The 72,089-nt window shown below is 28.5% G+C and overlaps 1 long non-coding RNA gene across 1 annotated transcript; it reads left to right on the top strand.

Moving 5' to 3' along the window:
• The first annotated feature begins 28,274 nt into the window (after positions 1 to 28,274).
• LOC139426300 (uncharacterized) lies at positions 28,275 to 54,270 on the top strand. The gene is made up of 3 exons (XR_011637523.2): positions 28,275 to 28,819; positions 51,506 to 51,695; positions 53,308 to 54,270. It is a non-coding gene; the product is annotated as an uncharacterized LOC139426300 (long non-coding RNA).
• Positions 54,271 to 72,089: the final 17,819 nt, after the last annotated feature.

Here is a 72,089-nt window from a genome sequence, read left to right as displayed (position 1 = left end):
CGTCGAGTTAGGACGAGAATTAGACATTTACACTACGTCTAAAAATATGCCTCACAGAGAAGTTTCCAATACCCATAAATATGGGCAGAACACTTTTTTTCGAAGCGAAAACAGGGATTTCAGAAAAAACCAGCCGTATCGTTTTTCTCAAACGATAAATAAACAAAATAGAGAGGAGAAACAATGCTATATATGCGGAGAGATCAATCATTTAGCAAAAGAATGCGAAAAGAGATGGAAGAAAACAATTGATTCCAGAAACAATAAATCAGAAAGAAAAAATACCCCTCCCAGTGATAACTTAAAAAATGAAAGCTTTAGTGTTAATTCCTGCAAACCATCTGGAGAAAATAATTTTAAGCACGAGTTGAAGTATGCTCAGATTTATTTGAATAAAAATATCCCAGTGAATGCTATAATTGATTCTGGAGCTCAAATATCAGTGATTAATTCAAATAAAATAAAAATAAAAGATTTTCCTAAATCGAATATAATGCTGACGTCATGTTTTGGGGATGAACGGAAAGCGAAACTTATACAGATCCATATGTCTCTATATCCCAATGAGTCAGGGTTGAAGGTCAGCGCCGCTGTTTCGGATGATCTTAAAGTAGATGCAATAATAAATTCAACGATTTACGAGCAATTAATAAATCTAGGTCAGCTTTCTTCAAGTGTAAATACTCAAACCGAAACTTCTAAGAGTGATGATTTTTATGAATGTTTTTGTGTTAATATTAATCACTCTTGCTCTTGTGAATGTTTTTTATTTAATATCAACAATGTGTATAGTAATGATGAACTTGATTTATCACATGTTAATGATCCTTGTATTAGAAATGAACTGTCCGCGTTGATTAATAATTACAAACCAAACAAAATTAAAGACACTAAGTTAACAATGAAAATTATTTTAGAAGATGAAATCCCAGTATGTCAAAGAGCTAGACGTTTATCTTTTTCTGAGAAACAAAAGGTAAATGATCAGATATCAGAATGGTTAAAAACAGACATAATTAGAGAGAGTTGCTCTGATTATTGCTCCCCAATAGTTCTTTGCAAAAAGAAAGATAATACCCTAAGATTATGTATAGATTACAGGAAATTAAATTCAAAAACAATTAAAGATAGATACCCCTTACCTCAAATTGAAGATGTGTTAGACAAGTTGCAGGGTGGCAAAGTATATAGTAAACTTCATTTAAGGAACAATTTTTTCCATATTGATGTGGACGAGGATAGTAAAAAGTACACCTCATTTGTGACACCTGATGGGCAGTATGAGTTTAATAAAGTGCCATTTGGGTTGTGTAATAGCCCTAGTACATTCCAGAGGTACATCAATTATGTGTTTCGTGATCTTCTTAGAGAAGGTGTTGTTGTCATTTTTATGGATGATATTTTTATTCCCGCAGAGAGTGAAATAGAGGCACTGAACAGATTAACACGAGTATTACAAACTGCATCCGAATATGGACTAGAACTAAACTTAAAGAAATGCAAATTTTTGATGTCTAAAATTAACTTTTTGGGTTATATTATTGAGAACGGTACCATTAAACCCTCTTCCGAAAAAACATTAGCTGTCCAAAATTTTCCTGTACCTAAGTCTACTAAACAGGTGCAGAGTTTTCTTGGTTTAACCGGATATTTTAGGAAATTTATTCTTAACTATGCTTTAATTGCTAAACCATTAAGTGATTTACTTCGGGATAACAGAGTATTTTATTTTGGCCCAGAACAACAAACAGCATTTCAAACTTTAAAACAAAAACTTTCTGAAAATCCAGTTCTACACATTTTTAAACAAGGAGCAAAGCTTGAATTGCATACCGATGCAAGTAAATTCGGGTATGGTGCTATTCTTTTTCAGCAATCTGATGATAACAAATTACACCCAATACACTATATGAGTAAAAAAACGACTCCCCAAGAGGAGAATTATTCAAGTTATGAACTTGAAGTGTTGGCTATAATTGAGGCTTTGAAAAAATTTCGAAATTATTTGGTGGGAAATAAATTTAAACTAGTAACAGACTGTTCAGCTTTCCAAAGACTATGAGTAAAAAACAATTAACTCCTAAAATTGCTAGGTGGGCATTATTTTTGGAAGACTTTGATTATGAAATTGTACATCGCCCAGGTAAACAAATGAAACATGTTGATTGTTTAAGTAGATATCCTATTATGCATATTACTTGTGACGAACTAACCTCTAAAATTGTTACTAACCAAATAAATGATGAATATATTAACTCTATTAAACAACTTTTGGAAAATAAATCAATTGATGATTTTGTGGTAAAAAATAATGTTTTATATAAGCTTGAGAATGATAATTACTTGTTAGTGGTTCCACAACAAATGCAAAATGACATTATCAAATCTACTCATGCTAAAGGTCATTTTGGTATAACTAAAACTCCTGATGTACTTAAACAAAACTATTACTTTCCAGATATGAAAAAATGTGTTGAAAATGTTGTAAGTAATTGTGTAGAGTGTATATTAGTAAATAGGAAGGCAGGAAAAAGAGAAGGGTTTTTGAACCCGATTCCTAAAATTAATATTCCCTTAGATACTTACCATATCGATTTCATTGGTCCCATGCCTTCAACTAATAAGAACTATAAACATATTCTCACTGTGGTAGATGCTTTTACCAAATTTGTTTGGTTCTACCCAACCAAATCAACGTCAAGTCAAGAGGCAATAGATAAGTTAAAAGCTCAACAGATAACTTTTGGGAATCCTTCACGAATAATTACTGACCGAGGTACTGCGTTTACTTCAACAGATTTTGAGACTTATTGCCAAGATGAAGGTATTGAACATGTGAAAATAACTACAGGCATTCCTCGTGGAAATGGACAAGTGGAAATAATGCATAAGATCCTCATACCGATACTGGCAAAACTATCAATAAAAGATCCTACTAAGTGGTACAAATTTGTTCCAACAGTACAGCGTACCATTAATTCTACAGTTTCTCGGAGCACTCAGATGACACCATTCCAACTTTTGACCGGGGTGAAAATGAAAACAAAAGAGGACTTACAAATTCTACAAATGTTAGAGAAAGAACATATAGAATCTTTTATCCAAGATAGAGAGAACATTCGAGAAGAAGCCAAAAAGAATATTTTGAAGATTCAAGAAGAGAACCGCAGGCAGTACAATAAAAGAAGAAAGAAAGCCAACGAATATCAAGAAGGAGACTTAGTTGCAATCCAGAGAACTCAGTTTGGATCTGGTCTCAAATTAAGACCCAAGTTCTTCGGTCCATACCAAATCACAAAAGTGAAGAAGAATGATAGATATGATGTGCTAAAAGTCGGGAATCACGATGGACCGAACAATACTTCATCTTCAGCTGACCACATGAAACCGTGGCCAGTTAATTAATATTGCTTTTTATATTTTTATACTTTGCTTTCTCGTTTTTTTTCTTTTTTTCAGGTAACTGTGTCTGGTAGCTATTCTGATGAAAATGAGGACATTTTGTTGTCAGGATCGCCGATTGATGTAGGTTTCAATACCATAGTGTAACAACTGCGAACATTGCGTCATCCACCATCTTGTAATATTAAAGGAAGTTGCATCATCCTCTTGACATTGAGAGGCGCCAGCCAGACCAGAAGGGGAACTCCCGAAGGGAAACTCCCGAATTTATAATTAACTCTTAACTTTATACCATAGAACAATCTAATTCTTAGTCACATGCAATCCGGAGATCACTGCGAGAAGGCAGCTCTCCCCATGTCACTGTTATATCGTTCTAACCTTTTATTTCTATTAAATTGTTATGTTTATTAAATTATCGTCATCATTTACTCTTATGCTGCACTATCTCCCACATATATATATATATATATATATATATATATATATATATATATATATATATATATATATATATATATATATATATATATATATATATATATATATATATATATATATATATATATTTTATGTATGTATGTATGTATTTAATCACAAATAATACATATATACAAATATATAAACTTGCTTATGACAGCGCAAATAAATCTTTAAAACTTACTATGTATACAATAATACGTTTCATAAAGATTTTAAAGGAGTTGTTAAAATATAAAGTATTATACATGAACAAGTATACAAAGAATTAAAACTTTCTCAAAACTGTTCTACTTGTCGCAAACTTATTTCTCGTCAAAATATTCCGGAATGATATCCTTGAATAGTATCCCCCAAGCGAAAAACACTTTTGCTCCACTAAAAAAGGCAGATCTTTTTTAATAAAACGATATCTTTTCCTTCTTTGAGAAAAAGTTTTCTTATTTAACTTCAAAGTTTGCGTTTCTAATACAACTCTGAATATAGTCTATGCTGGACAAAAAATGAGAGGAAATGCAAAAAGCGAAACCTTTTGGAGAAAAAAAACTTTCTCAAGTTATTTGAATTGTAAAATTCTTCTTTTTTCCAACATTAAAAAAAATAATCTTGCACTGAGAGTTGCTGCAAAGTAAAAGAAATATGTGAGTTATATTTTGTATCCTTAGGGAAATTTAAGAATTTTAAAAGAAAAATATAAAGGTATTTTGTATACAAAATATGAAAATCATGCAAGAATAAATAACATTATTTAAGTTTAACATTTTTAGTGTATATAACCAGCGCAAATATTGCCTCTTTATTATAGTGAAATATTACATTTTAAGTAATAGTTTGCGTATAACTAAACATTTGTTAGTGTGAAGGAAAAAATATTTTGGAGGAAAAGTTTAAAAACAATAAGCAAAATAAAATAATTAATAAAATAAAAGAGTATTTTTATATTTTGTCAACAATGACAAAATTATATTATGCACAGCACCTTTTACTTGAAAACTTGGAAGCTCAGATGAAAAGTGTAAATAAGTTAATGCACATACTTGAAAACCCATTTAAAAAGTGTAAATACATGAACGAATTTACAAACCCATTTAAAAAGTGTAAATAAATAAATGAATGAACATACTGTATGAACATAAAGAATGAAAATTATTTATACCCAATGCATTATTCTTTTCTTTATTAATTAAAATATAAATGATGTAATTCGCTTCAATCTTTGTTGTGGATTGCTTTTTTAGCAATTTTGCGAAATCGAATTCTCTCTGTCGCTTCAAAGTTAATTTGATTGTCTGGATGAATCTAGAATTTTATAGCACGAAAACTGACAGTGTTGTTTTGTCAAAAATAACTGTTATAACTTACTCAATTAAAAAAGGAAAAAAACCTAACTGGCGTTCTGATTTTAACTAAAGACAAAACCATACGTTAATTTGTTGATATTTTTTCTGAAGCAACTAAATCCATTGAGGAAATTTTTTGCCTGATCCTTATAAACAAGGGAAAGACCGATTTCACTAAATGTTATTTTAAAATTTAGGTAACATTGAGTGTTATATAAGTGAGAAATGTAAAACCCCTAGATAAAGAATGTGATGAAAGTTGTTCCTAAAATAATGGTTTACTGTTCTCTTCTTTTCAATAAGACCAAAATTTTATAAGAACACTGGGGCAAAAAGTGATAGAGCTCTCACCTCCCAATCATGTGATCCGGTTTTCAATCTCAGCTATGACTGATTGATACAAATTCTGCACCCGGCTCTCACCGACTACAGAGCTGATTTAAAATATCCTCTGTGGTAGACAGATCCTTAGAGTCCCTATGCCATAAAGCCAACAGTGATAGTTTTTCCCAATTTTACCTCTCTATGTAACGCAAATGCTGGTTCTCCTTGAGGTCCTCCAAAAAGTTGCTCCTAATACTCCATCCAGGTGTTTCTTTATCTTTTGGATTGGGTTCAAAATTACAAGGCTACGGAGTTAAACATTTTCAGTTGTAAACCCAAATTAGGGTCGAATGTTCAACGACGATGATAAAAAAAAACTTATGTTAAGATTGTAATAAGGACATTGAGAATTGGAAGTGATAAAAAATATACGAAGTACTTTTTAAAAACAGTAATTATGAAGGCAAAATGTATGAGACTTCTATGACGTATGAGACGTTTAGTAAGTTTTATGACGTATGAGACCGCCCCCTGTCAATAAAATATTATTAAAGGAGTGCATACCATTTACTTAAAAGCATAGTGATAGTTCACTGTTTTATAATAACGAAATAATATTATTCTAAGCATCGCATATTCTTAACATGGAAAATCTGAAGCCTTCTAGCGGAAAAATTCGATAAAGGTATACATTTTATATAATCCTCATATACATTCATGATGTCCTGAAAAATTTTCCTTTTTTATCATTCTCAAAATTTCTTCGAATGTAGATTTCAAATATACAAGAAAGAGTAAGCAAAATTTTTGAATATGAGTATTCAAAACAATATTCATGCACTTTAAAAAAAATATTTCTTCTGCAAAATTTACTTGTCAGTCCAGTATTTTTACTAAATGCTTTTGATGAAAACTATAATTTTGAAAACCAGTTATCATATAAACTGGGGAAAATACCAAAAAGAGTGGTTTGAATACCGCATATTTTAGTTTTATTAGCAGAATTGTGGTTTTTTTTATCAAGAATGTCATTACCCAACCGTACGGTACTTTTATCAGAAATTTTGCTCTGTGTAGAAATAAGGAAAAGAAATAGGGAAAAATAACAAAATAGATAATTAAATCTAAGAAGATCAAAACCATCAACAATGTCATAAGAATACTCAATTTCTAATATTATTTTTTGATATATAATTGAGTACTTAAAATGTTTTTCAAAAAAATATTTGGCAAATAATATGATATTTTTAAGCATGCTGTGGGATTCTTAGTTTTTCGATTATTAGCCATTGATGCATTCTACGCTGATGACAAAAAAAATTCTGATTTTCTAGAAATGAAAAGCATTTGAAGTTCATTTTTGTAACATTTGAAAAAAGCTACTTCATTAATATGTTTTTAAAGCTCAAAAATATCCAGTTTTTATCCGGTGAAAAAAAAGTTTTATTTTAAATAATAATATTAATAATTTTAGAATACTAATCATATTTTTCAATTTAAAATACTGTTCGATACTCTTCAGAAAAAAATCAAGTGTTATAAAAAAAAGTTAAATTGTTGCTCTTTTAAGCTATCGAAAGCAAAAAATTTTTTTTTTCATTTCCATTTGCGAAAGTGCGTCGAAAAACCACTTTACACAAATATGCATAATTTATTACAAAAAGTTATGCTCTTAATTGAATAAAACTATTTTATTTTCTGTTTGAATGTCTAATTCAAAAAACTCTTAAATGTTTTTATCTGTCAATCAAAATAATATTATGTTATCATCTTTTTATATAAAAGAAATTTAAATTTCTGCAAATATCAAAACTTAATTTACGACCATGGCAGGAATCGTCAAACAAATTATTGTACCAAAACTCATTTCTACCATATGCGTATTTTGTTACATCACGGGGGTTATAGTGGGTATTATGCAAACGATCTAAAGAAGGTGTTAGCAAACGACGAAGCAGTTAACGGTCATTTCCCTTTTCAAAAGACATTCTCTAGGCTGTGTAAACTGAAAGACACATATAAATGTAAATGATATCCCATCAGCATTTTCATGAGATTGTATTTCCGACATTGCCTTGTAAGCAATTGTATGTACATATCAAAAGTGAGAAATAACAGAGAAGTGTTACATATTTCTTCATGGTGGGGTTTTATCAACTATTCACGTTATCGTAACGATCATGACACGGATTCTTTTCCCTATGACATATTATGATGATTCTTATACATATAAAATTTCGTGGAATAAAGTTTTTCTTTAAAGTAAAATGAGAGTAATGAATGAATATTGCTGAGCTGATGTTCATATTTTTATCGATTATGGAGTTTTCTTTATTTAAGCATTAGAAAATCCAAAACAAATAACAAAGGACAAGAAAATAATAACAACTTAAAAATATTATTTTTTTATGTACTCAATCTCAAATGATGTAAAATGTTTTCTAGCAAAACTTAAACGAAAAATCTGATTCTGGAAATGCTTAGCTATTAAAATGAATAATTTTATATATTTTCTTTTTATCATATTAGAAGAAAAAAATTCTGGTAAATTTACTACGCTGTATAGTAATGACTTTTCTATTTTTAATCTTATTTTTAAAAAAACAACAACATAATTTTGGTTGTGTAATATAAACATATGGTATTTAAACCATTATTTTGTAGTTTTTTCGTTCATATGAGAATGGCTTACTAAGAACTATGGTTATCAAAATTATAGTTCTTATTAGCGCGCATTTAGTAAAAAATACAAAATTGAAAAGTAAATTTAACCAGGTTTATATGCAATGCTTTAACATTTCATGATAAAATTATAAAATTTTATTAAACTCACCAAATTTTATCGCACATTACAAAACTGTATGTACAAAAATTCTTAACAAAGAGCATCAGTAAAAAGAAAAAAATCACCGAGGCTTTTGTTGTTCCTATAAAGTTAGAAACGTGGTAATACTGGTTGTTTTGTCCATGCTCTTTTTCTTAGTGTATTTCTGCTAGTTGGAGATTACTATTAGTTTCCTGAAGATATGATTTTTTTTACTGTAATAATAACTTAAAATAAGTGAAATACGGATATTAAATCTTATTCAGAAAAAATACTTAATGACAATTTTTTACGCATGGTTACAATCATCTATTTTTTTTAATAGTAAGTGATGCTTCAAATAATTAACATAAAATTAAAGAAAACATTATTGTTAAATCGTATGTAAGCAGCAAAAAAGCTCTGTTAAATGTCTAATAACAAACATAAAAAGTAATTTATTTTAACATTATTAAAGTTAAATAAAAAAAAGATGGCGAAAAGTCGAATGTATAATTTTATTCGTGCACTTTTTACAAAAGGGATAATAATTTTTTTTTTAAAAAATCACTAAGCAAAAAAATTTAATTTTAAAATACCAATACTACTAACACTTGCAATAAATCCATAAAAAGATCTTTCAATTTAAAATATTAATAATAAAATAGACAAAAGGTAAAAACAAAGTAAATATTACTGCTTACTTGACCACAAATGTAGAATGATCCATGTAAAATAATAATAAAAAAATCACAATTGCAGAAATAAAAAAAGCATTGCAAATAAATTGAAATATTGAACCATTAGAAAAACTTTGTAATTATAGAAAAAAATTTACTACAAAAACAAATAATATTTTTTGTTCATTATTTATTTATTTGTTTTATCTTTTAATTAAACGCAACAATTGGCTATAAGAAATGCTATGCTGTTAAGTTTTGAAAAGTGGAGGTAAAGCAATATATATATATATATATATATCAACATAACCACAATTTCAGACTTAAATGAATAAAAAATCATGGAAACTAAGGATTAATATCATTTGCAGTAGGTCCCATGATACACGAAAAAAAAGAGGAAAAAAAAGATGTGAAATTTCAGAAGAGTAAAGATAATTTATCACGTGTAAATAATAGAAATAAAAAATAATTAAATGAATAAATAGAAAAGAATTAAGCTCAAGAAATGAATAGATGATTTTATTTAGATCAATAATTTATAATCAGGCATATAAAGTCAAAACATCGGGATTTCTTTTTTACAAATGTACGTACAAAATAAATATTCTATCTGAACTTTTTTGCCAAATAAAGAATTGCATTAAAGTCACTGCAGTGATTAAGCTTTAGCAATGCATTTTGCCAAATCATACGCAGAACATTTCCATTAATTGTTCTAGAAATTCTCTTTTTAAAAGAAAGTGTGCATTAGCAGACTCTTTGTTATGCGGCAAAAAGTAAGACACTTTTTTTTAATCATAAAAAGGAATGAAGGAACGAAAGAAAAATAAGTAGATAAAAAGTACGATTCATTGGGCAATATTTGAAGAACTAAGCATATTTTTTATGACCGTTTTTTATTGGTATAAGATGACACAAATCAAATATGTATTTTAATTTGAACAAAAGTAATTTGCATGAAACATCAGTTGAATATGAATGTTTCCTAAGATATTTTACTTATGGTTCCATTGACTTAAATTGCAGAAAAAATGCACAATAATTGTAAAAAAATCAAAATAAGGAAGAAAATGGGTAAATTTAAGAAAATATTAATATGAAATTATTGGGAAAGATAACTAGGGTGTAAGCCCCTTATGGGCTTCAGGGCATCTTACAGATATTATTAATATACAAAGCATAGACCAGTGGTTGCTAAACTTTTTTGATCATCGACCCCTACATAATTTTTAAAAATCTCCATCGACCCCCATAAAAGTAATTTTCTGTTAATTAAAATAAAACTCTATTAGATACTGCGTTTTTTATTTTTATTTTACGATTTTGAACATTTATTAAAGTAATAGTACATAGTGTAACAATAGTTTTATGAAAAATATATTAATGTTTGAACATAAATACCTTAATATTCATGAAATAATAAGTAATTATAAGTAAGTAGAAATAATAAGTAAAGTAACTACGGATTTATTGCTTCTTAATCAATGACATGGGTGTGCCTGGTATTTTTTTTTTTTTTTTGCAAGGTTCGTTATATTGGGTTCAAAATTGGTCAATTTTAATCTTAAATCCCCTCGAAACTCCACATTTAATTTATTTCTGTTCTTAGTTAAGATTGAATTTACGTGACTGAAACCGACTTCAACCATATAGGAACTTGGAAATGCTATCATAAATGGCTGAGCTATTTCGTAAAGTCTTACATATTTTTGCATTATATTTATATTTGTCCAAATTTGCTTATTGTTAAATTTTTAAAAAGCGTCTTTGCTTCAAATTCCTATAATAATTCAGAAAACTCATCTTGCAGGTTGATGTCCACGTTTTCAATTTTAGCAGAAAATGGCACAATAATCCAATCAGGGATGTCAATGTTTTCCAAATCAGCAAAACGCAAACGTAAAAAAGAAGCATAATGGACTATTAGTACTGAGTTAATGAGTATTAATGGAGTTATAGCATAGTTTTAAAACTTAACAATTAGTACCTAATGACTATATGTTTAATCTGAGCAAAAATAATAATTCTATCTCAATTCTGACTGAAAAATGTCCAAGTATTATGTATCTCTTAAACAGACTAAAACTAGCGCAAATATATTTTCTTTTTCATGTTGTTTAACTTCAAATTATTTCAAGCATTCTCTTTGTGTAACTGAAAGTATCTAAACTCTTCTTTTCAAAAGTATTTTGTCTTAGCATTGGCTCCAAAAAGTAATCATGCTTCTATTTCAATCAAAGAATTGAACTTTTGTGCCTGGGAATAAAGACAAAAGCCTTAAAGCTACACGGAGACAGCGACATTTAAAAGACATTTGTGAGCCACGCGAAGTTTGGAAAAGAAATTTAAATCCAAATGTTAAAGAATTCTAAACTTTCATCGTGCCTTTAAAAATTAAGTTTGTTCATACATAACGAGGTAAAAAATAGGATGTTCAAACTTATTTTGGTTTTATTTTAGAACTAATTTATGATCATGAGCACAAAAATAAACTTGCTACAAGTTTAAAATGTTGAAAAATTACACAAAATAACTGAATCTTTATAATTTTATGAAATGATAAGATCATATCTTTTCAGACTTTAATTGTTATAAATATTATTATTATCTCGTGCATGGGACCTTCCTTTATATAATAAAATCATTTTAATTTAATAAAATTATAATTATAGCTAATAGACCTTCATTTTAACGGCATCTAACGAATTCAATGTAACTGCGATGCTTCTGTAGCATAGAAAAATACTTAATAGAATATTCTCTGTAGTCTCAGCAACATTATAAACACTACTGAGTATATTGTTGTGCAAGCTACGTTTGAGTAATATATATATCTAACACTTTCACGTTGGACAGGACATATGATGTCTCAGTCTAGAAAAAGTTTTAAAAAAATGTCCCATTTACTCGAAAATATCTAGGAACAGAAAAATAAGCCAAGTTGTGAAACTAAACACGTCATTAGCGCAAGGACTGATTGCTCAAATGTTCACAGGTGATCAAACAAGTAATAACGGGCTATAATGCTCAGCTGTTGACTTCCTTAAGCCAATTTATTTATCATTCCATTCCAACGCGTACCACTTGTATTTTACATAGAATTGGTTTAACCTTTTCTTTCATTTTCAATTTATTCATCATTCCATTCCAACGCGTACCACTTGTATTTTACATAGAATTGGTTTAACCTTTTCTTTCGTTTTCAATTTATTCCTCATTCCATTCTAACGCGTACCACTTGTATTGTACATAGAATTGGTTTAACCTTTTTCTTCATTTTCAATTTATTCCTCATTCCATTCCAACGCGTACCAATTGTATTTTACATAGAATTGGTTTAACCTTTTTCTTCATTTTCAATTTATTCCTCATTCCATTCCAACGCGTACCAATTGTATTTTACATAGAATTGGTTTAACCTTTTTCTTCATTTTCAATTTATTCCTCATTCCATTCCAACACGTACCACTTATATTTTACATCAAATTTGTTATTTTTTTTTCATTTCATTTTCTTCCTTTTTTTTCAATAATGAGTCGAATAATAATTTACTCTGATAACGAACTAAGGATGGCTAGTTTTCTTTCAGAGGAAAGGTCAGGGAAAAGCATCGGAGAGGCGAGTGACGATGAAACAGCCCCACAGAATTTCAAATATCTGTTTGATAAAGAAGAGCTTCAGAATCAGAATCTGATAAGGCATCATTTTTATGGTCTCATTACTTAGTCCCACTGATAATGAACTACATCAACAGAGATGCAAATTTCTACATTAATGTCTGAATCGAATTTTTTCTTCACTATGTTTCCCAAAAGTTTATCCTCATTGACCCGTGTACAAATAAAAGGAATAAAACGGTAAAAACGGTACTCACGAAAACAAGTTTATCATCAGGCAGTTAAAACTCTTAAGTCAAAGCACATCTTATGACTGACTAATTCGTAATCATGACAGTAGTAATTATTTTATTTATTTGTCGCAAACGCAAAGAAATCACTACTTTTTCTCGGTGTGTAAAAGAAATATATATCTGGATAGTGATAATTTATCTCAAATTCTACAAAGAAGTGTTCGACAAACAAACTTCTAAAAATGCAATTTTAGATTCCATTTAAAATTAGAAAACTATGCATATTGGCAGGATATCTTAACTCTTACATTTTACAATATATATTGTATATTGATGTGAAGCAATTAGATTACTGATTTAGTCCAGGATTTTGTATAATTGCAAATACACATTTCTTTCGTATTGAAAGTTGATAAATGTTAAATTATAACTTCAACTGACCAAATCCAAACTTAACAAATGTTTACTAAATTAAACTGAGATTATCCAACTTAACATATTTTGTATTATCTAACATCATATGAACGAATTTCTCAATACCAACTCATTGATGAAATTACCAAATTTTACCACGATTACTTCGTATTAGCATGATAATAAAAATCAAATTTTATCCAAAGTTATTAACAAATCGCAACGGTAAAAATTTCCTTACTTCTTGTTTTTTCCGCAGAGCCAGAAAATACGATATATCAATTATCTCTTATTTATTACAATCGCGCCCGCGCTACCAATTTTACCATAGTTAATTTCTCAGAGTAAATGTGTCATGAAAAATGTGAAGTTGTGCTCATACACTCCTTTAGAAAAGTACACAACAGTTTCCAAATATTTGGAATTGATGCAATTATAACGTCACTTGAGCCAAACATTTGAACAAAATACATTTTTAAAAGAAACTGTGATTACGGATTTTAAGCAACTAAATAAAATGCTGCTGTAAATTATATAAGACGTAGAAGCAAAAAAGAGGTAAAAAAAACAGACAAATTAAAATCATAATGGTCACACGACAATTAAAGTCACGTGATCGACAATTAAATGAATTGTTTTTAAGGTACATAATTACGATACTTTTAAGCACGCGTAAAACAGGAATGAAATTTAAGCATAAAAATATGAAACTTATGTAATTTCTGAAAGAGATATTTAACGTATATTTTAAATATATCTTTATTTAATCGTATTCGAATCCAAACAAGATATAAAAACATAATTATTCCGAAGCAATATTTACACGCGTTGCAACAAGTCATACTTATGCTCGCCCTTGAAACATTTAACCGCTTACATTTTAGTCTAAAGTCCTAAACGTTTCGATAAGTGTAATGCATTCAATTTTTATAAAGCTATCTGAGAAATAAAGTTATGAGGAAGACAGTTTCAGAACTAGTTATTCAATTTATATATTCTATTTATTTAGTTGTCTAGACATGATTAATTTAAATGAAATATCCATTCCATTTATCAAATCTAATGAATGTGGAAATATATTGAAATGAATTGATATAACATATTTGATTAAGTTGAAAGGCTTTAAGCTGTTCGTGAATTCATACCAAGGCTTTTAAAGCTAATTTTTTAAGTTTCAGAATTCGTTATTTCAAATTGCGTGTCTAACTGGCACATTCCGAATGAAATTCAATATCAGCAAATCAAAAATAATTTACATTTATAAGTCGAATATCGCAAGAAAGAAAATGAAAGAAAAAAAGAACAGCATATTTATCAAATAAAGAAATATCTGATAAATATAATAATCTGTTAAATTTTTTGATGCTGTGATGTTTATCTAATTTAATAATAAGTCAAAAAGGAGTCGAATCCAAATTAACTTTACCACCTGTTTCCTCATTTTTCCTCTAATAAGTCATACAATACAACTAAGCCTGGGCCACAAATATCTAATTATGCAATTTAGATCGATTAATAAATCAATAATAATTTATCTCAATTGCTTACATAATTGCTTGGTGAAGTACCACACATTATTAATTAATAAAATATAGACTTTAAAATCAACACTTTTTGTAAAATTTAATTAAATTTTTTTATTTACTCAAAAGATGTTTGCTAACTATAAGAAAATTATACTTTGCTTTGCTACAAAATATTTTCTGTTCGAGACAATTCCTTTGTAAAAGGTAATAATTCTGTAAATACTATACTTCCCAAGTTTTATAATTACCAAACACTTGAAAGCGAAAACTCCTAATTGAATTAAAAAATTTCACAAAGAATTTAAGACTAGAAAATCGAAAAAAAAAATAAACTTCTGAGTAGAGAAAGATGTTTTAAATGTGAACATTTCTTTTGAAATCCTTTGAGTAATGAATAAGTCATTTTTGTGCAAATAGATGTAACTGTTCGTAAAAGCATACATCATTAACGAACGAACTTTTAAAACTCGTTGAAAAAATGTGAGTTTATGAAAGCGATGTGATCCAGGTGTTCATGAAGAAGAATCGTGAAAAGAATTCCAACTTAAACAAAAGGAAATTGTCTTGGGATTTCAAAGTAAGAAGAATTATTTTCCCTTTAATTTTATGTTAGCCAAAATGAGAAATGAAATTGCGGTTTCATCACCCGGAATATAAAACAGTAGTAAAACACTCCAAACTTCAAACATTTTTCAAAAATGTTACAGATGATTTTAGCTTTAGATAAGGTTTTATTTCTCAAAGAAACAACGCATTTTTGAGTTAAATTAATTTTAAAAGTTTTAGGTTGAAAAGAGGACGAAAAGAATTTTACGTAGGTATACAAATCTTACTTCAAATTCTCGTTTAATTTGCTATATGAGGATAGAATTTATTCTTGAAAAATATAAATTGTTTTATTTTAAACAGAGCATACACATTGATTAACTTCGAAGTTATTTATTTCCAAACGATGTTTGCTGGTAACAGTAGAAAGTAAAGGCTATGCAATGTTTAAAAATAATATATAATGCTTGCAACTTTGCATTTAAAATTAAGATCTTTCATACTTATATTATTAAATTGTTACTATTATTGAAAAGTATTTCATATTAATATGAAAATATTCTAATAAAGTCAATTTACTTCTCCTAATAATATCTTGAAACGTTTCAGCAAAATTTTAATTAAAAAATATGAGTTTGTTATTAAGCTGAGGGTTGAGAGTTTAAAATGGAGAGAAGAAAAGAAATAAAAAATTTAAATAAAGTATGGCAACAAGGGCACTTTTAGATTCTGAAAACGATATTTTCCGGAACAATTGCATACTGAGTGGTTTGAGTAGAGAAATTAATTAATAACTGAATAACATGTCTTAATACAAAATGTATTATTGGAATGTAACTTTCGCTCTCAAGATGATCTGAATTGATTAAGTCAAATGCACACTATGTTTATGTTACTAAGTACTATATTATGTGACTATATAGTATAATATGTTACTATATACTATATTATATGACTATATAGTATAATATGTTACTATATACTATATTATGTGACTATATAGTATAATATGTTACTATATACTATATTATGTTACTATGTAATATATAATGTATACATCATAAAACTACTTAGAATGGATTAATTTAACTTTGAATATTATTGCAAAATAACCAGAATTGATTACGCAGCCTCAAGCATATTCGACAATACGTGCTGTATTAAAGCTGGTTGAACTTTCATGGGACTTAATTGAATGAAAAATGTCATTTCGGCTAAAAATAAAATATTAATTTTCTTAAAATTATTATAATATAAAAATAAATGAATAATATAATAAGAATAATATATTCTTACATAATATTTATTAAATAATCTAATACTTTTTCACGTTCAGTAAAATAGAAAAAACATAGAAATTTGCACATATAAACAAAGTATATCTTTAAGGTAATTTTCTTCGTATTTTAACAAACAAGAAAGTGTGCAGCATATAAATTTAAAATTACTCTCTGATTAAATTTATACTAATTTTAATTTGATGTATTTCTTAAAACAGCAAATTTTATTTAAGAACCAAATGTAAATTATTATAAGATTCAAAATTTTTTTTATTCTTCACATACTAAAATCATCCAGTAAAAGTTAATATTCAGAAGAAGTTTTAAATCTCGTTAAATTATCTTTTGTCACGCTATTTGTCTTGTGGAAAGAATATAATTTCTTTGTAAATGCGTAATTAGCTGTTTACAAGATGCGTGAAATTTTTTTTTCTCAACTACATTAATAAGCCCCTCGAGAAGTGATGCATTATCTCGGAAAATTAATCACTCTGTAAACTTTAATAGATTTTCTTGAAACTGTACTCTTTTTTGAAGTAGAGTTTAGCTCGTCAATGTTGAAGTTTTATTTTTCTCAACTTTAATTAAAATTCCGATCGGAAATAAGAGTTTAAGCTTAAAATTTTTACTAAACAAATCTAAATTTAAAGTAAGACATCGAATTTTAACGATAATATTTTAGCATGTTTTGCAATTTTCTTTCCAAAATATTTAAAAATGTTGATATTATGCAAATAAATATTTCTTTGAAACAATTTTCTGAAGAATTATGCTTTTATTAAACTAAAATATTATTTAGAAGATTTCTCTGAAAATACTCATGTTTTTCATCTCAGTTTTAATTTTGAATTGGTTTAGACTTTATAAATATATATATATATATATATATATATATATATATATATATATATATATATATATATATATATATATATATATATATATATATATATATATATATATATATATATATATATATATGTGTGTGTGTGTTAAAAATAAAATCATAAAAAGAAATTTTCATTGACTGCATTTCTATTCATTTTAATGATTTAAGAGGACCTAAGATACAGTTTCGATTTATTTCATTTTCTGGAACAATTTATTTTCTGGATCAAGACACGTCATATGCTGCATTTTTGATAATGACTAACGCATTTTAACCCCTTCTTTCGGATTATTCTTATAGCTTCAAGATATTCCTTTCAGTCGGAATTATCTCTATAGCTTTAAGATATCTTCTTCAGTCGGAATATGCTTTATAAACCAGCAACAATTTTACCTCGGCCCCAGTTGATCTCAAAATAGGCTTAGTATAGGTATTGTAAAATTATGCACCACCGAAGCTCCAACATTGTGATGTCTAGATTTTTTAATATTGAGCTTAAAATGACTTTTAATATTGGGCAATAACAATTCTATATAGGGCAGCTGTTGGTTGAAAAGTGTGTGTTAAATATCCGGTAAAATGAACAATTCTATAAAGGGCCAATGTCTGAAAAATATCTGCCCTTTTTACTGTTATTGAGTCAAGATTAATGAATATTAGTCCAATGAGGGTCAAATTTTTTTGCTGTAATGGAAACTTCAAGATAACTCTTTCTGTCGGAATATACACTATACCTTCAAGATAAACCCTTTAGAATGTCTTAGCGCCTTCACCATCAGTAAAAACTAAACTCCTGTGATTCTGATAATTATTAATTAAGTTAATACGGAAAAAAAATATGTCCTGTATACCGAACGCCAGGCCCGAAGGTGTAATCTGGGTTATTGAGATTATTTTGAAAGTGGAGTAACAAGCAACTAATTTAACTTCCTAGATATGTTTTATTAAAATTAGCACGATATGCCTCATTAAAAGCTACACATTAATCGAGTTTTTTTAGCCAATTATTTTTTTATTATTTTTTCTCTTGAAAAATTTTATTAGGTTCTCAATAAGCAATGAGGCAGTTGCAATTAATCAAAAATAACGTTAATAAAAAAGTGGATTATAACCTGACAAAAAAGATTCTGGCGCTTTTCACTCGCTGGGTGGCAGTAATTGTTATACAGGCACTGATAAACGATGTTTGGTGCGTGCAATACATTAATCAACCACATGAGATTACTTACTCTTTTTCGAGTTTCTGAGTGTATGATATGCGATATTCCATGATGTTAAGTGATGCAAGCTCTGAAATGAAATTAAATATAAACGTGTTGAAAAGATGCCAAACTGATATATACCAGCACTATACATCATTTACAGTTAAGGTAGTAATAGGCATTACATTGAAAAATGTTACGTTACTCATACCTTTATCATTCGATTTGTCGCTGTGTGTCCCTATATGTCGTCTCATTTTCTGTGGCAATATTACGAAACTTTTGTCTTTTTTGATGAAACCGTTTCCTAGTATATACTCCAAGGAAAAGTTTTATGAAAGTTACGAAATAACCATTGTTACTTCTTCGAGAAAACAAATTTCGTCAAAATTACAAAAAATTATTGCGGGAATGCTTTATTTTACAATTCCATCGCTTACAAAAAATATCGTATTGCTTAATGTAACAAACCTTTCGAATAATCACTTTATCGTAAACATCATAAAGGTGGATCAGTGTCACCTGAAACAGGATTCTCACCCATGGATCTTCCTAGTACGAGGTGAACTGCTTAACCCGCATACATCTCGTTCGGTTTATTTCGTCACTTTATTTTCGATCGTCTAGACTTCATCATAGTTTTGATATTCTTGTTAATTATCACCAACAATTGATTATAATGAGGTTTTGAGTGCAGGGGACATTTTCGAGTTCACGTTTTTGAGATTTCGCCACAAATCACGGGTAATATAAGAAGCTCATAAAATGTCAGCAGTAACCTTTATCGCAAAGCCACAGCAAAGTTTGCAAATGGTTAGCAAATAAACCACATAAGCTTGAAACAATATTAAATTTAACTGCACTAGTTTATGCCCAATGAAGCTCGCCCAAGGCTTTCATAAACAACCCTTTTATATTGAGATGGAATGTCACTTGACAAAATAAGGGTATCAAATCTTCTAAAATCGGGGTAAGTTAACAGCCTCACCCTTGTTTCCTATAGATAAGTGTTTTGCTGCAACCATGAAATGGTAAGAAAAAATAATTATAAAACAAGGTTTATCTTATATTTTATGATATTTGATATATATATATATACATATATATTAAGCAAAGCATATGTATGCTTTGAATATTTTTTTTCTACGTTTTCATGGTGATAGCTTAGAGAAAAAGCTTTCATTGAATAAATCGTTTGAACTCAAAGTGGAAACTACGACAGGGGCAGCAATTTCTTAAGCGTCGATATTTTTTTAACACTTTTACAGCGACCAAATGTTCGCATTTGGATTAATTTTTTGTCTCATTTTTTTTTGCCTTTTCAAACTCATGTTTTTTTTTTTTAAATGAATAAGTTAGGAATATTTAAAAGAAACAATTTTGTAATACCATGAAATTTCCCAAAACCATTTTTTTTCACATCATGAATGAAATTTTTTTTGCTTTTACTTTTCTCATATTGATGCATTTTGAATTTTAAATTAACGACAGATTATAATTTATGAATAAACTATATAATTTTTTTAAAAGATTGTCAATTCGTGTTTTATTTTGTTTTAAAAGAAAAAAAAGGGAGGAGAAGAACAGAGAAAGAGATTCTACATTTCAAATGCTTCCACAAAGTTGTATTTTTTGCATCTACTTCAGCATTTCAAACTTTTTTCAGCAAATACTTTTTCCTCGTTCTGAGTGCTCATCTAGAGTTTGTTTAGGAAGGAAAACTTCGAAGTTAAATAAAACTTTTTTCTCTGATGAAAAGAAAATATGGCATTTTATTAAAAATATACTTTTCCTCCCGATTGACAAAATTTCTCTTCGTACTGGTTTCAACATTCAGAAGCAAATTTATTCTATGAGTTTAGATATAAATGTAAAAGTAATATTTTTTTGATTCTAAGAAAAGTAATATTTTAGATGCAAATTTCAAAATTTACTCTATGTAGATATTTCGATAACCGACGCATGTAAATCTTCGTACATTAATTATCCTTACCACTGTACTAGAAATTCGAATTAAAACTCTTAATTCTAAATGTTAATCACTTATTATAACCAAAAGTTTTAGAGTTTCATATTTTGTTAAAGAATTCCTGACAAAAAAGGACTTGAAAAAAGCTGAATGTAAAAGATTTACAATGGATCTTGCTCTATAAAATGTGAGATGTTATGCTGGAGCCACAGGATTATACAAACCCATTTTAAAAAGAAAGGTATTGCGATTTCACTCAGCCATATCAGTCGCATCAAGAATTCAAAACTCGGATCGATGCAAAATAATGCAAAACCAAAAAAAAGTGGACGGCCAAGCAAATTGAAGAAATCAGATTTGCAGAAGCTTGATCAGATGACATCAAAACCGGATCCACCAACACAGGCTAGTATGGCTAAGGCTCTTAACGTGAGTCAGCAAGTTGTAAGCTATCAACTAAAACAAAAGTTGAAGGAAAAATGCCATAAAAAACCTAAATGTCATCATTTAAGTGAGAGATCGGTGCATTAGGAGGCAACGTTCATGGCCCCTCTACAGGCTTCTCCGTAAGGACAGATGGCGAACGTTCATGAACGTGAAGCTTGGATCTATCTATCTGATACCAATGCTAAATCTAAAGTTCTATATCTTAGTCGCGGGTAGAACAGGCGAGACTTGACACAATCAACCACGGTGCCTCATCCCAAAGACGTAATGGTTTGGATGGGCATATCCGCCCATGGTGTGACCAAACCTCGGTTTGTGAAACCTGGGGCCAAAATAAATTCTGAGTATTCTATACAGAAGATATTATAGCCCTTTTTTAAGGATGATTACTGCAGATTGTACCCTAATGGTGATGCTGTGATCCATCAGGACTCTGTCCCATTGCATGCATCTAAGGTCACCCAGAAATTCCTAACAGATCAGCAAGTGCAATTCCTGAGACCAGAACAATGAATTCCAAACAGTCCTGATGCTGCACCATGCGACTATTTCCTATGGGACATCTGAAAAACAAACTGAATAAGCGAAGAATTTCTTCATTGAGAGGCCTTCAAAGAGCTATTAGAGAAGAGGTGAAGAAAATCCCCCAGGAAATCGTTTTGCGGGCTTTAAAATCCTGGCCGAAGCGTTGTAGACAAATCTATTATGCCGGAGGTCGACACATTGAGAAGCATCGCTGAATTTATGTAATAAATGTTGGAAATATAAACATTCAAAAATGATCCCTATATTTTTTTGTTACCCTGTAGTTAATAGCGGTTTCATCTAATCTTATCGAAAAAATCAAGATTGCAAGAATTTTAAATAGCATTTCGAAAGTATGGCTCGGGGCTGATAATTCTTTATCATACGCACTGTTCTTTTAATTTCGTTTGGTTAAAGTTGAGTTTTATAAGATAAAAAAATATGTCGTGCACAACCAGTCGTGTGTATTCATTAACTGCTATTTATTGATTAACTGGTCTTTAATTTATTGAGTTTTAAGCAAATAATTTAAAATGGGTGCATTAGTAATGTCTTGCATATTTTTGTTGGCAGATATAGATTCCTAAATATAATCTACCAACCGACTGTAAATTTATTTATGTTCAGATGCGAAGATTGATAAAAATTATGGCATTGCCACAAATTGTTTTAAATCAAGCATTGGTCTGGGCTTAGCCATGCTAAGAATTTTTGAACCTTTGAAATAAGGGCTTTATTTCCCTCAGATTTGATTTAATTAAGAAGTAATCATTGTCACACAACTTTGGATTTTGCTGAAAACTACAATATCTACCTGTAACTGTCTTGTAAAAAGTTGCAGATGATATCACGGTATTAAGTACCAGCACTTTGGACGCATCATCCGTTAAATCGTAAAATTCATTTTACCGTAAAATAAATTTTTACCATAAAATACTTTATCGAAACTATTACAAAATTTTTATTTGCTTCGAGTGATTTAGTGATTTTACGGTAATTGATTACAGTAAAAAGTTTGCTATACGTGATATGTTCAGTAACGTGTACCGCTAAAAATGGATCTGATGGAGAGAAAGTGAGAAACCTAAGATTTTTTACCGTAATTTTTACAGTGTGGACAATGGTACTATGTGTAGCTTTTACGATTTTAACAATTTAGTAATTGACTTTATCGAGTAGCAACTGCTTTTCAAGTTTCCCGTCGCTCCAACTGATTTAGTAGTAACAGTACAGAAATTGTGCTGGCCTTTGCATTTGATTGCTTAAGTTATAAAACTAGTAATAACAAAATTAGATGACATGTTGTTCATATATGTTTCGAAGAAAAACGTCCATTGCATGGAAATCCACAACTAGAAAAAATCAAAACATTTTGACTGCTTGGAGCAATTATGTCAAATTAGGAATTACTTTAATCAATGCACAAAAACTTCACTGCATCAAAATATTCAAAACTTGAATATTTCGTTGCTGCGGAATATACACTGATTGAAATATATTTAACTATTAAAGAATTTTGCCTGTCTTAACTGCATTGCAAAGAAAAATCCCGATAATTTTATAGTATGAAGAACCGGCAATTTCGGAGCACCATCCGATAAAACCATTTTATCATAAAATCCATTTTAACAGCAAAATATTTTATCGTAATTTTTTACAGTAATATTTAGTTAATTAGCGTGATTCAGTTATTATGGTTATTATTATTGTAAAAATTATGGTATCAGAGTTTTTGTAACGTAACGTAATCTCATAAAATGAATTTTCCAGTAAAACAATACCGGACCCCCTCCCTTAGTGCTGGTACTTTTTATTGTAATTCGAACTAGGATTTTTCAGTGTAAGAAAAAAGTTATTTGAAATGATTAATGATTTTAACTTGACTGATAATCAATTTTAAACAACACAGTTTAACTGTAAAAAGGAAGAATGAAGTTTCCTTGGAAGTAAATGAAAACTGGCAAAAATTGCAAACTGTTGAAATGAGGGTGTGTGAAGTATAATACAAAATTGTAAACCAGTTTTCTGAAAAAATTCAGTTTAATTTAGTCAGTCATAAGATTGCGATTAATAGCATATTTTTTTTAAATTAAAACTGTATTATCAATTCTATACCATCGCATTCTATAATTCTGTTTCTCGCCCTATTTTGTTAAAAATATTTTGGACCTATTTAATTTAATTAAATTGGCTTTCATTAGCGATTATGAAACATTGAAACAGATACAGCTATTATAATTTTCAAATTAGCCTTGAAACTAATGCAAGAAATTAAATTTCATTCAATTTAAAGATAAATATCCTTAACTTTGAACTTAAAAATATATTTCTTTTTACTTTTAATTATTAATAATTCCTAACAAAAACTAATTCTTCTTTTTATTTTAAATGATTATTCAATATATTTTTTGTAAGAATAAAAGGATGCTAATTATGAAATAATGCTAATTCCATAAGAAAATAATGATAACCATGATATGATTACGGTCATCTTAAGCAGTTTTCATCTGTAAAATATAAACTTCTGGAGATTTCTTTTGTTATATCATTTTGCTTTTGTAATATCAAGCTGATTATGAAAATTTAAATTAATTATTGGTATAAAATAATGCAATAAAATTATAATAATAATGCAATAAAATTATAATAATAATGCAATAAAATTATAATAATAATGCAATAAAATTATAATTAAATCCTTAGGTTAATGGCAGGATGAAATTGTAAAAGAAATAATTTGGCATTCATTATTATTCCTTAATGAATATTTCCGACAGCAATTGCGAAAAATTTGAAAACTATATTTTCTTGACGTAACATTATATACATTTTTTATTTCAACACTGTCAGGTTAAGTTCATGAAAAGAAAATAGTTAAATGAAATAAATAATAAATCGCAATTATAATAATATATTTTATTATTTTATCTACTAACATTACTTTTTTTCCAGTTTTCTATTCTTAATATAACGTGTAGCAATTTATTTTTGCTGAAATAAACTAATTTAAAGAAAATGTGCTTCGTTACTGTTTTACTACGGTTGACATTTCTGTGTTCCACTAAATATTATTAAAATATGAAAACTGTAATTTTTCCCATAGTAACTCACAAAAAAAAATAATACATTTTAAAGAAGTTCATATTAATCAACCAAATATTAAGCTTTATCTTAAACTTTAATTACTCGTGAAATACTTAACATCGTAACTTACGATAATTCATTTAAACTTTGATTTTATAACAGTATACAATTAATTATCTTCTAAATAAAAAATTGAACTAGAAAATGCTATTAGTTGCAAAAATATTTTCTACTTTTTTATCCATTCAGCTTCATTAACTTTATACTGAAAAATGATTGCTCCAAAAAAAGATTTTATGGTTTTTATTTCTCGCCTCGCGTAAAAAATTAGAATTACTAAATACAGATGGTGATAAATTTTAAAAAGACAAGTAAAGCTAGAATAATTTTTCATTCATTTTTTTAAAAATCTTTATAGTAATTAATTCAAGTGAAGACATTAATCTTTGTGTCAAAGTATTTAATTAATTTGGGAAATTAACTAGTATAATGATTACACATAAAAAATAAGATGTTTCACGAGGAATTATGTATTGAAATATAAATATTACTTCTAAATCCTCCATTTTTTTTCTTTCAAATTTACCTCTCAAACTTGAGAAAATAATTAAGGAATATTCACATGTATTACTCTTATGTGAATTAGTATTATAAGTCTTTCCCAGAGTTTGCGAATCTTTTATTATTTCTATTATTAAAAAAATCGAAAAGAAAACCCGAGCAAATTTAATCTTGCACGTCAAATATTCTTAGGAAGTAAAATACCTTTTATTTCTTAAGTTCATATTTATCCATAAAAATGATTGAAAAGTTCTTTTTTTAACGTTTTAGTTTAAACATTGTTATTTGGTCAATATTTTCTTTTGCTGAGATATTATAAAGCATTCTACTATACACTGTAAGAAATAGATTCTTAAATGTCATGAATCTTTCTTCGTTTTTTACGAAACCATTTCTTGGTATATGTTCCGAGTGCACATTTCGCCAAAGTGATGAAATAACACACATTTTGTCAAAGTGACAAATTATAAATCGTCATTTCTTTAAGGAAACAAATTTCATCTAAATTATCGGAATATTTCCTAGTTTTATTTTTTTCCATTAGAAATCCCCTCCTAGTGTCAAATGTCTAATATTCTGACTTTTCTTATAATCAATTTAACGTAGGCACCGTATAGATAGCACAATAAGGACAGATAGATCAGAGAGATAAATTATACCCATCCCCAAAGCGAGATTCGAACTCCGGATCTTCCCGGTATGAGTACAACTCCCTAGCCCCCAAACACCAGTCGGCAATAAAAAATAAACTTGACACTTTATTTTTGATTATCTGGTCTTATTTCTGGTTTCGTCATTCTAGTTAACAATATCCCACAATGCACTTACTATGAGGTTTGGAGTCGAGGAAGCATTTTCATCACATATTTGAGACTTCACGTTTCGTCACAAATTACGTAACGAAATTAACGAAACACTTCCCATTTATTGCTAAATTATCAAAAAAGAGATTTCTATTTCTGACAACGTATTCTAGAAGGCAAAAAATGAACGGAATCCTACACTCAATGCACCATTTATTAATATAAGTTTTTAGAGGCTGCAAGCAAGTAACAAATGCAAGTAACAAATTGTACATGTAATATATTGGTATTAGACCTAACTGTTAAATAAAATATGAATATATACTCAATTATGCTACAAGGGGCAAAAAAAATCATTTGTTAATGACAAAAAGGCAGTCGGTATATTTCAAGATATGCTTAAAAATTTATTTACATATGAGGATATCGACTTTATTTTCTACCCATTTTGCTAATTTTAATCCACTTTATCTATATCCATTAATATTCATAAGACAACGTAAAAAAGAAATGAACATGTAAAATTTCAGATAAAATATTTAGAAATAAACCAATTATTTCTTTGTTTGAATGATTTCCATTTATCAAAGTAAATAGTTAAAATATTTACAACTTTAAGAAAGCTTACATCACATTTTTAAAAATTCTCAGGCATTTTTGAAGTCTTATCTACAAAATGCAGTGAAAGTTTGAAACCAATATTTCGAGGGTTATCTAAACTTAGTCCAGCTAAATTATTTGCTTTGAAATAAATGGAATTTTTCAATCTCAGTGCCTTACAAATGCGCAAATAATAAGACAAAAGTATTTAAAGAATGTTCAGAAAAGATGAATATAATAATTCTTAAAAGCAAATAGAAAGTATGCGAAACAAATAGTAACACGTGAATAAAATATATGCAAAGATAAGCTTAAGTTTTACAGTTTACAGCCATTATTTTTCTTTGAGTAAAATAATGCCAGGAATGGAATTTATTTATTAAAGTCATATGCAATAGAGTTGCACATTTTTTAAAGTTTTACTAGGAAAGTCCTTAATTAAAATGTTCGACTATTTCATTTAAAATACAGAATGTTCGGGCCATAAGAATTTGAAATTAACAGATTTTTTTAAGAAAACTACTCATAAGATGTGATATTATGATAATCTTATTATTAGATTGCTATAATCTTATCATTTATCTTATTATTGATGATAATCTTATTTATCTTATTAGATTGCTGTTACGGGACAACCTGGACTGTAAAAGTGAAGGAACTCACCCCGAGATTAAGCTCAAAGATCTTACGTTTAACTTCACTGACAATAGGTGTTATAATTATATAAATTATTGTTGTAATAATTAGATAAATTATATAATCATTCTTGATATTTTGTTTGCATTTGAGAGTTAAGCCACTCAGGTGTACTGTCGTGTACAGTTTCTTCAATAGAAAGATTTTGCACTCTCGCAAGTAAGATCTGTTCTGCGCAAAAACTCGAAAAAAACGCGTTTCTGAGTTTGAGCAAAAATAACGCAAAGGAAAGTGCTGAAAAAAAAGCTAACATTTATTTTTGTAATTGAAATCAAATAGAGTTATAAAAGAAGTCAGACTAAAGAAAATAAAATCAGAAATGTGGAGAAGGATACGCAACACATGGCCGTGAGATCAAGTTTACCAAATAAGCATATTTCCTAAAATTAAAAAAAACGTAAAAAAAAAAGAGTGAATGAGCATCTTTGAGTTCTAGTGATATTATAGTTAATCTACATTAGGGTAAATTTGTCCATCAGTGCTTTCGCTAATCTTACTAATTGTTGTAACCAAAAAAAAAACTCAAAAAATGAAATACTTAGAGATGTATATATGAAACAAGTCATACGATTTTAAGGAGGCAGATTTTAATGAAAGTTTTTGTTTGGCATAAAAGTCTTCCTTTATAACTCTTTTATACGTCTTCATATATAGTTTCAGTTACAGAATTATACGAATTATCAAAAATATTTTTAATTTTTTAAAATATATCAACAGTAAAAAATACGCGAAAGGTGCTTTTTGTAAAATATCTCTTTCCAAATATTTCCTTTTCAAATATATATTTTGTTTCTGCTTTTGTAGAGAGTTCACAGAAGGAAATGCGAGCTCCTAAAAAATAACTTATGTTATATCGTGTATACTTATCACAAGCAATAAACACTTGAAATAATGAATAACGCATGGAACGTCAGCCACCCAAAGTGACTTTTATAAGAAAGTATAACCATTTCCTTATACGGAGACAGCTGCAAACTTTCGTGAGTTTTTTAGTATTTTATTGATATAAAAGCTTGTATAAATGTCTGAAACAAAGTAGACATTTGCTTTTAATACGATCTGAGCAATAAAAGGAATTCTATCAACTGTAAGTGTTGCATTGTGAAAGCCATGCTTTTTGGATATGGCTTTCTTGGAATTTTGACTTGTTGTCATATATATTTACGCAGCATTTCACGAGATGGTTTTGTAAGATGGAAAGAATTTCAAGAAAAGCTATATACGTGGATATAAGAGGCAGAAAATGTTGTAAAGCAATATCATTCCCCGTGTTTATTTCACATACGAAAAAAGAATATCTATAAGTACTAGATAAAAAAAAACTGTTGAGTAAGGATTAATCTGATATATTTTATTTAAGTGCATCTCATACTTATGGCTGGATTTTTAATAGTGGTAAAGTAAAGATTTTGTAATATTTTTTTTCTTTTCACTTGTTAAATCGAAATCTCTTATACTTTCAATTTAAGAATTTAGGAATTAAATGGAAGTAAGTCTGAGGAAATAATTTTACTAGATGTATGCACTGCAAAAAAATTTACAAGACTAATATTCAATTACAAGAAGAACACCACATCCAGATCTGTGCTATGTTTGAAATAGCAATTTGCTGTCACAACCAGTGTCTTTCAGTGTATTTTAATTACTGTGAAACTGAAAGCCATTTGTTTTCATATATTAACAATTTGAAGCATATCTAAAAAGGGATGAAATCTGGGAACTAAGCAGTTACGAAAGTAAATAAAATTTTATTGGAAATAGGATGAGGCGATTTTGTTTTTACCAGTATTATCTATATTTTTATCAATTTCATAAGGTTTGATGTTTATAGCAGATTTAGAGAACATTACAAGTGTATGGAATGAAAGTTCTAAATGACTTAATTCCATATTAACCATATTAAGAAAACTGTCTTTGTTATGAGCTAACTGCTCGTATATTTCAGCCCGTAAGAGATGTCTCAAAGTTTCTGTGATAGTTTCATCGTCTCTAGGAGCTTTCCCTAACACAGGATGCGTTAAGATGTTCCGAAACATCTTTTTAAACTCCATTAATATTTATATTTTAACAACACAAATTGTATAGCTGATATTTACAGAATGAAAAGAGTTTTTCCAGTTGGGAATCACTTAGAGTTAAATTCGTCGTAAACGTATTCCCATTTCGACAAGTACCAATTTTTTTGAGAAAGGTGATTTCGCCAATGTCAGTTATAACTACATTTTGCTACGTATCCTATGATTTTTTCATAATAAACATCCACTGTTTGATAATATATGGTAAGTGAAGGAAATATTCGTAGAGAGGGTGACCTCTCTTTTGTCAGTCGATTTTTTTCTCTGAGTAATGAACTGTAACCAAATGTATAAAGTGGTAAGGTATTAGAGTAATTCCTTCCTTTGATGGATAGTACATTTCTCCATATTTCTCGTATCGTCTCATGTTTATCTAAATTCTATTGTTGCAAAAGTAATAAGTAAGTGTATTGGAAGTGAAAACATCCTCTCCTCGATTAAGCATTGCGGATGGAAAGCTACTTGCGAAAAAATGAGCATTGGTAACATTAAAATAAAATGAAACTTATTGGGCTACGAAATATTAAAGATGAAACCAAATCCATCAAAATAAACAGAAGAATACTTATTTCACCAGCTTTTCGAATAATACCACACATTTCGTAACAAAAAGACCACCAGGAAAAAAAAGCTGCTTTGAATGATTTTAGCAAAAGCTTCAACGTTTATAAAATAGATGACAACCCAGAATGCATTGCAAGGTAAACTTATTCCTAATTGGTTCGAAATACATGATCATAGACCATCTAGCGGTATACTCAGAAACTAGAAACTAGAAAAATAAAGCCCTTCTAGTGATAAGAAAATCTTTTCAACGTACGCAGTATTTAACTTGATTATTGACCTTGAATGAACAACCGTAGGCATATAAGTAGGGGAAAATTGAGCGTTCAACCCCACTTTTTTTACTATGGGATGAGCGTTCAACCCCACTTTGGGTCGATGTCCTCTTTTACTCTAGTTCTATGGGATGAGCGTTCAACCCCACTTCGGATCGATGACCTCTTTTACTATAGTTCTATGGGATGAGAGCTACACCCCACTTCGGATCGATGACCTCTTGTCTACGAGATCCCCTCTTTAGATAAAGTTTCATCAAAAGGAAGATTTTTATTATCTCTTCTTTGGAAAGTGGAAGAATTATTTTTATTTTCGGGACATAGAAATTTTTCGCAAACTAGTATATTTTATTATGCTTTCAATATTTAAATTAATTTGTGAATTATTATTTTCTCAATTAAGCATTATAATTTCAATGATTTAATTTTAAAAATGAGCCTTCAAAGATTACATTTTTATTAATTTTATACTATATAACTAAAAATTCTAAACTAATTAAATAGTTTCATGATCAGAATGTTTATATTTAATTAGTTTTCTTCAGTGAGTTCGCTAATGTGAAGAGGAACGTTTTTTTTCCCCAAGGACTTAGAAATTTTTCGCAAGCCAGTATATTTTTCCTATGTTTTTATTATTCAAATTAATGTGGGAATTATTATTTTCTCATTAAAGCATTATAAAAACATTAATTTAATTTCTAAATGAACCATTCCTTAGAGATTAAATTTTTACCAATTTTAAATGATATGTCTAATAATTCTAAACTGATGAAATAGTTTATTAGTCAGAATGCTTGTATTTAATTAGTCGAGATATAGTAAATATGTAATAATCATTCTAAGAGTTCTAAGTATATGTAATAATCATTCTAAGAGAATATGTAATAATCATTCTATATATAATCAGTTGAAGAAAATGGTTTAAGAGTTCGAAAAAACTTGATGAATTTGTCTACTCATTATCAGTTATAAAGTGTAATTATTATTCATTAATATTTTAATGAAAACTAATTAAGTCACTAAAACTCGTAATTCATATTTTAATGAAAATCCGTTAAAACTCGTTTGATTAAGGCAGTTCTTGGAAATGTCGATGAAATACTAGCGTCTTTATCATTAACCTAAGAAAATTAAGTAAACTCATATCGTCACTCTGAAACTGAAGTTTTCGATAACTATGTCTTGTTTTTAATCATCTGCGTTCCAAAACACTTCAGATTGGTTGTTAATTTGAAGTTAGAAAAATATTCAAAATGTTTGTACTTTGAAAATTTCCAATGTTATTGGTACTTGGAAAATTTCTGAAGTTCTTCGTACTTTGCATAACTTTCAAATTGTTTTGAGTTAGAAAAATTTAAAATTTTTTTGTACTTAGAAATACCCTGAAGCTGTGTGAACATATAAAATTATTTTAGTTGATTAATACGGTACCCTGGTAGTTATAAATTTTCATTAAGCTTGATGGGAATTTGAAAAACTTTAAATTCGGATGTATTGTTGGTAGAAAATTTCCGAAGTTGGTTGTGCTTTGAATTATTTTTAAATTGTTTTAACTCCAAAATATTTTCGAAATTTTTGTCCTTAGAAATATTTTGTAGTTTTGTAAACATGTAAATTTTTGAAGCTGGAAAAAATGCATTTAAAAAGTAGCAAAAGTTTACATTTTAAGTAATTTTCAACTTGCTCCGGCTTAGAAAAATTTTACAATTATATGTAATTGAAAAAATTCTGAAGCTCTTTGAACATAGAAAAGTATTTTAGTAGAAAAGAAACGCGTTTATTTAAAATCACAGAAGTTTAGTCACGGAAAAAATTCGAAACTGTTTCGGATTTTGTAAAATCTTCTAATAATCTGCAGTTTTCTTCAGTGAGTTGATCGCTAATGTGATGAGGAACGTTTTTTTTTCCTCAGGAAATTTTTCGCAAGCTAGTATACTTTTCCTATGTTTTTATTATTTAAATTAATGTGTGAATTATTATTTTCTCATTAAAGCATTATAAAAACATTAATTTAATTTCTAAATGAACCATTCCTTAGAGATTAAATTTTTACCAATTTTAAATGATATGTCTAATAATTCTAAACTGATGAAATAGTTTATTAGTCAGAATGTTTGTATTTAATTAGCTGAGATAGTATATATGTAATAATCATTCTAAGAGATAACTATACATATTCAGTTGAATAAAATGGTTTATGTTTTCATTACTTAAATTAATGTTCGAATTATTATTTTCCCATTGAAGCATTATAATAACATTAGTTTAATTTCTAACTGAACCCTTCTTTAGAGATTACATTTTTACCAATTTTAAATGATATGTCTAATAATTCTAAACTGATGAAATAGTTTATTAGTCAGAATGTTTGTATTTAATTAGCTGAGATAGTATATATGTAATAATCATTCTAAGAGATAACTATACATATTCAGTTGAATAAAATGGTTTATGTTTTCATTACTTAAATTAATGTTCGAATTATTATTTTCCCATTGAAGCATTATAATAACATTAGTTTAATTTCTAACTGAACCCTTCTTTAGAGATTACATTTTTACCAATTTAAAATGATATGCCTACTAATTCTAAACTGATGAAATAGTTTATTAGTCAGAATGTTTGTATTTAATTAGTCGAGATATAGTAAATATGTAATAATCATTCTAAGAGATAACTATATATAATCAGTTGAAGAAAATGGTTTATGAGTTCGAAAGAACTTGATGAATTTGTCTACTCATTATCAGTTATATAGTGTAATTATTATTCATTAATATTTTAATGAAAACTCGTTAATTAAGTCACTAAAACTCGTAATTCATATTTTAATGAAAATCGGATAAGAGTTTGGTGTTAAAAAATGTTAGATTTGATTCGACTTTTCAAATAATTTGCACTTTTAAAAAATTCCGAAGTTGTTGGAACTAGAAAATTATTTTAGTTGGAAAAAACAAGTATACAAGAAGTAACAGAATATATTTTTTTTCCAAATTGTTTTGACTTTGAAGTTTTTTAAAATTATTTATACTTTGAAATTATTTTGAATCGGATCGTGTTAGAAATATTCTGGAGTTACATGTACATAAAATTGTTTTTAGTTTGCAAAAATGGCTATATATCTAGCAGCAGGTGTTTGGTCGTGGAAAAGTTTTTGTAATTTGGAAAATTTTCAATTTCTTGGTTTTAAAAAAATTCTGAAGTTGTTGGTATTTCTAAATTTCTGAAGTTTTTTAAGAACAGGTATATTAAGAATCGCAGATGTTGTAAGTAATACTGTCGTACTGTTTGTAAAAACTCTTTGTACTTTGAAGAATTCTGATGTTGTTGGAACTTAGAAAATTTCTCAAGTTGTTTGCTCCTTAAAAAATTTTAAAATTGTCTTGACTTTGAAAAATTTTAAAATTGTTCGTACTTTGAAAAATTTTTACATTTTTCGTACTTCGAAAAGTTTCGATGGGAAATTCTGATTTCTTGAAAATTCTGAATTCTTCTTGTTTTGTACTTAGAATTGTTTTTGAATTCTTTGAACATAGAAAACTATTTTAGTTGGGAAAAATGGGTCTATAAGAAGTTGCAGTATATTTAAAATTGTTTAGACTTCGAAAAATTTTCAAATTATTTATACTCTGAAAAATTCTTACTCTGCAGGTTTTAGAAATATTCTGAAATTGTTTGAACCTAGAAACCTTTTTTTAGTTTTTTTTTTAAAAAAAAACCCAGATAAATAAAGAGTCGCAAAAGTTTGAAGTCTGAAAAATTTTCAACTTGCTTAGATTTTGAAAAAATATTCAAATAGTTTATACTAAGGAAGATTTCTAAAGATGAGTGAAGTCTATAAAACGTTTCAAATTTTTGTACTTAAAAATATTCGTAAGTTGTTTAAATGTAGAGTTTTCTTTTCCTTTAAGTTGGAAAAAAAACGGATTTATAAGGAGTAGCAGGTGTTTGGACGAGGAAAAATTTTTGAACTGTTTCGACTTTTAAAAGTTGTCAAATATTTCGTGCTTTGATAAATTCTGAAACTTTTGATTTTAGAAAAACTCTGAAGATGTTTAGAATCAGGAAAATTCTGAAGTTCTGAAAAAACGGATAAATAAGGAGTCGCAGAAGTTTGAAGTTAGAAAAAGTTTAAACTTTTAATACTTTGAAAATTCTGATGTTTTAGGTATTTAGAAAATTCTGAAGTTGTTTGTACTTTGAAAAACTTTTCTTTTTTTTTGTACCTAGAAATATTCTGAGGATATGTGAATTTGAAAATTTCTGAAGTTGGCAAAAAGAAAATGTATATAAGGAGTTGCAGAATTTTAAAATTAAAAACTTTTTTTAACGTGTTTCAACTTTGATAAATTTTCTAATTCTTTGTACTTTGAACAATTCTTAATCTGTTGGTTTTAGAAAAGTTCTGATGTTGTTTGAACACAGAAAATTTTCTGAATGTGAAAAAAACTGCTGTATAACGTATAGCAGAAGTTTGTTCTTTGAAAAATTTTCTAATGTTTTGTAATGAGAAAAACTCGGATATGTTCATTACTTAGAAAAATTCAGAAAATGTTTTACCTTTGATTAATTTTCAAATTCTTTTGGCTTTGAAAAATTTTCAAGTCGCTTGTATTTTGTTTAAACATAGAAATTTATCTATGTCGGAAAAAGCAGCTTTATTACGCCTAGCAGAAGTTTGGTCTCGGAAAAGTTTCAATATGTTTCAGCTTAGAACATTTTTCAAATTACTTGCACTTGTTGGTTCTAAAGTTGTTGGTACTTGAAAATTTTTTTAAATTGTTTTAAGTTAAAACATTTAAAAAATTTCGCTACCTAAAATTATAATGAAGTTGTTTGCACTTTGAATAATTTTAAATTGCCTTGACTTCGAAAAACTTTAAAATATTTTTTCTCCGAAATATTCCAAAATTGTTTGAATATAACACAATTTTTGAAGTTGGAAAAAATGGGTATATAGCGAGTCAAGATGTTCGGTCTAGGAAAATTTTTCAAATTGCTTCGATTTTTGAAAATTTTTTTGAATTGTACGTACTTTGAGAAATTATGAAACTCATGGTATTTTGAAAAATTCTAAAGTTATTTGTACCTAGAAATTTTTTTAATTTGTTTTGATTTAATTTTTTGGTGATACTTTTAATGTTTTTGGTACTTTTAAAAATTCTGAAGCAGTTTGTACTTTGAATAATTTTAAAGAGCTTTAAGATTTACAGAACTTTCAGACTGTCAGTACTTAGAATTATATCTTAAGTTGTGTGAACTTAGAAAAATATTTCGAACTATTTGGACTTTAAAATATTATGATATTCTTTGAACGTAGAAAACCTTTTAAGTTGGAAAAAATGGCTATATGCTGAGAGTAATCAGTAATACCTAACGAGTGGGGTTGAACTCTGATCCCTGCTAGGGAAGCGGATTGTAGCTCTTGAGTCATTTTCAAACTGTTTTGACTTTAAAAACGCTTTCGAACCATTTGTATTTAGAAATATTTTGCAAATGTTGATACACAGAAATTTATTGAAGTCGGAAAAAACAGTTATATAACGAGTAGCAGAAGTTTGGTCTTGAAATGACACTGAATAATTTTCAAATTAGCATATAAGAAGTCGCAGAAATATTTTCAAATTATTTTGTCATCAAAAAAATTTTCAAAGTGTTAGTACTTGAAAAAAAAAATTTCTGATGTTATTGGAACTTTGAAAATTTCTAAAGTTGTTTGTACTTTGAATAATTACAAATTATTTAGACTTTCGTAAACTTTCAAAACTTTTGTTCTTAGAAATAATCTGAAATCGTTTGACCTTACACAATTTTTGAAGTTGGAAAAATTAGCAGATAACGACTCATACTTGCTTAGGTCTAGGAAAATGTTTCAAATTGTTTCGATTTTAGAACAATTTTCGTAACTTATGTACTTTGAAAAAGTATGAAGCTGATGGTAGTTTGAAACATTCTGAAACTTTTTTTAATCAAAACAATGGAAACAGCATTAAAAATGGAAACAGCTTCAGAATGTTTCAAACTACCATCAGCTTCATACTTTTTCAAAGTACATAAGTTACGAAAATTGTTCTAAAATCGAAACAATTTGAAACATTTTCCTAGACCTAAGCAAGTATGAGTCGTTATCTGCTAATTTTTCCAACTTCAAAAATTGTGTAAGGTCAAACGATTTCAGATTATTTCTAAGAACAAAAGTTTTGAAAGTTTACGAAAGTCTAAATAATTTGTAATTATTCAAAGTACAAACAACTTTAGAAATTTTCAAAGTTCCAATAACATCAGAAATTTTTTTTTTCAAGTACTAACACTTTGAAAATTTTTTTGATGACAAAATAATTTGAAAATATTTCTGCGACTTCTTATATGCTAATTTGAAAATTATTCAGTGTCATTTCAAGACCAAACTTCTGCTACTCGTTATATAACTGTTTTTTCCGACTTCAATAAATTTCTGTGTATCAACATTTGCAAAATATTTCTAAATACAAATGGTTCGAAAGCGTTTTTAAAGTCAAAACAGTTTGAAAATGACTCAAGAGCTACAATCCGCTTCCCTAGCAGGGATCAGAGTTCAACCCCACTCGTTAGGTATTACTGATTACTCTCAGCATATAGCCATTTTTTCCAACTTAAAAGGTTTTCTACGTTCAAAGAATATCATAATATTTTAAAGTCCAAATAGTTCGAAATATTTTTCTAAGTTCACACAACTTAAGATATAATTCTAAGTACTGACAGTCTGAAAGTTCTGTAAATCTTAAAGCTCTTTAAAATTATTCAAAGTACAAACTGCTTCAGAATTTTTAAAAGTACCAAAAACATTAAAAGTATCACCAAAAAATTAAATCAAAACAAATTAAAAAAATTTCTAGGTACAAATAACTTTAGAATTTTTCAAAATACCATGAGTTTCATAATTTCTCAAAGTACGTACAATTCAAAAAAATTTTCAAAAATCGAAGCAATTTGAAAAATTTTCCTAGACCGAACATCTTGACTCGCTATATACCCATTTTTTCCAACTTCAAAAATTGTGTTATATTCAAACAATTTTGGAATATTTCGGAGAAAAAATATTTTAAAGTTTTTCGAAGTCAAGGCAATTTAAAATTATTCAAAGTGCAAACAACTTCATTATAATTTTAGGTAGCGAAATTTTTTAAATGTTTTAACTTAAAACAATTTAAAAAAATTTTCAAGTACCAACAACTTTAGAACCAACAAGTGCAAGTAATTTGAAAAATGTTCTAAGCTGAAACATATTGAAACTTTTCCGAGACCAAACTTCTGCTAGGCGTAATAAAGCTGCTTTTTCCGACATAGATAAATTTCTATGTTTAAACAAAATACAAGCGACTTGAAAATTTTTCAAAGCCAAAAGAATTTGAAAATTATTCAAAGGTAAAACATTTTCTGAATTTTTCTAAGTAATGAACATATCCGAGTTTTTCTCATTACAAAACATTAGAAAATTTTTCAAAGAACAAACTTCTGCTATACGTTATACAGCAGTTTTTTTCACATTCAGAAAATTTTCTGTGTTCAAACAACATCAGAACTTTTCTAAAACCAACAGATTAAGAATTGTTCAAAGTACAAAGAATTAGAAAATTTATCAAAGTTGAAACACGTTAAAAAAAGTTTTTAATTTTAAAATTCTGCAACTCCTTATATACATTTTCTTTTTGCCAACTTCAGAAATTTTCAAATTCACATATCCTCAGAATATTTCTAGGTACAAAAAAAAAGAAAAGTTTTTCAAAGTACAAACAACTTCAGAATTTTCTAAATACCTAAAACATCAGAATTTTCAAAGTATTAAAAGTTTAAACTTTTTCTAACTTCAAACTTCTGCGACTCCTTATTTATCCGTTTTTTCAGAACTTCAGAATTTTCCTGATTCTAAACATCTTCAGAGTTTTTCTAAAATCAAAAGTTTCAGAATTTATCAAAGCACGAAATATTTGACAACTTTTAAAAGTCGAAACAGTTCAAAAATTTTTCCTCGTCCAAACACCTGCTACTCCTTATAAATCCGTTTTTTTTCCAACTTAAAGGAAAAGAAAACTCTACATTTAAACAACTTACGAATATTTTTAAGTACAAAAATTTGAAACGTTTTATAGACTTCACTCATCTTTAGAAATCTTCCTTAGTATAAACTATTTGAATATTTTTTCAAAATCTAAGCAAGTTGAAAATTTTTCAGACTTCAAACTTTTGCGACTCTTTATTTATCTGGGTTTTTTTTTAAAAAAAAAACTAAAAAAAGGTTTCTAGGTTCAAACAATTTCAGAATATTTCTAAAACCTGCAGAGTAAGAATTTTTCAGAGTATAAATAATTTGAAAATTTTTCGAAGTCTAAACAATTTTAAATATACTGCAACTTCTTATAGACCCATTTTTCCCAACTAAAATAGTTTTCTATGTTCAAAGAATTCAAAAACAATTCTAAGTACAAAACAAGAAGAATTCAGAATTTTCAAGAAATCAGAATTTCCCATCGAAACTTTTCGAAGTACGAAAAATGTAAAAATTTTTCAAAGTACGAACAATTTTAAAATTTTTCAAAGTCAAGACAATTTTAAAATTTTTTAAGGAGCAAACAACTTGAGAAATTTTCTAAGTTCCAACAACATCAGAATTCTTCAAAGTACAAAGAGTTTTTACAAACAGTACGACAGTATTACTTACAACATCTGCGATTCTTAATATACCTGTTCTTAAAAAACTTCAGAAATTTAGAAATACCAACAACTTCAGAATTTTTTTAAAACCAAGAAATTGAAAATTTTCCAAATTACAAAAACTTTTCCACGACCAAACACCTGCTGCTAGATATATAGCCATTTTTGCAAACTAAAAACAATTTTATGTACATGTAACTCCAGAATATTTCTAACACGATCCGATTCAAAATAATTTCAAAGTATAAATAATTTTAAAAAACTTCAAAGTCAAAACAATTTGGAAAAAAAATATATTCTGTTACTTCTTGTATACTTGTTTTTTCCAACTAAAATAATTTTCTAGTTCCAACAACTTCGGAATTTTTTAAAAGTGCAAATTATTTGAAAAGTCGAATCAAATCTAACATTTTTTAACACCAAACTCTTATCCGATTTTCATTAAAATATGAATTACGAGTTTTAGTGACTTAATTAACGAGTTTTCATTAAAATATTAATGAATAATAATTACACTATATAACTGATAATGAGTAGACAAATTCATCAAGTTCTTTCGAACTCATAAACCATTTTCTTCAACTGATTATATATAGTTATCTCTTAGAATGATTATTACATATTTACTATATCTCGACTAATTAAATACAAACATTCTGACTAATAAACTATTTCATCAGTTTAGAATTAGTAGGCATATCATTTTAAATTGGTAAAAATGTAATCTCTAAAGAAGGGTTCAGTTAGAAATTAAACTAATGTTATTATAATGCTTCAATGGGAAAATAATAATTCGAACATTAATTTAAGTAATGAAAACATAAACCATTTTATTCAACTGAATATGTATAGTTATCTCTTAGAATGATTATTACATATATACTATCTCAGCTAATTAAATACAAACATTCTGACTAATAAACTATTTCATCAGTTTAGAATTATTAGACATATCATTTAAAATTGGTAAAAATGTAATCTCTAAAGAAGGGTTCAGTTAGAAATTAAACTAATGTTATTATAATGCTTCAATGGGAAAATAATAATTCGAACATTAATTTAAGTAATGAAAACATAAACCATTTTATTCAACTGAATATGTATAGTTATCTCTTAGAATGATTATTACATATATACTATCTCAGCTAATTAAATACAAACATTCTGACTAATAAACTATTTCATCAGTTTAGAATTATTAGACATATCATTTAAAATTGGTAAAAATTTAATCTCTAAGGAATGGTTCATTTAGAAATTAAATTAATGTTTTTATAATGCTTTAATGAGAAAATAATAATTCACACATTAATTTAAATAATAAAAACATAGGAAAAGTATACTAGCTTGCGAAAAATTTCCTGAGGAAAAAAAAACGTTCCTCATCACATTAGCGATCAACTCACTGAAGAAAACTGCAGATTATTAGAAGATTTTACAAAATCCGAAACAGTTTCGAATTTTTTCCGTGACTAAACTTCTGTGATTTTAAATAAACGCGTTTCTTTTCTACTAAAATACTTTTCTATGTTCAAAGAGCTTCAGAATTTTTTCAATTACATATAATTGTAAAATTTTTCTAAGCCGGAGCAAGTTGAAAATTACTTAAAATGTAAACTTTTGCTACTTTTTAAATGCATTTTTTCCAGCTTCAAAAATTTACATGTTTACAAAACTACAAAATATTTCTAAGGACAAAAATTTCGAAAATATTTTGGAGTTAAAACAATTTAAAAATAATTCAAAGCACAACCAACTTCGGAAATTTTCTACCAACAATACATCCGAATTTAAAGTTTTTCAAATTCCCATCAAGCTTAATGAAAATTTATAACTACCAGGGTACCGTATTAATCAACTAAAATAATTTTATATGTTCACACAGCTTCAGGGTATTTCTAAGTACAAAAAAATTTTAAATTTTTCTAACTCAAAACAATTTGAAAGTTATGCAAAGTATGAAGAACTTCAGAAATTTTCCAAGTACCAATAACATTGGAAATTTTCAAAGTACAAACATTTTGAATATTTTTCTAACTTCAAATTAACAACCAATCTGAAGTGTTTTGGAACGCAGATGATTAAAAACAAGACATAGTTATCGAAAACTTCAGTTTCAGAGTGACGATATGAGTTTACTTAATTTTCTTAGGTTAATGATAAAGACGCTAGTATTTCATCGACATTTCCAAGAACTGCCTTAATCAAACGAGTTTTAACGGATTTTCATTAAAATATGAATTACGAGTTTTAGTGACTTAATTAGTTTTCATTAAAATATTAATGAATAATAATTACACTTTATAACTGATAATGAGTAGACAAATTCATCAAGTTTTTTCGAACTCTTAAACCATTTTCTTCAACTGATTATATATAGAATGATTATTACATATTCTCTTAGAATGATTATTACATATACTTAGAACTCTTAGAATGATTATTACATATTTACTATATCTCGACTAATTAAATACAAGCATTCTGACTAATAAACTATTTCATCAGTTTAGAATTATTAGACATATCATTTAAAATTGGTAAAAATTTAATCTCTAAGGAATGGTTCATTTAGAAATTAAATTAATGTTTTTATAATGCTTTAATGAGAAAATAATAATTCCCACATTAATTTGAATAATAAAAACATAGGAAAAATATACTGGCTTGCGAAAAATTTCTAAGTCCTTGGGGAAAAAAAACGTTCCTCTTCACATTAGCGAACTCACTGAAGAAAACTAATTAAATATAAACATTCTGATCATGAAACTATTTAATTAGTTTAGAATTTTTAGTTATATAGTATAAAATTAATAAAAATGTAATCTTTGAAGGCTCATTTTTAAAATTAAATCATTGAAATTATAATGCTTAATTGAGAAAATAATAATTCACAAATTAATTTAAATATTGAAAGCATAATAAAATATACTAGTTTGCGAAAAATTTCTATGTCCCGAAAATAAAAATAATTCTTCCACTTTCCAAAGAAGAGATAATAAAAATCTTCCTTTTGATGAAACTTTATCTAAAGAGGGGATCTCGTAGACAAGAGGTCATCGATCCGAAGTGGGGTGTAGCTCTCATCCCATAGAACTATAGTAAAAGAGGTCATCGATCCGAAGTGGGGTTGAACGCTCATCCCATAGAACTAGAGTAAAAGAGGACATCGACCCAAAGTGGGGTTGAACGCTCATCCCATAGTAAAAAAAGTGGGGTTGAACGCTCAATTTTCCCCTACTCATATAATTAATCAGTAAAGTTGATAGTAAGCAAAAGGTAACAAGATTTATCGTTGTAAGCTGTTCGCCTGAGAATGCGTTAGCAAAAAAATTTCATGCTTTCTTTTTCCTGCTCTGATATGTGAAGTTAATAAGTTCTTTAAATTCTAAAATGATGGAATTATATTTCAAATAAAAAAAGCGATAATTAATTATTGGATTAAAAAATCAAATTTGTCATTTTAAAAAATAATTAGTTAAGAAAATCTCCCCTAAGAAATTAATGAAATTGAAAAATAACCCTTCAGGTATATTAGAGCTGTCACATGTTATGAGTCATCTCCACTTCCGTTTAGTAATATATCACCGAGGATCCCTCTAAGCTCTGGAAGTGCATTCTTAAATCACAACTACTACTGATGATCGTTATGATTTTCAAAATTTTTTTAATATTCTGCCGAAGTTCAAGGACGTATTTTGTATGTGGAACGCCCTCAATAGCAGAAATTGCTAACACATTAATTTCTTTCAGCATCTATGTGTTTTCTTATCTCATTCTGTTTTGCAATACCAAAAAAATGTTTTTGAATATTGAAGCTATAGTAGCTCTTCACTATAGTTGCACTATTCAGCTTTATCCACGTAGCACGAAGAATACCACTTCTTCATTTGCATCTTGCATTTTGTTTACAACTTCTTACGTGATTTTTATTAGTTCTTAAGACCTTGGAGACTATATAAAACACGCGAAATATATTTAGTTTTTTAACTTTTAAAAACGTTAGATTTACTATTTCTTAATGTTAGAAATAAGAGCATTTTCTGGTCTTAACTTTGGTAAGTCCATTAATTTATCCACATACATAAATTACTGATAACTTTTATACCAATTTCAATATTGTTGACAAATTAAGTTAATTTAGAAACTGCATGCCTTAACAGTTTTATATGGATCGAAGGATTATGTAGATATTATAATGTCTATAAGATGATGTAGAAAATTCTTGGTATAATTGTAAGCAATTAATTTAGTATTATTAAAATTGTATTATTAAAATTGTATTATTAATTACAGATGTCAATAATAATGTCTTGTAGTGTAACATTAGGATGAGTTTTAATGGCCAAATTGACAAAAGTAATTAATATTTTAAATTAATTAGTAAATATCTTGTAAATTCTTGCAATTTATAGTTTAATAAATAATATGTAACTTACATAAAATATTATGTAAGTTTTTAATTTTTTATCGCAAGCTGTTGAAAATTCTTACCTTAGATATAAACGATTAATTTAGTATTAGCAAAATGACATTATTATTCACAATTGTCATTAATAATGTCTAATGCAACGTAATAATTACTTTATTATACATAAAAACAGTTATTATTTTCAATTAATTAGTAAATATTTAATAAATTCTTGTAATTGAAAATTTAATAAATAATATGTAATTTACACCGAAATATTATTAAGTTATTACATGATACTGTTGACAATTCTTAGTTTAGATTTAAGCAATGCAATTTATGGAACAGAAGAGTCTTAATGCTATTTGAATTAATAAAAGCACCCATTATCTTTAGTTAATTAGTTAATATTTATTTAATTCTCTTAATTACTAGTTTAGTAAATAATAAGTATTTCACCCCAATATGTTTTGCACTTTAAAATATAAATAATTTATGTCGTCCCAATTTAATAACCTATGTATTATTTATCGACAGAAAAGCAGAAATAAAGATTATTTCTATAAACGCTCAGAACAATACCAACTAATTATAGCGGTATTAAAGATAACGTGTTAATGAAATTCTCCGAAAATAAACCGAACTAATCTTTTGGGAAAATAATTAAATATGAAACTTTGAAAGTTTCGGTGCAAACAAAAATTAATGGATTAAGGGATTAAATATTTGATGGGAAAATTAATTGAAAGCTGTTTCAATCTAAATAATTAAATTTAGTATTTATACAGAATGAAGAGAAAACTGCAGAATGAATTATTTCCAGATCCATTATTATCAAAAAATATGCAATTTTTATGTTGATTAAATTCTTAATGCATATAGTTTGAAGTGAGATTTATCTTTAATTAATAAATAAACTTATTAAATGGAAATTTGAGTTCTTTACTTTTAAGATTTAGTATACTTTGTAAACGAATTTGCACTAAATATAGATTCTAAATAAATATATCTGATTTTTTATCTTCGTGCTTGCATCGAAGAAGAGAAAGAATTTTTCTTACTGCTATAAACTCCCTTTTAAATTAAATACGTTGGATAAAATTTCTCTTCAGGCAAATATTTCCAAGTTTGATAATAAATTTATGTTCTTTATGCTTTATATATAAAATGCAAAAAATCATGAATAAAAAATTTTAAAAAATGGATAATTTGCTTCAATAACCTTCTTTTTTTCATAAATGTAATAACGCCAATTTCTGCTCACTTTTGCTCGTCTTTTCTCTTCTTTGTCTTGTTTTACACCCAAGTTTAATGCCCACTTAATATAGTTTATTTTAATATTGAAAGAACTTCCGCATAAACTCGCGTTGTATAGTGTAAACTCCCGTTCAAAGGAAGGTAAAAATATTTTTGTTTAAGTTAAGTTTTTAGATAAAATAGAAACACAAATATATTAAATTTAAATAGCTCCTTAACTAATTCATTTTTTAAAATACATTTTTATCGTTAGCCTTAAAAGTACGTGGTTGCTAAGAAAATTTTTTTGTTATTAGTCTTCCATTTACATCGGATGAAGTTAATCGGTATAAACTATTTAATTACTCCAAACTAATTTGAAAGCAAAACTATTTACTAATTTTCACATGGTTTGTTTCAATAGCAGAAATTGCTGTAAAAAGTTCTTATGCGTCTGATACAATTTTTGCTAAATTCAATTACTTGGTAAAATGAAAAAACCGTATGTATAACATTCTGATATCAGATGTTTTTTAATACTTCTCTGAAATTCATTTACAAAATTTCATATACCATATCATTTGATAGCCTTAAATGCCAATGATTTCATTTAATAGACTCGAAGAGAGCGGTGACGGAGGCAGTAAGTGTATTTTGTTATGTAGAATAATTTTTAAAAGTATTTTTCTATAAAGTATTTTTTTAATATAGCAGTACGAAAAAAAGTTAATGTATCAATAACGTCAAACAGGCTATCTTCCTTCGAGGCACAATCAAGATGACATCTATCTCTAACTCTGACACAAAGTTTTGTTGTTATTATCCAATCCTGATGCGATATACAGACGAGATGCACAGGTGAGCCTTGAATTGGGTGACCAACGTTGGCATAATGAGCCGATATTTGAACAGAATTGTTACTTTCTCGATAGTAAAAAAAATAAGAATAAAAATTCAAAACTATTTTTTTTTTTCATATTTAAAGGGCGCGAACAAAAACTATTGTATAGAATCAGTCAAGCATATTCAGAATCTTGTCTTGATTTATCTGTTGTCAAAACATGTAGTGAATATGTGGCTCAAGTAATGTGTCTAATAAGTTAATATAAATTAAAAATAATTAAATTGAAAAATGCATAATCGAACACTAATTTGTTTGTGGTACAACTCATTTGAAGATTTTTGGAAAGAAAATAAATCACCACATGAATTAAAACTATTTTATTAAAAATAAAGGCATAATTACTTGCTAAACTTCCAATATTCATTTGGTTCAAAACAATGTAAAAGTAATAATTTATTTTGAATCTCTAATCGCAATTAGGCCCTTAAAAGTCTTAAAAGCTTTTTTCTATCTCGTTAAGCTTTATCACAGATTAAAATTTTGCTTGAGTTAATATTTAATAAAGTTAAAATAAATAGATAAATAAATAAAATACGGTTTCAAAAAATAGAACTTTTAAAAATATTTATGGAAATGAGATTGGAATATATTTGGAATGTTCACTCTTCAGTTTATGCATTAGAAGTAAAGGTAGAAATAAATAAAAAAAACATTCAAATAAAGTTATATAAACGATTGCAAAAATATTCTTTTGGTGATATTTTAGCAAAATTTTTTATTAAATTTAAAAATTTACTATAACTTAACCTGAAATTGTTTTAATTATTTTTTGAGATCAACTTTTGTGAACTTTTGAGTTATCGATAGGGGCAGAAGTAAGACAAATTGTTAAACAATAAATTAAAATTAAAAAAAAAACAATAACCGATCTTAAAATAATCGAAATGGCAGATTTTATTAAATTTTAAGTAGCTTTAACAAAACCACAATGTTATCTCGAAATGATCGCTTTTTCCTAAAGGCAGACACTGAACCTCTTGTTAGTATTAAAATAACGACATTTATCGCAATTGTAGATTTTATATATTTTTAAGTAGATTTAACAAAACCACAATGTTATCTCGAAATAATTTCTTTTTCCGAACGGCAGTCTCTGAACCTCTTGTTCTTTGCCACGGAAAATGCCGTAAATGTTGCTAATTTAACGTTACCCGGTAGGCATTTGTGAACCGAAGACTTGGAGGCGAAGTAATATTATCCACGCCACACTGCTACAGACTCGCTCATAGCGTGGGTAGCATTAACACAACAAAGAACAACTCACAAAAAGATGTATTATTGCCCTGAGCGGAATTTAAACAAGCAGGGCTTCGCAATTAACATGCTAACCACTCGGCAACCTGACCGGCTGATCATGCATGCTTGACCGGCTGAGATCAAGCATGTAGTCTTATTTAATAGTCTTGAAAACATTAGTAGCAATTTGATTAAAGTTGCTCATCTTGCATTTTTTTTACATATAAAATCAATATTTATACTTATTTACAGTGTGCAATGCTACTGCTTATGAATTGCAAATATCATTTCTCTAATAAAAAGATATGTAGCTATAGTTGATAACATAAATATGTCTGTATAACTAATAATAGAAATATATAAGTATATTATAAGTAGTATAAATATATAACAATATTATAAGTAATATATATATATATCTTTATTTTGTTCTCAATGGGGAAAAATATCTTTTTAAGGGAATGTAAATTTCTGAGTTTTCTAAAATAGCATGCAAGATGTTTTTTCCCTTCAAAAAATCTTATTTTTTTTATTTATGTTTTTTCTTTTGTTTATTTTCTCTCTCTCTCTCTGTATCTCTCTCTCTATTTTTTTTATACAAAACAACACATTTCAAATTCAAATATTAAGAAGTCGAGAGAAATAAAAACAACGTTCTTTTTCTATCAGTGAGTAGAGCTGACTTTACATATGGAATAGAACGGCTCTAGTTTTTCAAAGAATTTTTATGTAGTGGCTTTTATGTTAAAAAGTAATGTTCAAAGAACATACATATGTAACATATCAGGACTTTTAGTGCTTCTCTAAGAGTTAAGAAAAACTATTGACTAAAAGCACTCAACTATTATTTTTTTTACATAAAAATATATATTTTATGTCTTTCTAGATTTTTCATCCTACTTCTGCCATTTATCCCTTTTTTTTGCTCTTTAAAAATGAAATAATTACATCATTGGTTCAAGTCGCTCTCTTTCTATTCTACATATAATATATATATTATATATACAACACATAGTTTTAAATTTTTCTTAGATAATTCAAGCACTTAATTTTAATTAATAGAAAAATTTGCTTTTTCTGACGATAAAACTCTAAGGTTCTCTTAATGTTAGATATTCCTATTCCGAGTATGCAGCGAAAAAATGAGCATTTATAATTTATTTTGAGGTCCTAAAGAAGTATGTAAAAACTAAAAACTATAGATGCAATAATTTTTCTAAAAAGGGTAATTTAAAAGGTTTGTTGGAAGTCTAATATTTTTGAACATCACAGGATCACTTAAATTTTTCTTATTAAGCAGGATTGAAATAAAGTTTTTTTAAAAATTCATTTAAAGGGGAATTGCTTTTTTTCTTTTCAATAAACGGACCGGGTTTTTATAACTCAAAACAAGTATGGTGTTTTTGTATCAAGTATTTCGGTAATTTAAGGTTATTTAAAGTGCCATTATTGCATAAGGAGACAAATTGTTTATTATTTTTTAATTAAATAGCTTATTAATATATTTTTATTATTTTATTTCAAGTACAAAATAATCTCAGTTTTTGTTTCTGAAGCACATAAATAGTGACATTGTATTCCGAAAAGGAGAGAATTTCCTTGTATTTTAGAAATATTTTTCCTATTTTAATACAATGTAATCTAAATTACGTGTGATTCAAACAATTTATGACTCGTCGACATTTGATGTCATTGTTTTCATTCTGGTTAAATTTTAAAATTAATATTTATTTTTTTACTCTTAAAAAATATTTTAAAAATCAAAACTTTTGGCAATTGTGAAATGTTTCAATAAAAAAATAGCTGGCTAAAACTGTATATTGCCTAAAAATGCATAATTTTTTTAACTAAATGAAATTTCTGAGAATTTTCTAGAATGAAGTGACGCTCATGAAATCAAGCGCTTGGAATAGACTAGACATAATAGTTTATATTTATTGTGTTATCTAGCTCTTAACTATCTAAAAAGAATCAGCTATGATTTAACTTCGAAAAGAAGCTATACATTCTACCACGAAAACACGAAAAAAGACAAAATATTTCCTAACAGTAGAAGTATTTTTAAAATTATTATGCTTGAATTAGCATAAATAAGAATAAAAAGAAATTTTTTCAGGAAAATATGGTAAGAAAAAATATCTTTTGGTTGCATTATGTAAAACAAGTTGAAACTTTTTTTTCAGAATCTTAGTTCTTAGTTACTCAGAAATCATCATTTTTAAGAATTGCAAATTATGAATTCTAACAATCTTTCTTAAAACTGAGTCATTGCCTAATTTTACTCTGAAGATAGTTCTATAGCTATTCGTCTTTGAAAAATATATTTGCACAGTAGTGAAATGTGTTTATTTTTAATGTCTAAATAAATAAGCATTTAATAAACTGCTGTAGGGGAGAGTGCCGTGCCTCAGTGTGAATATTTACACCACTCAGTAGAGGAATTTTGAGTTTAGTAAATCTAGTTGAGACCTGTAAAAAAGACCTCTATCAGCTGTTTTAACGAGATATTCATGTTTTCTAGACATTTGATAAAGAACTTTTGATTTTTGGTTTCTGAGTAGTTTTTCAATTCATTTTCATTGGAAAATAGAATCTTAATGTACTATAATTTAAAAACTCCAGCCAGCTTTTCAGTATTCTAGCTACTCGAAAAGTCATCTAGTTCCCAGTACCTTCACCGGCCAGAATTTTTTCTCTTTTTATGGAAAAATTGTTTGTCGGCAAACTCCAATTATTTGCGGTCCTCTCTACTTTTTTCTTAACTTATTTGACATTTTAAACTACATCAATTAAAATGAATAAAATATTTCAAATATTTTTTTTCCTGATTTAATCAACAGCTTTACTGAAAGGTTTATTTGCAAGCATGATCTTAAAAAAAAAGTAGAAAGAAAAGAAAAACATTTTGTATTAATTCTTGAATTTGCAATTCTAATTTCAAAATTTTCAAAACTCTTAAGACAATGCTTAATTTATATGAATATAACAAATTTATTTATTCTACTACGGCTGTTAAAGTGATCATTTTTTTCCGCTAAAAATTTATACTTATCTTAAACTAAGTCATTTCAATCGCAATAATTAATTATAAAAATTATCAACAATGATACACATTGGTTATAACTATATGGAACTGTTAACAATGGTAATGGTTTTTTCAAATATTGCTCTATTTAACAAAAAAATCAATTGTTAAAATAGCAATATTCCAAAAAAAGCGTCATTCTTGAAAAACTGTTTGAAAAGAGGTTTAATTAAGCTCTTGAGATATTTCAAAATGCCTTTTGGTGTAAAAAAGTGGATTAGAAAGCAAATGTAAGTTAATTTATTGCATCCATAATCATTATTGGTATATTAATTTGAACTATTGCCGCATAAATACTGTTACTTTTCTAACTCTACAAGTCTTATAAGTATTAAGTAAAGATTATAGTTCACAATATTTGTTCTATATTATAATTTCTATGATTTGAATACACGCTTACCTTTACTTTGCAACTAAAACTAAAGTATAAAAATTGGTGGAATTCACTTATGTTTTTTTTTTTGTAAAATCATTCTTGAAGATTGTCTAATTAACTCTAATAAGATACTCAATGTACAATTATATTAATGAAACTTATTCTTATTTAGAGTAGTCTATTTTAAAAAATATAGCCAATGAAATGAAGACTATGAATTTTTATAAATAAATATTAGCCACCATAGAATTTATAACAATACATATATTCAGTAAAATGTTTTAAATTCAACAGTTTGCAATGAGAGACCCTTCTTAGATATCGCAATTTTGGAATAAACCAAGATATATGAAGTAAAAAAAAACAAGAACCAATCACATAACGGTAAACAATAGTTGCGGTTAGTCGAATATGACTTATTAAAAGCAAAGTATACTATGGTAACCAGAAACGGATTTTCAGCAAAACTTAACGTAAAATTATCGCCAAGGCAAGGGCCTACTGAATTCTCACCATTCAGCAAAGCATTACTTGGTGTGCAAAAGGTTATTAGATTTGGTAAAAGTATCAGTCTATAATATTGAATTCAGAATTAGTATGGAAGTATATGCCATTTGATTTCTGCCATAGTATTGAATGAAATTAACTATAGTGTAAAATTTAAATAAAAATAAAATGTTTGTTGCATTTTAATTGGCATCTTTTTGATGCATTTAGCACTCGGAAAGAATGTCGGGTGCAAAAGGACGACGGCTTTAATTCCGTTCTTACTATACGAAACAATATTGTTCACATAAATTTGAAACCAATTATTTTGAGGCTCCAATTAATTCAAGGAATAATTGATGGCTTTTATTAATTCAAAACTTAAATAGCAAATCACTCTAACACCATTTATCATTATCATATTTATATGTATAGAATCACATTGAGTAGTGAATGAAATGGAGGTACGTAAAGTGCGCCAAAAAAAGAAGCTAAAACGCTTTAAACTGAAATTTAAAAATGCTACAGAAAAAGTGCTCTAAAAAGTTGAGTTGGGTAATTTTCCATACTCAGTCACTATTTTTGTGGCACTATAGGCTCACAACTTAAATGTTTTTCTTTATGATTATTTTTTTTACGTTTTGAAAGATATTTATTTAAAATAGCAAAAAGGGAAATCATATTTTGAGGTTGTAAAATGAAGGTATAAGGCCATGTTTTATTATTTTAATTTTCCTTTTAGAGTCAACGTCAAAAGATCTGGCGTGAAAAAGTATGGCTATTTGGTGGACGAAGGAGTGGTTGAGAAAAATAAGGGAAAACCTTTCAACCATAAATCGTATTTCAAAGATGTTGTTTTGGACAACTATGATGTGATTAAGCCATTTGTAGGAAGAATTGGCTCAGAATATCTAGATCTGAATTTGGCTAAGGTAATTATTTAGCTTACTTGCATGATTAGTGTTCATTTTATTTTAAATTTAATTTCGTTTCACAATTCTATTTTTATGAATACAAACAAACGGAGAAAAATATATTCTTTTGTTACTTAACTTATAAGCATGCATGTAACCAACCATATTTAGGAAAGCTGAAATCTTATATAGAATTTTCATTAGCACCATTCAAGTTGTAAATGAGAAAAAAAAACATCTTGGACATCTGTTAAAGTTTCGAATTTTAAGTGTGAAGGTGGACTTCTTCTTTCTTTCTCATGTAGCATAACTTTTTTATTATAATTATGTTATTACCTTTTTTTTAACTTTCATAACTTTTTTACTCATCTCTTAAACACTGTTTTAAATAAATTTATATTCCAATCCAGCTTTTCTTGCGAATACGAGAAAAATTGGGGCAACTATGGATATATGGTTGGTCTTTATTTTTAAACTTTTTTAAGTTGAACAATTTACTTTTATTTTCCAGAATTTGCAGAGCATTCAAAAATGCCAACAGAATATCCGGCTTTTTTCAAACCATAAATGGAAAAAAACACTTGACTCCGTATAAGATTTTTGGTGTTCAGATTTAACTCTACCCTTTAGCCCACTGGCTCTTTAGCAAATGGGCAGAATTGGGATAATCTTTCTCTCCGAGACTATTTCCCCCCCAAAAAAACATGGAATAACTGGTTTGATATGCGGAGAAGATTGCATGTTAAAATGCAACTTTTTATGCAAAGAACCTTCAGTGGGTTAAATTTTGTCTGAACATTCGATTTGGTATTAACTTGAAATAATGATAGATTTTTAGAGTTTTTAAAACCCAAACCGCATAGGTATAATTTCATAATATTCATTGAGTAAGTATTAGACTAACAAGTGATTGTTTTAAACTTAATAGACATTTTATGAAATTTTGGACTTAATATTAAGCATGGAAATTATGCAGCGTTGATTCAAATGTCTTAACTTTTACAGAAGTCTAAGAAAAATGTAACGATATTATTATTAAAATTGCTACATTTGACATGCTTACTTTTTTATTAATTTCTCATTTAAAAGTTTAGCTCAGACTTTTTTTACGGAATATAGCATAAATGTTAACTTTGTCTAAGGTGATTACCACAAAAATCGTTTGTAGTTTTTACTAGCAAACATTGTTTTTAGAAAAATAAGTTGGATTGTTTTATTTGTTTAAAATTTCCATATTATTAGAAATAAAGTTTTTAAAGCAATAAGTGCCTATTTCCATTCTATAAATCGAAGAAAAAGTAAAGGGAGAATATTGAATTTCTTAATACGAAAACTATTGATATCATTTCGAAAGGATTTTGGAGTTTCATTATATTTAGTTTTTTTTTTCAATTCAAAGATCTGCATACTGAATATAAAATTTTTCATATGATTGTAAAAAGTTTTCAATGTTTTCAGACAATACGAAACTGCGATATGCTATTGATATGTGATATGTTCTGTTTTTTAAACCTTCTTAAATATTTACTTTTGATTTAAACGATTTTTTTATAATATGATTAATATATGATTTCTGAACATATGTTCAGCTAATTTATTGTATTATTGACTTTCCATTGTTCTCTTATAGCCAGAATTTCCTGATGCATCATGTTCCGGTGATCCTAGTGACACAGGTGATTCTGAGATCAAAAATGATCTAATTGATTGTCAGGATTAAATAATCCTTTCTTTGAACTTCAATACTTTCTCTACATTTCCAAGATAAATGAGAAGAATTTGGTGTGTAATATGTGTGTGATATTAGCCCCTTGACGACTGGGCTCTATTTTTGAAAATAAAAAAAAATCCAGACATTTACGTAAATATTCAAAGATTTTGAGCAACTGATGATAAGACTACTGTGTGGTATTACCCCATGAAAAGGTGGACTTTGTTATTGAACCAAAGACTTGAGCAACATTTTCGTAACATTTCAAAGACTGTTTGACTATTGCGAGATATCAAGTCTGAAAAGAGTGGACTTTATTACTTTTGAGCCTGTAAACTCTTTTAACGATTTTGAACGATTTGTGACTTTTGTGAGATGTGAGCCCCTAGAGAGGTGGACTCTGAATTTGAACCTAAAAACTGTCCCGAGATTTAATAAAATCTCAAAAATTGTGAAAGACTATTAATTATTGCGAGAAATGTGCCTTGAAAAGGGTGAACTCTATTTTTTTGCGCAATTTTCATAAAAATATAAATAATGGGAATGACTATTAATTGTTGTGTGGTATGAGCCCCAGAAGGGTGAACTCTGTTGTTGAACTTGAAAACTCCCCGAAACATAAAAACTTAAAAATTTTGAGCAACTCATGACGTTCGTGTGATATGAGCCTCTAGAAAGATGGAATCTGAATTTGAAAACTATTGCAAAAGACTATTGTGAGAAATGTGCCTTCAAAAAAATTTGTATCTGAAAACTCAGAATATTTTTGTAAAAAGAAACTATGTGAACGACTATTAACTATTGTGTGATATGGGCCCCGAAAAGGGTAGACTCTGTTTTTGAACTTGAAATCCATAGGTTCAATAAGTTGTAACTGATTCCTAAAACAAAAATGGAAAAAAAATAAAAATAAAAAAACAAAAATAATGTTTTATTATTTATCTGCTTCATGTAATGCTTTATGTAACTTAAAATTTTCATGTGAAAAGAAATACTTTCATGATATTAGAATATTTTATACTTGAGGTAAATATAATTGTCAATTACTTAATATATAATCCTCAAATTTACATCCTTGTTATGAAAAAATTGTGAACAATTTAAGGATATAAGCCTTTAAAGGTTTCATCTATTTTAACTCAGTCCGCAAACTTATGCCTCATCGGTTACAATAATGTTTATTTATAATGTTACAAAGCAATAATGTTTATTTATTCATCCAGAAATATGAAATTTTTGACTTATTAGCCTTAATCATTCAAAATTAAAGTTTCTGGATTTTTGTTAAAGTGGCGGCTTTTATATATTCTGGTAATGGTCAGGCAATTTGGAAAACTGGCATGACTTTTTTAACAAGTGTCTCTTCTAAAAATTTTACCTTACATATTATTAATAGCAAAATCATTTAGTAATTAACTCCAAATTTTGATAATAAACTATATAGAAATTTAAATATTTTTTTAAAAAAAAATTAAGAAAGCTCTTTTTAAAATTAAAAAAAATGAATATTCTGCATGCTCCAACTCATTTAAATCAGATCAGTTCACAATACAAACAAATTGCTTTCTTTCTATGAAATTTCCTAGATTTTACTATACTGTCCAAAAAAATTAAACTTTCTCTTCGGAAAATTTAATAACCAAAACTTGTTGTTTTTACAGAAAGCTTTTTTATGTTTTTATATGTAAAATTTAAAAAAATCTTTTACTCTCCTTTGTAAGCTTCCCCCTCCATTTTTCAGAGAAATGGGGTTGAATTGAATTCTCATTTTCCTGTTTAGAAGAAATGTAATCGTACCCCTAAAATTTTTACTATATCCTTAAAAACGGGGGGGGGGGAGAGAACTATTCAGAGGAGATTAGGGGCGTTTCCAGGTATAACTATACTTTTTTGGTCAAAAAAAAAAATCCGTTGGTAAGTATTTTTCTTAAGAAACACCCTTATTTGCTATACTTTCTGTATAAAATGTATAAAATATCCTACTGATATTAAAAGACAAGATATATTTTGATGAAAATAGATATATATTTAACAGTTATTTTTGAAAAATTGCTCTTAATGTGACACCGTATGAAAAAAACGACACACGGAGACACAATTTAGGCCTACACATTAATTAAATTGATGTCTAAATTTGTGACTTCTAACATTGCATATTCAGTCATTTTCTCCCTCAAAAAGATTTTAAGATTCAAGTGCCATTTTTGTTAGAATATAGTTGGAGAGCCACATGTATGACGTCATTTTAAATGCACATATAAAGTAACTGTGTGTTAAAAATATTATTTTTTTATGCATTTCAGTGAAGTGGAACTTTAAACTGACCATTATAATGTATACCGAGATGACAAAAGTCATGGAATAACTCTTAACATTGTATTGGAATTTTTCTCGCTTTACGAAGTGCAGCAACTCGACATGGCAGGTACTTAATAAGTAGTTGGAAGTCCTTGCACGTATATTCAGCCAGACTGCCTCAATAGATGCTCATAATTGCGAAATTGTGGATGTAATATTTTGTGTACAAACTGTCCTCTTGATTATAACCCATAAATGTTCGATGGGGTCCGTATCGTGTGATCTAGGAAGGGAAATCATTTACTGGCATTGCCCAGAATCTTATTCAAACTGGTCGCGAACAATTAAGGTCCGTGAGAACAATTAAGGCAAGGGGAAGATTGTCTATTGCCATCCCCGTGGCATTTCACATTTTCATTGAAATATATCTTTATTTGATGGCATGAAGTCTATTAGTAAAAACACTCGACTCATAATGGGGGTTTTAGTAAAGGCACTAGAGTTGGTGTTCTGCTTCCATATGCCTTAGCAGCCGAAATTCATCGCGCTGTCCTAACTGATGCTTCTATTTCACGTCCAAGATAGATGCTTGCAATTATTTCATGCGATCTTACTTGTCTGTATACACTATAAATTTTACGCAAGCGTCGGCGATCTCGGTCACTCAGTGCAAACAGTTAGCCACTACGTTGTCCCTGGCTTGAAATCATGCCTAAAATTAGGTACACTCAGCCCAGTCAATAAAAGATTGAAATCTCTCAAAATTTCAGAAATAGAATACTATTTTCATGAGCCTAACTCTAATTCAATCATTCTACGTTAAAGGTCTGCTGATTCAAGTCTTGCTGCCATCTTTACATCATGCGATAAAAAGAACACTCTTTGATAAATGACTTGAACGCAAATAAAAGTCCTGCCTGTGCACATCCCATTTATACATTTTATACGTGACACTACTGCCATCTGTGTGTTTGTCACCTCAGAGTATAACTCTATACAAGTATGTTGTTTATTGCATCAGATATTTCGATAATTTAGGGTAATTTAAAATATTATATTATTATATAGTAAGATAAACAGTTTATTATTTAGTTATTTTTTTTTAGAAATTTTTTTAACACCTTTCCTTAGATCGTTTCCTCAATGGTATAGAAAGGTGTTAAATTAAAACCACATTTCTTCTCGTACTACACCGTGTCGTTAGGAAAAGAATAAATTGTCCAGCAATATGGTTAAACTCGACACCATAAATGCATGAGCCGTAATATAAAAAGTAATATAAATAGAGAAAAAAATATTTTGCTGTAGTAATTTTTGCTTTATTTATATAAAAAATAATCTTAGTTCTTGACTTTAAAATATAGACATAGTGACATAGTATTCTGGCAAAAATGAATTGCCTTGTAACTTCGCAGAAATTTTAGTTTTTTATTGAACAGTTTACAAAAGTTATCTAAATAGTCAACGAATCATTGAATTTACGATTCATTATTTAAACTATTGTTATCTTTGTTTCCAATTTTTCAAGTTCATAACTATTCATTTTATTTTACTCTTGAAAAAAAAATATTTTTGAAATTTCAACTTTAGTTAAATATGAAAGGTTTCAACAGAAAAATAACTTGACAAAACTATGCATGGTCTTGAAATGCGTGTAATATTTGAATAAAAGAAACTTTTTTTCTGAGAATATTCTAGAATGAAGGTGACATTCAGGAAATCAAGTGCTTGGAATAGACTAGACATAATAGCTTATATTTTTTGTGTTATCCAACTCTTAACTACCTAAAAAGAATCAGTCAAGTGATAACTGGGAAAAAAACATGAAATTCTTTAAATTCTATCACAAAATAAGACAAAAGATTTCCTTACAGCAAAAGTATTTTTCGAAAAGCATTATGCATGAATTAACATTGGAATGCATGAATAACTAAATAAAAATAAAAGCTTTCAGGAAAATATTGCAAAAAAATCTCTTTTTGTTACACTATGTAAAACAAGTTGAAGCTATTTTAGAATCTTACTTCTAAATGATTACTCTGAAATCATCATTTGTAAGAATTACGAATTCTAACCCTTTTTCTTACAACTCAGTCATTGCCAAATTTTACAGTGAAGATAGTTCTATATTGCAATTTGTTTTTGAATTAAATATTTGCACAATATTTAAAAGTACTTATTTTTTCTGTTAAAATAAATGAGCGTTTGATAAATTTCTGTAAGAGAGAATACCAAGCCTACTTACAAATATTAACACCACCCAGTACAGGAATTTTGTGCTTAGTAAATCTATAGTTAAGACCTGTATAAATGAGATTTCTCTGCTGTGTTTGGGACAAAATCAAGTTTTCCGCAATGTATAAAAGTATTAATTTCTGATATGCAAATAAATTTTTGATAAACTGCTGTAGGAGAGAATACTCTGTCTCGGAACAGTGTAAATATATGAAGCACCCAATACAGGAATTTTGCTTTTAATATATCTGGTTAAGACCTTTAAGTTAGAGCAGCTGTGCTTGTGAAAAAATCAGTTTTTCTAGACATACGATAGATTCTTCAGATTCTAGAAGATTTTTCATTCAATTTTATTCGGAAATAGAGCCCGACAGTACTTAACTTTAAAAAAAAAAACAAGACAAATATTCGTTAGGCCTAATAAAATTAAAAGTAGAGAATTCTCCCCGATAGCGTTCTATCAATTTTTTGAATCAACTTTATCAAAATAAACGCTATATATCAAATTTTCAAGCATATTGAAAAAAATTATTACTGGAATTAGATACCAATTTCTTTTTAAAATAAACAAAAGAAAATGCTTATTAGGCCTAATAAAATAAAAAAATATTGTGCTTGCTGTAGTTTGAATCAACCATTATAATTTATCTTCGACCAGAACAAGGTACCCGCAACAGTTCTTTAAAACAATGAAATAATGAATGTAGACTTTGCCATTCTCAATATGCAAAAAAATATTTTAAAAAACATATTAATTTCTTAAAACATTCGAATAAATTATTTTCTGGATGATACCTCAAGTTTAAAGACTTACACTGACAAGCAAAGAACTCAAAATAAATATTATTCATGGTTAAATATATCCATACTACCATTCAACACAAAAAAGACAGTAGGTACCATTGCTCAACTTTCCTTACTCAAAATAAATAAATAAACTTCTGAAATGTGTCACAAAATTCATTCTTAAATATCTTCATAAACAAATAATAATGTATCTCTTACAAAATTTTTACTCTTAGATAATTTCAATTATATTTTCCTGTGTGAAAAAATATTTAATTGAAACTGATCGAATGCAAAATACTTAAATAATTTCATAATTACATGAGTAAAAAAAATTTTTCAATGTAAAGATATAATTTAAAAGGTTTTTTTTTGAGACTATTATATTTTTTAATTAACTTTAGTTTTCAATTTATTGAAAAAATAAATATATTTCAATATGCTAAATTCTAAATATCAATCATTTTTCACACCATCAAATTAGGCAAGATGGTATATTGAAAAACAAACAAGATTTAAAAAAAGAAAAACTCGTTGAAGTAATATAAGAAAAGTAATTTCGGCAAATACTTTAAATGCATTCTTTTTTTTAAATATATCTGACAGTTTGTTGTATGATTTATTATATAGATTCCGGATACGGTTCGGTAATATCGATACCGTAAGTGAAATGCATTCAAACGGCATTACTATTAAATTTATACTATAAGTACCTAAATGTAAAACTATAATCCCTTATAAAGAGGAGAAAACAAATTAAGTAAAAGTATTGAGACTTACTAAGGTGCCGATGAGTCTGTAATCCGGATTAATATAATGATATCAAGCCGAATAAGTTATTTTGAGAATTAGATAAATCTATTAATAATCTTAGAAATATCTTCGCTAAACAATTTAATATGGAAGATTAAAGACGGAATTAATACCTATATTTAGAATTACGTGAAAAACAAGTAACGATGTTCATCTAAAACAAAATATGTGTGACAAGTACATACGTCACCTCAAAATTACTTTCATTACCGTCAAAAATAATACATTATAATTGATTTTTTTTTAAATTTTCTTACCTGCAGACTTAGATACTATACCATGTTATATCATACTTCAGACAAAATTGATATTTAAGTTTTAAGTGAAACTGAAACCTAACATAACAAATCAATACCTCTGGGGGCACTGGATTGGAGATCGATCGTTCACTGATTGAGGTCAAAATTACGATCTGGGGATGAATGAATTGATGCATAAATGGGTCCGTCCCATTGGCGGATGCGACTAATGGTGTGGCAGAAATCGAATTCTTGACCACAGATGGCGCCACTGGAAAACAAGAACAATCGCAACCCCTCAGCCTAAAACAGGTATACGTCAACAACAAGTGAAACTTCTAAATCAGCATCTTAACTTTTTAAAAGAACTAAAATCTAGAAGGTTAAATTAAAAAACAATTTTCACAAAATACAAGATTTGCTTATTGATAATTCTTTGAACTTAAAATTTTTTCTAATGGCAGTCATTGAACGTTTACATCCTTCGCTTAGGAAGATGCCGGAAGTATTGTTCATTTAACGGTACCCAGTAGGCACCTGTGAACATAACTCACGGAGGCGAGCAATATCACCCACGCCACACTGCCACAGATACCCGTTTATAGGGTGGGCCACATTCATACATCACACTATAGAGAACAACGCGCAGAGAGAAACATCCATGCCCTGAGCGGGATTTGAACCAGCGGCCATTGGCCTCGCAGTCAAACACGTTAACTGCTCGACAGTCTGTCCGGCTTGGCCGTGATGGCTCAGGGGATAGAGCGTTCGCCTTCCAATGCGGTGAACCGGGTTCGAAACCCAGTCGATACGAATTCCGCATCCGGCTTGCACCGGCCACAATGCTGACGTGAAATATCCTCAGTGGTAGACGGATCATTGGTTAGAGTTCCCTTGCAGTCAGACTAACCGTGGGAGATTCTCGTGATCTTCCGCGCCATGTAACGCAATTGCGGGTTAGCTCCATCAAAAAGTCCTCCACGAAGGCAAATTTCTCCCAATACTTGACCCAGGAGTTCCCTTGTCATCTGGATTGGGTTCAAAATTACAAGGCTACGGAGTTGAACATTTGTAGTCGTAAACCCATAAAGTTGGGTCGGCTGTTCAACGACGGTTATAAAAAAAAGGAAAAAAGGAAAAAGAAGAAGAAAAATTTTTTTAAAAAAAAACTAAATTTGTGGGTTTTCAATGCACAAACAGCAATGATATAGTTCTCAATATAACATATCAGTCAAATATTTTTGTAAAATAATTAAGCTACACATACGAAGAATTAGGCGCCGTTGTCCAAGATAAAATACTTGGGTGTTACATTTTTACTTAAATATTGTGGTGTGGCTAAATCAAAAAGGGGGGTGACTAACATTAAGTCAAATTAAGATTAAATAAAATTTAGATACTAATTATGTAAAGGCCGAAAATGTATAAGTGGTTAACAGTGGAAGTGGGTGCAATTATTCAGGTAAGCGCAACAAAGGAGCATGCTGAAAAAAAAGGAAGAGAAAACAACTTATACTGTACAATTACTCACCAGATACATATTCTAAGATGCAAAGTAACTTTTATTTCACAATTGAAGGCATTATATAAAAAAAAACTGGACATGTTAGCAAACATGCCAACAAAAAATAAATCGGCTTCAGCCGAATACAGAGAAAAACATACAGCGTTGTTGAAAACAAAGCAACGACTGACTATTTCTTCGTTATGAAGATAGGGGAGAAAACTCTCGCCAAAAAAATTAAACTTTTGCGAATAACCATTCGGTTGGCTGAAGAAGGATCAGAGGGGCAAATCACAGAGCTGCAAATATTGGCCAACTGGCGAAATTAATTGTTAAGCTCCATGCCAAACATGAAGCGGGGTTGTCTAAAGTGGTGATACACCTGGTAAAGAATTTTGTGGAATGTTCTGGAACATTCTTGGCGCCATCATAAGATCAAAAGGGGCGCTTTGCAATTGATGCAAGCCGAAACGTGGGAAAGAGGACTTGCTGACATTCCTTCTCCATCCAACAATAGGGGTTTGCTGACTGGACATACATCTTGCTGTCAGCAAGTAACAAAAGGAGGAATCTTCTTTTAAAGGAAGAACATACATGCAGAGAAAGATTACTTTCCCAAGGTTACAAAACAAATTGAGGCTTAAAACTTAAATATTACATGAAATATATTGCAAAGAATTATTGAATACTGATAACTAAATAACATTAATTACAAGTGTAAAAAGAAGAAATTAAAAAACATACAATTAAAAGTTTATCACAAATTTAACAGTTACAATTATTTAAGCGTTTAATACATTATTAACAAAATAACAATTAACAAATGATTATTAAATTAGATGAATGATGATGATTACATAAATTAAGATGATTAGATAATTAAATTAGAATTAACAATGATTAGATAATGAAATTAGATAATTAAATTAAAATTAACAATTGATTTTATTTAATATGTAGTATACCATACTACATATATTCCCCCCAGATACAGAAAAAAGGAATAACCTCACTCTGAGGGTCTGCTTGCCTAGTCCTTGGCATAATTAAAATATTCAAATACCAAAAATTAAAAAAATGCTTAGATAAAAAATTTTAATTATCTACCCCTAAATAAATTTATGAAAAACATGAAATAAAAAACACCATCATAAAAGTGCACACTTAAAACATAAAAAAATGGAGACATAATCTAAACTATTCAAAAATTTCCTTTTCACCAATGATGCATCTCAAATAAAAACATTTAAAATAAATATAAAATAAACATAAGTACAATGATCGAATGAAAAGAGGTGCATCATTGAGTTTTCAGCATGTCAACTGTTGCAAACGCGGCACCAAATATTATGTGGTGTGGCTAAATCAAAAAGGGGGGTGACTAACATTAAGTCAAATTAAGATTAAATAAAATTTAGATACTAATTATGTAAAGGCCGAAAATGTATAAGTGGTTAACAGTGGAAGTGGGTGCAATTATTCAGGTAAGCGCAACAAAGGAGCATGCTGAAAAAAAAGGAAGAGAAAACAACTTATACTGTACAATTACTCACCAGATACATATTCTAAGATGCAAAGTAACTTTTATTTCACAATTGAAGGCATTATATAAAAAAAAACTGGACATGTTAGCAAACATGCCAACAAAAAATAAATCGGCTTCAGCCGAATACAGAGAAAAACATACAGCGTTGTTGAAAACAAAGCAACGACTGACTATTTCTTCGTTATGAAGATAGAGGAGAAAACTCTCGCCAAAAAAATTAAACTTTTGCGAATAACCATTCGGTTGGCTGAAGAAGGATCAGAGGGGCAAATCACAGAGCTGCAAATATTGGCCAACTGGCGAAATTAATTGTTAAGCTTCATGCCAAACATGAAGCGGGGTTGTCTAAAGTGGTGATACACCTGGTAAAGAATTTTGTGGAATGTTCTGGAACATTCTTGGCGCCATCATAAGATCAAAAGGGGCGCTTTGCAATTGATGCAAGCCGAAACGTGGGAAAGAGGACTTGCTGACATTCCTTCTCCATCCAACAATAGGGGTTTGCTGACTGGACATACATCTTGCTGTCAGCAAGTAACAAAAGGAGGAATCTTCTTTTAAAGGAAGAACATACATGCAGAGAAAGATTACTTTCCCAAGGTTACAAAACAAATTGAGGCTTAAAACTTAAATATTACATGAAATATATTGCAAAGAATTATTGAATACTGATAACTAAATAACATTAATTACAAGTGTAAAAAGAAGAAATTAAAAAACATACAATTAAAAGTTTATCACAAATTTAACAGTTACAATTATTTAAGCGTTTAATACATTATTAACAAAATAACAATTAACAAATGATTATTAAATTAGATGAATGATGATGATTACATAAATTAAGATGATTAGATAATTAAATTAGAATTAACAATGATTAGATAATGAAATTAGATAATTAAATTAAAATTAACAATTGATTTTATTTAATATGTAGTATACCATACTACAAATATGGAAAACGCATGTAAATTACATAGTAAAAACTTAAGATTTATCTTAAGCAGATTTTAGTATTTAAAATAAAATGTAAACAACAAATGTTTTCTAACTTTATATTAAGCGTAGACGGATTCGTATATCTAAATTGGTTTATTAGTTTAGGCTAGAGATTATATAACTATTTATAGCATTAGGTTACTTAATAGACTAGACGAATTCATTAAGTTCCAACTATATAAAATCAACGAATTAATCCAAACTAATAACCGGTGACTTCAACGTATTACCAGTTCGTAATTTATATTTTTTTATAAATTATTTCTACGTCTCTACGTCTTTTCAAAACCTCAAACGCCTGTAAGAAGGAAAAAAAGTACAATTAACATTAGAAAACCTAGCCGAATTTATTTCATACTCAAGTCTAACAAGAACATTTTTCAAGTCTAGCAAGTTGTCAGTATTTATTGGGAAAATGTTTTAGTTTACTTACTTTTTTTCACTCACTAACTTAAATTCAAAATGCAAATGAACCAAATAATATTAAAATCTACTTAATGGTGAAGATATTTTACTATGGTAATTTTATACACTCTTTCTCGAGTTTATGTATATATTTCTCCATGGTTTTATTTTTGAGGTTTTATGACAGATTTTACTTGCTTTAAACCAGATAATCCTGCTTGCCACTCCTCAAACTTCAAATTTCATTTTTTGCAGTTTCTTAAATCTTCAATCTTCTTTCTTAAATCTTTTCCCTTCATGAGTGAGTTATATTTATTCATTTTTTATTATTATTTATCCTAAAATACAAGTTCATTTCTGTAGTCATGGACTTAGAGACTCAAAGGTGTTTCTTTTAATTGATCTTACGTGTTTATTCTTATATGTTATGTGTTTCTATTTTGTATTGTATTAGATGGTTTTATACAAATATTTTATAACAATAAAAAATATGCACATTTACATATCCACAAAATATTTCCATTTGATTGAAATATTAATTCTTTGGTCACTGAATATAAATAGTCTTTAAGATGTTAGCATTCATTTTGCAATCACGTGAGCTATTTCTGATTTTATAATTAAAGAGAGAAAAAAAACGTTTAACTCCATATACATGTCAAATTAAAATACTTTTAAGTTTTCTTATCGATTAAAAAATAACACTTTGAAAAGAACATTAAAGAAAACATGTAAAAAAAGAAAGCAATAATTACAAAGTGTGTTAAAAGTAACTAGAATGCATAAAGATTAGTAAAGAAGCACTTTAAGATGTTTAGATTCTTTTTATAACCACGTGAGTAATGAAAACGTCATTTTTGTTTAGAACTTTTGTTAATTTCCTTTTATTTTTTTAGACACTTATTACATCATTTACTACCTCATATCATAAAGCTTGTTTGAGCAGTGGTTGCCTTTATAAAACTGGAGTGCTCCAGGTGTTTTACTGCAGACTCGTGAAAAGAATTTAAGCTTTTTCGAGGAAACTAAATTGTTTTGGGATTTCAGAGAACGAAGAAATTCCTCATTTCTTTGTTTTTGTTGTTGAAATAAGAAAGAAAATTTTTATTTTGTCGTTTAAAACGAAAATCTAAGTTTTAGAAGAAATTAACTGATTTAAGTTTTGAGACGCTGAATTAACTTAAGAGTTTGTTTCATTTTTAAGGTATATACCATTGTAATATGCTTTTTTTAATAATATATTAGTCACAAAACTGAAGTCAAATTTTTTTAAATAGGTGCTAAAATTATATATTTTTTGTTTTACTCATTTTCTTGCAGTTCAAGTAAGATTGAATCATATTGTAAATGAACTTCTCAAGTTCTAGATAATAGTAGTTACCTAGACTTATCGTGATTAATAGTTAAATATCAGGAGCCATGAATTCTGACAACACTTTACTAATATTTATATAGCTATAACTTTAAAAACATCTAAGTTTTTAGAACTAGTTTATAATAGTTTTTTTTCAAAAGGTATCTGATATTACTTTGAAAGTTATTAGTACGACTTTCATTAAAAAAATATATATATATATAATAAAATTAACCCCCTCTCCCAAAAAAAGAGAAATAAGAGGAGATTTTCTTAAACATATCTTGAACATGTTAGTTGCGAAAGATATCTAGAAAAATTAAATTTTTAGAAACATTGAAAAATATGCTGAAATTTAAATTTTATCAGAAAAAATTTTAAATCTGAAGAAATTTTCAGTAAATATCTTAGTTATGTTTGAAAATATTCCCTATAAAAGAGTTGCTGAAAAATTTAAAATAACTGATATAACAATATAAAAATCTTGAGTTAATTTTATTAGTCTTAATAAAAAACAATTTTTTTGTCAGGTATAACTAGAATATATTTTCAAGTAATCATCTTAAATTTTCTAAACTGTGTTTAATATAATTACTGGTGCATTTTTTATACAGAGATGTCACGAAAAATTTGTAAATACACTGCTGGTCACCGAAAATGCAACACCCGGATGTAAGCATGCAAGTAACATGAAATTTACAACATGCATTAGCGGAGGTGAGGTAAGCAAATGATCCGAATTTCAGCGCAGACACACATTACTCGCGCCTATGGCGCCACTTCAAAGCGCTATATAAGGCTTTGAGATTTCGACGATTTCAAGTTCGGCAATTGTGTTTTTCTTGTGTTTTTTTTCCTCAAAAAACGATTTATTATGCCTCGTAGAAAACAGCGATCATCTTTTGAACAAGTATCCGAGTTCGGCAGAGGGAGGATAGTGGCCTACCGAGATTGTGGATGATCTTTCAGAGAAATCAGTAGTCGTGTTGGACGAAACCAAACAACTATAATGCAGACATGTGATCGTTGGATGCAGAAGGGTAAGACGGACTGACGTGTTCGATAACATCCATCTCAGTGCACCACTTTACTTGATGACAGGCGAATTGTGAGCATGGCAGTGACTGATCGCTCAGTCACATTACAAACCATAGCACAGCACATTCAGTCTGTAACGCATCATCCAGTGTCTGCGTGTACCATTCGACGCCGTTTACAGCAGACCGGCTTGACCATTTCTTCGTCTACCCTTGACTCAGAACCATAGACGTCTCCGTTGCCAATGGTGCAATGAAAGAAGGATGTGGACGACAGAATGGAATGAAATTGTCTTTACTGACGAGTCACGATTCTGTCTGCAACACTACGATGGTCGCATTTGAGTCTGGAGACACCGTGGAGAGAGGATGCTGAGCAGCTGTGTTATGTACCTCCACACTGGTTCTGCACCGGGTATTATGGCATGGGGCGGTATTGGATATCACTCTCGCACTCCTCCAGTACGCATTGCCGGTACTTTGAACAACCAGCGCTACATCTCCGAGATGCTGGAGCCAGTTGTCCTTCCTTACCTTCAGAGCTCGCCTACAGCTGTATTTCAACAGGATAATGCACGACCACACGTGCCACGCATTTTTCAAGGGTTCTTCGTCAATCGCCAGATTGAATTGCTTCCCTGGCCAGCTCGCTCTATGGATCTTTCGCCGATAGAAAACATGTCATCCATGATTGCTCAACGATTGACCCAGATTACATCTCCAGCTGCCACACCAGATCAACTTTGGCAACGTGTGGAAGCTATTTGTTTTGCTGTACCCCAAGAATACATCCAAAGTCTCTCTGAATCAATGCCGAGGCGTGTGGCACCGGTGATCTCCAACAATGGCGGCAACTCTGGCTACTGATTTCGGCAGGAACCACACTTCACATTAGTCTATAAATTTAATCATTTGATACTTGGTCAACATGTAATCTACAAAATAAGTTTTGTTGTGATATCTCTTGTTTTTCTTGGTGTTGCAATTCGAGTGGCCTGCAGTGTAGTAAAAACACAGTTAATTTACGCTTTTAGAACAATGTAAGCATAGTTTCGTTCGGTAACCTTAATGTCGTGCTATACCTTAAAAAAATCAGGGATGTAAAAGAATGGACTGCTTTTATGCTTGCCTTAAGCTAGCAATACCTCTTTGAAAATTCAGGAAACCTCTATAAAAATTCAGAAAACTTCTTATTAAAATTCGGGGCGCTTCTTAAAATTAACCTTGAAATTATTTTCTGGATTTAGATCTGGAAATCATTCGCGATTGATCAGTAATCAGAAACATGCATAAAACTGAAAGATTTGCAACAGTACAACTCATAAAATTTAAAATATTTATTATTATTTGGTAACGCTCGATGACTAAGTGGTAGCTCTTCGTGCTCCCGTGCCAAAGGTCCTGGGTTCGATCCTCGGCCGGGAAAGGTTGACTCAGCCTTTCATCCCTTCAGTGGATCGATAAATGAGTACCAAGCATGCTTGGGAACTAAACACTGGGGATTTCGTGTTTTGCTGACCACCTAACCGGAACATCTGCCCCTGCACTCCAGAGCCCGAGATCAAGAAAACTGAGATGGGCACAGTAAACCTTGGCCCTCTATGGGTCAATGTTGTTATATGTTGTGCCACTAAGTTTAGTTTTAGTTTTTATTATTATTTGTCGCACTTCCTGTTTAAACCGACGTGTACAAGTCGTAAAAAGAAGTTTGAATGCAGATAGTTAGGCTCGCTGTTTTTTTCGAATATAAGTACAATGTGGAAAAAAATGACCAAAAAAATGATCAATGTCAAAAAAGGGAGAAACGTATAACATTTCTCTCGTAACATTCGTAACTCTGAATAAACGCTAGATCAAAAGTTATTGAGAGTGATCGGTTTACTCTTTACCACTGTACAACGATTTTGGTGCAAATTGGTTTAGAAATGTAGATTTATATTTGATACATACTCACAAGCATTACAATAAGCATTCTGCTCTTTTTATTTTGTATCCGTCGCTGGACAGGCGAATCAATTTTTGGGTTCACGCCTACTAATGTTCATCTCCGAAGCCTTGCAATTTTAAACCAATTCATAAGGCAAGGAAACTCCTGGATCAGTACTCACAGAGGTTGTTGTTGTTGCTTTTGTTGTTCATTTACGTCGCACTAGAGCTGCACAATGGGCTATTGGCGACGGTCTGGGAAACATCCCTGAAGATGATCCGAAGACATGCCATCACAATTTTGATCCTCTGTGGAGGGGAACTCTCAGAGGTATTGATTTGTTATGGGAACATAGAGGACTTTGCTACTAGACAGATTTAACGTGTGTCACTCACCATTTACTACACGAGGAGTTTTCGGTCAGCTAAAGGACTCCTGTAAATGGGCCCAGTGCCCTACCAACCAGGCTATCCCATCCTTAGCTTTATTTATAAAGATATCAGGCCTGTAACATTATTAGCCTTTTTAGCGACTATGACTTGATATTTTGGGAGTTATTTTCTATGTAATAGTTGACGCCTGTCGACCGCTAATCTAGAGCTCTAAAATGTGGTTCAGTCAGTCAATCTGGTGGTGCCATGTAATGTAAAATTTTTGACTTATCATCTAGTATACATCATATTTGATTTACCAAGATTTAATGTCCAGTGAGTCGAATTATTGTTAACTGAGCTGTTGTGTTGCCATGATTGTGCTTTTATATGATTTCTTTAATGTTATTTGAGGAAAATTTTCACTGTTTACGGGATACTTTTTTAATCAGATAAGGAACTATGGTTTACAAGAGCATCTTATTTGTTTCAAATATGTTTTTAAAGATTGTAATAACAGTATTCAAAGGAAATAACTGTTTAGAATCTAATTATTATTTCATTTTTATTTTAATAAATTAATTTATAAATACATTAATTATCTAATTATACATAAATTAATTAATTAAAATAAATTAATTTAATTTTAATAATAATTTAACTAAATGAATTTTATTTATCATATACTAGATAAATATCTTAGATTTTTTGTAAAGTTAAATCATACGTAAGTTCAGATGAGTTAAACAACAAAATTCCAAGTTATTTAAAGAATATTTTTCTTTCAAATAATTTTTTATCTAACTTGCAAAAATATGCTGTCTTTTTTAATTAAACTATTTAAGGTTTGATTATTCTCTCTTGTTTTCGTGAAAAAAATATAGATTCCAAAGTCAAAAACATTTAAAAAAACATTTTTGAATTTCTTAAAAAAATGTTATAGTCATGTTTTAAGAAAAAAGTATAAAATTCCTCTGTAATTATTTAACAAGTTGTTTACAAAATATGCGGCATTTCCTGGAAAATTGCTCAAGGAAAGCTCTTTGCGTGGGCAGCAACCGTGGGGAAAATCAATCTCTTTCTAATTATGTTAAATTTTTCAATCTGGAACGCAGCAAAAACATTGCTTCTAGGAAAAATGAATGCACATCTTTTGCTTTAAACATTTCATTATATACACTCATTGACTTAAATAGTTTCTAAAGATAATTTTAATGTTCGAAACCTTTTTAAAATGGTATCTGAGTTTTAAGCTCAAACATAACCTTTAACGTTTGTTATAAATATTAAAAAAAGGAAAAAAAAAACAACGTGAATGATATAAAGCATTGTGTAGTTTTATTTCTTTGAAAAATACAAAAATATGTGTTTGCGTAAATATTTTGTAATCTTTAAAGAATAATGATTGATATTTTGAGAAGTAATTTTTAAAAGTGTAGAAAATATTTCGCACGAAATGTTTGGTATTCACCATTGCATGACTTTTCTTCGATAAATAGAAAACATGATTAGTTATACTTGCTAATCAACACGATATATTAAGTAATAAAGCACACTGGGGAAGAAAGTATGGTCAAAACCACCAACAAATGGTAAAATTCACTGTGTTTCTGGCTCAATGATAGTATTAAAAATCACGGTAATTTGAAGCGGAGCTCTTTACTAATAATTTTGTTAAAATTAGCAATTCAATATGTTTTTATAATATGTGATAAAACTTCATAAATCTGTTAAATTTTGGTAATTTTCTATCATATATAATTTACCTTAAGTCACGGAATCGAAATTCTTCATTTCAAATTTGCTTTTCAGTTTAATATTTTTCACTTAATGTGTGGAAATAAGAACTATAACTCTGAAAACCAAAATTTTTAAAAACCGTTAAAATATGAATGAAAAAATTACCAAATTAACGGTTTAAATATGAATGGTTTAATTACCGCATTGTTTGGTTTTATTAATGCGAATTATTTTTTTTTATAAATGTTATTACTATACAGTTCGGTTACTTTACCAGAATTTTTCACCATGCGTGGAGGTAGAAACAGAGCAGCGAATCTAAATGTTATTACTTTCACAATTCAACAAAACGATATGTGTTTTTTTTTTATATATTTTTTTTAATAATGTCACAAGTGCTCGAAGTAGTATTAACGCAGCTAATTTAAATGTTATTACTTTTCCAATGCAACAAAAAGATCTGTGTTTTTGGAAATTTTTTTAGTAATGTCACAAGTGCCGTAAATAGTTATAACGCAGCTAATCTAAACGTTATTACATTCTCAATGTAACAAGATGATGTGTGGTTTTATTTATTTTAATAAGTATTACGAAAAGATAAGCAAAAAGGAGAAAGATCACTGAAGTGTCTCAAAGTTGAAAAATTTGTGGTTATTTAAAAAAATTTGAAATTCCTCAATTGTAAAAATTCTTTAATTCTAAATTCAAAAACCAGCTTTCAATCAATATAGGGTTAAATGACACAATAACATCCAATAGAGGACATGCTGCATCAAACAAACTGTTTTTAAACAGAATCAAAGTTAAGATACACATTTCAAATCTATCTTACTAATATATCTAAAATTGTAAAACGATACATAACACAAAATTCAATCGAAAGTGAATAAAATCAGATAAAATTGTAAAACATTAAAATTGCATAAAAGCAGTTGCAATAGCTAGTGGATAATAAAATAGTAAGTGAATGAAATTAGGAAAAACAGTTATATAAAAGCTACCAATAGCATGTAAATTGCGAGCATAATAAAATAATATCTAAAGAGAACGGCATGATTGTTAACTTTGAAATAGGTTGTTGTATTTTAAAAATTTATGCGAGAATGCAAAGTTTCATAATATCTTTACGCAATGTAGCATTTTGTCAATGTGTTTTAATCACGGAAAACTACGTGTTACTTTTGAAAGTAGTTGGAAAGTGAATGTCAAAATCTAAATTACATTAAAATGAAAATTCTAATGAGGAAATCTTGAGATTCATGTGCAAAACTACGAGTCATGTTGCAATTTACATCTTCTTTAAATATGTTCAAATTTGTCTTACTAAAATATATGAACTCGTTAAACGATACATAACATAGATGTAAGACAAATGTAATGTTATATGTAAGACATGAAAATCGAAAAGAAATAACTGAGGTAAAAACAATAATCAATGAGGTAA

Source organism: Parasteatoda tepidariorum, chromosome 10 (genome assembly GCF_982258835.1).
Source record: "Parasteatoda tepidariorum strain Cologne lab strain chromosome 10, Ptep-v5.0, whole genome shotgun sequence".
NCBI classification, from domain to species: domain Eukaryota; kingdom Metazoa; phylum Arthropoda; class Arachnida; order Araneae; family Theridiidae; genus Parasteatoda; species Parasteatoda tepidariorum.
This window is presented reverse-complemented; position numbering and strand designations above follow the sequence as displayed.